The sequence below is a fragment of the Numida meleagris genome, chromosome 10, assembly GCF_002078875.1.
Source record: "Numida meleagris isolate 19003 breed g44 Domestic line chromosome 10, NumMel1.0, whole genome shotgun sequence".
In the NCBI taxonomy this organism is placed as follows: domain Eukaryota; kingdom Metazoa; phylum Chordata; class Aves; order Galliformes; family Numididae; genus Numida; species Numida meleagris.
Genome location: NC_034418.1, coordinates 2,603,583 through 2,673,831, shown reverse-complemented (window position 1 = coordinate 2,673,831; position 70,249 = coordinate 2,603,583). Strand labels below are relative to the sequence as shown.

At 42.6% G+C, this 70,249-nt stretch overlaps 3 protein-coding genes across 5 annotated transcripts in view; 1 reads left to right on the top strand and 2 right to left on the bottom strand.

Annotated features, from left to right (window-relative positions):
* Positions 7–6,024, bottom strand: LOC110404559 (coiled-coil domain-containing protein 81-like). 2 transcript variants are annotated; one of them, XM_021408948.1, is made up of 8 exons: positions 3,118–6,024; positions 2,702–2,763; positions 2,137–2,284; positions 1,747–2,003; positions 1,292–1,377; positions 813–886; positions 600–717; positions 7–415 (listed from the first exon to the last, which is right to left on the bottom strand). In XM_021408948.1, the coding sequence occupies exons 1-8, from the start codon at positions 3,170–3,172 to the stop codon at positions 118–120; spliced, it is 1,098 nt and encodes a 365-aa protein (XP_021264623.1). In that variant the 5' UTR covers positions 3,173–6,024; the 3' UTR covers positions 7–117. The 2 variants fall into 2 exon arrangements, with proteins under 2 accessions (XP_021264623.1, XP_021264622.1); XM_021408947.1 differs by having other exon boundaries at positions 2,702–6,024.
* On the bottom strand, positions 10,889–41,392 carry LOC110404370 (receptor-interacting serine/threonine-protein kinase 2-like). The gene is given in 15 exon segments (XM_021408567.1): positions 10,889–13,717; positions 15,041–15,187; positions 15,690–15,855; positions 16,640–16,708; positions 17,982–18,028; positions 18,031–18,063; positions 18,833–18,985; positions 21,493–21,541; position 23,567; positions 23,847–23,992; positions 24,134–24,289; positions 24,493–24,646; positions 26,632–26,766; positions 28,941–29,172; positions 41,125–41,392. Coding segments are annotated over 13 exon segments (1,509 nt in total). The 5' UTR covers positions 26,700–26,766; positions 28,941–29,172; positions 41,125–41,392; the 3' UTR covers positions 10,889–13,397.
* Positions 69,339–70,249, top strand: part of OSGIN1 (oxidative stress induced growth inhibitor 1) — a 10,069-nt gene continuing 9,158 nt past the window's right edge. Inside the window, exons 1-2 of one of the 2 annotated variants that reach the window (XM_021408718.1) lie at positions 69,375–69,493; positions 70,148–70,249. The exon at positions 70,148–70,249 is cut by the window's right edge and continues 145 nt beyond it. The gene's annotated coding sequence lies outside the window, so the exon portion shown is untranslated. Of the gene's footprint in view, positions 69,494–70,147 lie in introns of both variants that reach the window. The other variant, XM_021408717.1, reaches the window with a different exon arrangement.

Here is a 70,249-nt window from a genome sequence, read left to right as displayed (position 1 = left end):
GCAAAGGGCTCTGAGCTTCCAACCGCAGCCGTGCCTCAGGCAGCTCGGGCTGGGAGCACTGTGTGCTGTCGGGGTGCTCTCTGCAGCGGCAATCCTGAAAGACTTGCAATCCTGTTCCTAGGAGGCCTTCGGTCCTGTGGCAGTGCTCAAAGGAAGGAGCACTCGGCAAGGGATGCTTGGGGGTGGGGTGGAGGGGGGAAGCGTCCTCCAAGCTGCTGCTGGGAGCCGCACGTGTTCCTTGGGCAGCCTTGGCCTCCGTCCTCTGGTAGCATGGAAACCTGCTGGCCTGTGTGGGGATTCATCCATTGCTTTACCTTCTTTCTCCCGCTCCTTAGCCACGTCTTCTCCCAAGGCTCCCCCGTCTAAAGCCTCAAACCCCGCCTTCAGGCCTGCTAACAGCTGCCTAAAGATATCGCTGGACAGAAGGTGAAAAGAAAGGAGGCTGATGCCAGTGTCTCACCCAGACACGTGCAGTCTGGCTGGGTAACACTAGCTGATGGCCCTTTGGAGCTCGTGCAGACAGCGCGTCCAGCACAGATTCTAACTGCCACGAGGACAAGGTCACCCCCTGCCCGCATCCACCCGCCCACAAGCCTCACGTGTCCATAGGGGTCCTTCTGTGCTTTTGATCCCCTTTTTCATCCCTGTCCCCTTTCTGGTGGCGCGGTGGACATCTCTTTTGCTGGCGCAGGTGCTTATCCTGGTATCTCCTTGCACCTGCGGAAGAAGACACATAGAGCATCTCTGTGTGCATACAGACGTGGGAGGTGCAGCCTTGCCGAGCCCCAGCTTAGGACTTGGGCAGCTTTTACCTTCCTTCCCACCGGCTTCCTTGTGAGGGGAAAGCTCTCTGGCTTTTTTTCCAGGGGGTGGCTTAATTTTAAACCTGGAAGAAGGAAGACGACGCATGCTGGAAAAAAGGGTTCCGCTTCCCTTTGCATCCAGAGACAGAGAGCTCCACAGGGCCCTAACACAGTGGGTACTTGGGAAGCTGCCTTTTGAAATGCTATTTGCTGTCCCTCAGCCAAGAAAGGGAACGAGGAGGTGAAGCTCTATAGGCCAGGGTGCCAGAATTCCTCTCCAGGTCCAAGCCCTGGTGGCAACAGAGCGCGGCCCCTCCTGCACATGGCTCCAAGTGAGGACGGCCGAAGTGCAGGAGAAGAGAGCTCTCACGGAGGTGACAGGGAGCCCTTCCTCTATGGAACCTGACCTCGGGAGCAGGCAGCCTGCCAGCATGGCCCTGCCGAACAGCAGCTGAGAAGCCAAGGACTACACAAGCCCATGTACTCACACTGGAAGCACACGGATGCCCCCGGGACACACGTGGAAAGCAGCCGGTTCTTTGCCTGACAGCACACAAATCCTTGTCTGCGGGTTCTGCAAAGAGGACAGAGACGTTTCCCAGAGACGGCTGGGAAAGGATTCCCTGCCTCACAAGGTGGCAAGCTTGCCCAGTGCACGGCATGGCTGTCCCAAGGAAATGCTCCCCACACATCTCCTTCACCTGCCCTAGAGCCTTGCACTCTTTCCCCAGTCTGCTGGGAACCGCATCCCAGGCAGGAGAGGTACTGGGCTTGAGGCAGGACGGCTTTTTGCCAGGGCTCGTACGGAACCAAGAGCACGGGATGCCACAAGGAGCTGCACAGAAAGCTGTGCTGTGGAAGGTGACAGCTCTGCAGGCACCAGGCTGAGCACAGCAGCCCAGGAGAGGACCTTGGAAAGAGGCCTGCAAAACGTTGAACTCACAGCGAGCAGGCACTTCAACACAGTTCCTGTCTGATCGATGGCAAGGAGAAACTCCTCATGGTATCTCATTGTGAGGATGCGATTCCGGCTCATAAGAAGCCCGATGCCCTTGAAAATAAGGTCGTAGTCCTCTCCCAGCCCTGCGCCCCAGCTGAAGAGGACCGCGATGTCATTCACACACTCCTTCACCAGCTTCTCTGGCAAGGATGTTTTCAGGGACAGCTGAGAATAGTCCAGGGGGACGACTTCGAGATCATCTAGGAAAGAGGAGCAGAGTCAGGCAGGCAGCAACTCGGCAAGCTGAAACAGACCGTGAGGTCGCTCCCGCACAGCAAATTCACAGCCTGGCGCCGCTACAAGGGCCAGCAAAGGCCTGTGCCCTTGCCTTACCAGGAATGTCGCTGTTGGTGTAGATGAGCCCCTGGGCCTGTGCCACTCGTGGCGACAGGTGGAACCTGGGGACAATCATGGGCCTGGTGGCCTCGCAGATGCGCTTTCTCAGGATGTAAAAAATGCCAAGGACGTCTATGGCCACACCCTGGAACCGGCAGAGAGCAGAGGAACACAGCTGTAGTTTTGGATGGACAAATGTGCTCCGTCTGCTCTGGAGGAGCAGAGGAGAGGGAGGGGGCTCTTCTGAAAGCTATGGGTCAGGGCCACCGACGAGAAGGCCGTGATTCTTTCTCCTCTTTCCCTCATAACACAGAAGGAAAGAAGGAGGCCCTTCTGGCCTCTGCCTCCCAGCAGGGAGGGCTGGAAGTGGCCAGGAAGGCCTGAGGCCTCTTAGAGACCAATTCCCCATTGGCACCAGCTGCCGCAGAAGCAGCTCTGCCACTCCTCAGTGCCCCTCTGGGGCTTTCGCAGAAGGGAATGGATGGTGGCACTTGATGGCAGCAGGGCTGCGGAGACTGCTGACAGCTTGCGGGTACCAGGAGGAAGAGGAGGGACAACCCACCTTATTGAGCGCAAACTGCTGCAGCATGTACTCAGATGTGCTGTCCCAAATGCTCATGACCTCTGAAAAGCAATGGAGAGATGCGTCAGACCCTGAGCCTGCCAGCTGGCCTCCATGAGCCCCACCCTGGGTCAGCATAGCTTGTGGAAAGGGAAGGCCTAGGTCTCCAATACAGGGCACTTCAGGTCTCTGGAGGCACAGGGGAGGTACCAGTGCCTCCGCTTTCCTCCAGCAGGACTCCTTCCCGTTCTTGTCCTTCTGCTCCCTTCCCCTTCGGGTCTCCAGGGCTCACCCTTTCCCTGGGAATTCCTCCCGCTGCCACCCCTCAGACACTTGGGGCCCCCATGATTTTTCCCCAGACCATAACTCAGAGATCTGGTGTCCTGCACTGGCAGAAGGACTCCCAAAGGCCATACCATCCAGGCTGAGCACCCGCAGCGCTGGCAGCTTGACAAAAGGAAACTGCATCATTACACAAAGGCTTCCCCTTTGGAAACTCCTTCTCCGCACTCTTCAGCCTCTTCCTCCTCCTCTACACTACTGTGCAGCACGGAGGGGACCAGGGCCGTGTGCCCGTGTCAGGTGTCCCACTATGACATCAGCAACACAAAGGTGTTGGCGTTCAAGTGGAATCCGAATCCAAGCAGCCTCCCCCAGTCACCCACCGTTGTAGAGAAGAAATCCTTTTCCGTGCCACTTTTCTTGAAGAGAAGTCTCCAGTTAACCCAGACCCTTCACCTTTATTTAGTGGCACTGGTTGAGACTCGGGCTCTCAGCTTCTTAACGTGATTGCCCCTTTCTGGTTCTGAACCACTCTCCATACTGCCTTCTCCTTCCGTCCCCAGAGCTTTGTAACTATTTGTTAGGGGGCCTTTGGGGGCACAGGGAAGGCATCTCTGTCTTCCCCAAGGAGACACGAGGACCCAGTCTCCCTCATTCTGCACGAGTTTGCCCTCCGTCAGGTTGGAAACCTGCTTATATCTTCTTTGGCTTGCTGGGACCTAAGACAAGGGCTGTGGGTCTGCCCATGTGTCACGGTATTATCTAAGGGTCTGCGTCTGTGACAAGGGGGACAGGCCCGAAAGGAAAAAAAACGAGAAAAGAGGAAGAAAAAAAAATTGCCGGCGGGTAGGGACTGGCCCCGGGCGGTCTGGCAGCTAAAGTGGCTTTTCTTTAAACTGCAGGAGGACCACGTGCTTGCTCTGCCGGGCAGGAAGGAACACACCCCGCGCCTCCCAGGCGGCTTCCCCACCCCCTCCAACACAAAGACCCCTGGGGAGTGCAGCTCCTCCCCTCCCCCTCGGAGAGCCACACCAAAAAAGGCAGTTTGCAGTAACCAGGGAATTAACTCTTTAACTGCCCGTACCTTACATGATGTAATGATGTGGAATACCGACAACAAAAATCACAAAACCATAACACCACGCCACTGCACCATACTAGGCATCGATCTGTCTGTCCAGCTGCTGGGTATCTCTCAGCCGGGCGACTCCTTCTCACAGCCTGGTCAGTTGCTCAAAAAGGTCATCAAGCTGGGTTCACCTGCACCCACAACACGCCCCACCTTCCTCAGTCCCTTGGGTGACTTCCAGGTTCTGGAGCTCCCCACAGCCAAATGCCTGGGCAGTTCTTTTGCTCCTTGGGAGGGCCATCTGGGTGCACACACATCAGTCCCCGAAAGGTTGTGGGCCCTCCAGCTGGGTTTCTGCTTCAGCCTGTCTGTTGCAGCAAGCAGAGACCATGTTAGTTTTAACAGAGTACTGCCCCCGATAGGAAGAGCAGTCTGCCCTCCCTGAACAGGAGCGGGAAGACGAGGGGTGGTGAGGAAAAAGAATAGGTGAGAGCAAAAGAGGGGAGAGTAGAAGACCGGAGGAAGGAAGTGGAGGAAAGAGCAGATGGGGGAACAGCAGAGGAGGTAGAACAGAAGAGCGAAAGAAGGAAGAGCACAAGTGCAGAAAAGGGAAAAGGAGAAGAGGGAATAGCAGAGGAGGGAAGAGTAGAAGAGGCAAAAAGACAAAGAAGCATAGCAAATAGTAGAAGAGGTTAGCTCAGAAGAGGGAAGAGCTGAAGATGAAAAGCAAGAGCAAAGAGCAGAAGAGGGCAGCAAACAAGGGAAAACAGAGGTAGGACGGGAAGAGGTAAGAGAACAAGGGAGGGAAGGAGAGGGCTGGTGAGAAGAGTTAAGGGGGGAGATCGGAACAAGAAGGGAAGAAGCAGAGCAGCAGGGGGAAGAGCAGAAGAAGGAAGGGTATAAAAGCAGGGGAGAGAAGAGGAGGGAACAGCAGAGGAAGGAAGGGTGGAAGAGCAAAAGGGAGAAGAGCAGAAAAGGAAAGAACAGTAAAGGGCAGAGAAGAATAATGAATAACAGAAGAGGGATGATGTGAAGAGGGAAGTGCAGAGGATGGAAGAGTACAGGAGGGAAGAGCAGAAGAGCAGGAGAAAGAGGGAAGAGCAGGAGAGGGAAGAACTGGGGAGGGAAGATGTCTCGCTCCAGTTATCACGAATCATGTTGCCTCTGATACACGTATACTCAACGTGAGATTAAGACTCAAGAACGGAGTCAAATATTTGCCCAGCTAGTTTATTGTAAAAGTCTTTGTTAGCTAGGCTTGGGGATGGGAGAGGGGATGAAGAAAGCGATATTAAAAAGTTAGAAAATAAAAGCAAGGGTTTGTTGTAGGGATGCAGAGATAGCTGCCACTGCAGCGTCACGATGTTCCATGAGTCCAGTTGGCAGCGGGGGTAGGTGGTGCAGATTCTCTCTCTTGGTGGATCGCAGGCAAAAGAAACACACAACAACAACAAAAATGCGCACCTTTGTTTTTGCGGAGTCCTTATGTATATCGTCCGGTTCTTCTTGGGTTGCCCACAGTGATGGCACATCCAGCACGGGTGCAACGGTCTGCTGCAGAGTTATCAGCATCAGAGAAGCCAGGGCTCCCGCACAAGGCTAGCTGCCCCATTTCAGGAGTAGCCTGGAATGTGACAGACGTCAAGACATTGCCCTTATCTTCCTTGTTCCTGGCACCCCTGTGTGGGCAGCATGTTTCCAGTTGTCCTTGCATTCCACGGCAATCCTTGAGACAAAAGAAGTTTTTGGATGGCATCTCACAGAAGACAGGAAGAGCAGAGGAGGGAAGAAAAGAAATATGATCACAGAAATCATAGAATGGCTTGAGTTGGAAGGGGCCCCAGGGAGCATCAAGTTCCAACGCCCCTGCCACAGGCAGGGCCACCAACCTCCAGATCTGGCACTAGACCAGGTTGCCCAGGGCTCCATCCAATGTGGTCTTGAACACCTCCAGGGATGGGGCATCCACGGCCTCTCTGGGCAGCCTGCTCCAGCACCTCACCACTCTCTCTGAGAAGAACTTCCTTCCCTCCTTGAGCTTAAAACCATTCCCCTTGTCCTATCGCTGTCTACCCTTGTAAAAAGTTCATTCCCCTCCTGCTTATAATCCCCTTTTAAATACCCGAAGGCTGCAACGAGGTCTCCTTGCAGCCTTCTCTTCTCCTGGCTGAACACGCCCATCTCCCTCAGCTTGTCTTCGTAGGGGAGGTGCTCCAGACCCGTGATCATCTTCATGGCCCTCCTCTGGATCCTCTCCAACAGCTCCATATCTTTCCTGTATTGGGGGCCCCAGACCTGGGCACAGTACTCCAGGTGGGGCCTCACGAGGGCAGAGTACAGAGAGTCAGTCATCTCCCTGTCCCTGCTGGCCACCCCTCTTCTGATGGAGCACAGGATACCATTGGCCTTCCGAGCTGCAAGAGCACACTGCTGGCTCATGTTCAGTTTTTCATCCACCAGGACCCCCAGGTCCTTCTCCTCAGGGCTACTCTCAAGGAGTTCTTCTCCCAGTCTGTATACATATCTGGGGTTACTCCAGCCCACGTGCAAAACCTTGCACTTTGCTATGCTGAACCTCATTAGGTTCACACGGGCCCACCTTTCGAGTTTGTTGAGGTCCCTCTGGATGGCATCCCTTCCTTCTAACGTGTCAACCGCACCACTCAGCTTGGTGTCATCGGCAACCTTGCTGAGGGTGCGCTCGAGCCCATCGCCGATGTCACTGATGAAGATGCTGAAGAGCACCGCTCCCGAGACAGACCCCTGGGGGGCACCGCTCATCACTGGCCTCCACCTGGACATTGTGCCATTCAATACAACCCTCTGCCGACGGCCTTCCAACCAATTCCTTATCCACCGAACAGTCCACCCCTCAAATCCTTATCTCTCCAATTTAGAGATGAGGATGTGGTGGGGGGCCACGTCAAAGGCCTTGCACAAGTCCAGGTAGATGACATCGGTCGCCTTCCCTTTGTCCACCAGTGTCGTCACTCCATCACAGAGGGCCTCCAGATTGGTCAGGCACGACCTTCCCTTGGTAAAGCTATGCTGGCTGTCTCGGATCACCTGCTCATCCCTCATGTGCCTGAACATGTCTTCTAGGAGGATCTGTTTCACCATCTTCCCAGGCACAGAGGTGAGGCTCACCGGCCTGCAGTTCCCCGGGTCCTCCTTCCTCCCTTTCTTGTAAATGGGAGTGATGTTTCCTTTTTTCCAGTCCCCGGGGACTTTGCCCGACAGCCACAACTTTTCAAATGTGATGGAGTGCAGCTCAGCAACCATATCAGCCAGCTCCCTTAGGACCCTGGGATGCGTGTCATCCGGTCCCACTGACTTGTACACATTCAGTCTCATGAGGCGGTCTCGGACTTGCTCTGCCCTTACAGTAGAGGCGGGGGTGAGGGGGATTTACTCCCCAGTTCCCGCCCAGGGATGCAAGCTTCAGGGACATGAGAAATACAAGAATCCTGGCTGCCAGTGAAGACCGAGGCGAAAAAGCCATTTAGTACCTGAGCCTTCTTCGTATCTGTCATAGCCAGTTCTCCTTTCTCATTTACCAGAGGTACACTCTCTTTGGCCTGCCTCTTCTGGCCAGTGTACCTATAGAATTCCTTCTTGTTGTTTTTAACATCCCTCGCCAAGTTCAGTTCCATCTGCGCCTTGGCTTTCCCAGTCTCCTCTCTGCAAGTCCAGACAGCAGCCCTGTCTTCTCCCCAGGTGACACGTCCTTGTTTCCACAGCTGGTACCACCCCTTCTTTTCTCTCAGTCTGACCAGCAGGTCCTTGCCGAGCCATGCAGGTTTCCTGCCTCCCCTGCCCACTTTCTTCTTCTGAGGGACAGAGAGCTCTTGTGCTCCCAGAAAGGCGTCCCTGAAGAGCAGCCAGCTTTCTACCACTCCTTTGTCTCTAAGGACAGCTTCCCAGGAGATCTTATCCAACAATTCCTTAAACAGCTCTAAGTTTGCTCTCCCAAAGTTCAGGGTCCTGACCCCACTCTTTGCCAGGCCCACGTTCCTCGAGATCACAAACTCAACTCTCTTCCCCCATTCGGATCTAGTATAAAGCTCCGGACTACTTGCTCTACCCTAGTGAGCCTCGTTGCATCCCCTTCCCCCTTCCTACCTAGTTTAAAGCCCTCTCAGTGAGCCCCGCTAGCTCTTGGGCTAGGATCCGTTTCCCTCTAAGAGACAGGTGACACCTGTCTGCAGCCATTAGACCAGGTGCCAAGTCAATCGCCCCGTGGTCGAAAAACCCAAAGTTCCTGTGGCGGCACCAGCCTCTCAGCCCTGTAGACCTGAAGTCTTTTTTGATAGTTTGCAGGCTTCTCTGAGCAGCTTCATCGCTGCCTGTCTGAACTGTCAGAAACGGGTAGTAATCGGAGGGGTGGACCAGATCTGGGAGTTTTCTAGTTATGTCCTTGACCCGGGCCTCAGGGAAGCACCACACCTCCCTACGAGTCGGGCCCAGTCTGCATATGGGGGCCCTCTGTTCCCATGAGGAGGGAATCACCTACAGCTGTAACCCTTCTGTCTTTCCTGGCAGAGGCAGTCTGGAGATGCAGAGTCGACCGCCTCACCCTTGGCAATGTCTTAGGCAAACCTTCCCGTGCCTCCTCACTCACCTGCCCTTCAATTCCCAGTGCCTCAAACCTACTACTTAGGGGCACCTGAGGAAGTGAGGTTGGTAGGGAAGGGGTTCACCCCCGATGCCGAGCTGGGACTGTCTTCCAACTCTCCCCGTCTCTCAGGTCCATCACTTTCTGGGGGGCCTTTCTCTCTGGCGTGCCAGGGAGGTACTCCGCCAGTCAATCTCCTGCTCACGCTCCCCGATGGTCCTTAACCTCTCCACCTCCTCCCTGAGCTCTGCCACCATGCTGAGCAGATCTCCCACCTGCTCACAACTTAAAAAATCCAGCTTTTTCTTCCTAACATTGAGAAGTTTACCCTCATGAAGGAGTAGAGAGGTTTTCCACACATGGTCAGGAATTCTCTTCTAATATCCAGTATATCTATTTCAGAGGGCTTTCCCTCCGCAATACCCTGGGGATCCTCAGTCTCGAGTAGCTCCCTGTCACATCCTGTGTAACAACAGGGTATCAGTGCACAGGGTGAACTTCCCCACAGGCCTGGTAGCATTCACACGCTGCCATGAGAGGCAGGCTGTATGGTTACCAACAGCCGTAGAGAACACAAGGGGAAGCCTAATATCCCCGCTACCAACAGAAGGGAAAAAGCGAGAGAGACTTACAGGTTTCGTTTCCCCAGGCAGTTTCCTTCTGGTAGAGTGCAATCACGCACTTCATTCCTGGGGAATCCCTACTCCAACCCAATGGAAAGGGAACCACCTGGGCAGTTGGTCGCCCCCAGGCACAAGTGTAACAGTTGCTATGATTGAGACTCCATACGGTATATCTTATCCATTGTGGATAAAGAGTCCCCTATCTACGAAATTCTGGGGAAAGATAAAACGACCGGAAGATGTGGACATTTGGCACGGGCCCTCTAGCAGTGGTTGTACTAGCTGGGGGTTTCAAGCCTTCTGTCCACCTGGAACTATTGCTTTCTGAGAGTAGGATATTATTCTGCAACCTTACACGGCCGGTGGAAAGCCTTGCAAGTGCCACAAGACAAGGTCTTTTAGTAGTTTATAAGCAACTGCAGGCCAGTAGTGAGGCACTCTTAGAGGCAAGGTTAGCCCTAGACCTTTTATTAGTCAAAGAAAGGGGATGCTGTGGATATCTTACATTAGATAAGGAACATTGTGTACATATTCCCAGTGTAACACAGGATCTCAAGAAACACGCTGATTGTATGGCTGATATAGCCCACAGAGGTAGGGAGCTGAGAGAATCAGCAGAAAACAGGTGGATAAATAACATTTTGCAAGAAATTGGAGGATGGTTTCTGACAGGGTGGTTAGCTAGCCTTTTAGAGTGTGATTATTATTCTGATAGTGCTAGCGGTTATGGTTACGATATTGGGCTATATAAAAAAAGGCATGGATGGGGATACTCTTTGTTGGTGGCTGTAGTCTCTGCTTGATGCAGCTCTCAGCTTTCGTTCAGTAGCGTTTATTCCTCATGTCCATAGGTGTCCTGCCATGGGAACGCAGGGCAGCAACTGGTGTTTGCTTCCTGCCAGGTGAATAGCATGTGAGGTGAACCAAGAATATGACAAAAAAAGGTCAAAAAACCATTTGATTTTGGAAAGGAAAACCGCTGGCACACGACAGGCTCAGGAAACAAGACTGTTTATCCATTCCGATAGTATCAAGTCCCCATCCCTGCAGGATGATCAAGGAATTTGGCCACGAGACTCCACCCTGCTCCACACCCCGTGTTTTCTTAGAGTCAGCATACCAGCCTCCCCTGGTGTTTGCTGACAGCTAAGGTCACAGGTCACGTTGCTTAGGGAACTGTCACGGAACAGATTACCCGGCACTATTCCCTCTGGAGACTTCACCTTCTCTCAGGAGGGGGACATTTCAACAAGCCACCTCCAGTAATATGCCACGTGTCCCTGGACTGTAGGCATTTCTGTGAGGTGCATCAGATGGGAGAGCTGACGGAATTTAGGTGACGTTTCCATCCCATCACGGCCTGGATTTCTGTGCTGGGTGACCCCATTTTCCAGGACAGTCCTTGGTGTTGGGGTGCAGTCGACCCTGGAGAACAATGGCCTTTAAGCAACGTGAAAATCTGCCTGTGCGCAGGCAATGACAGTGAGCAGAAAGCGCTGCTGGAGCCCCGGGGCCAGGGAGGGAGCGGAGTGGCCCTCTCCAGTGGCTTGCAAAACAGAATTTTTTCTTTGAGTAAATGCAAGTCAGAGTTTCAGTAATCATGTTTTGTGAACACTCCTATGTTCACCTCCAAAGTGCCTTTTATTTTTTTAAATCCCTTTGCTCTTTTCCAGTTACCTATGTTACATATTTCCATTCTAGAACTCTAAATACTCTTGTTTCTTCCCACAGTTATTAAGAAACAGTTTGATACTGCTATCTTCACTCTTGCTCAGTGCCATTTAGTCCATATTTTGTGATATGAAGTAAACTATGGAAAAGTCGGGCAGGAACAATTAAAATCTTTTATAATTAACATGGTCGGGATACAAGCATAAAAAAATACCATGAGTTTTAAGAAGCTTGATATTTCACATCAGTAATTAATGTATATACACTGATGTCTTTAGTATCTTGCCAACTTATTACAGGCCTTGTAAGAGTATGTATTTTTTGTGAGAAAAAATGAAAGGATGCATACTTCAGGACACTGTATCCCAGTTCTCTAACAAAACTTATTACATCAACAGCAGTTTTATTTCAGTGAGTTAAAAGCATCCCTCCAAAATACTATACTTATAAAAAAAACAATTCCCAACAGCTGTAAATGTCAAACCTACCCAAAGAAGCGGTTATATTGCACAAGAGATGTGTGAGGAAGTCTATGCATTTGCTTACATTAAGGCATAAGTCTGCATTAGCTTAAGTATTTGGGCAGTGGCATAGTTGGCCTATGACTGTGCTTTCAGCCAAGGTACCCATGCAAAATCTCAAACTCATGCAGTGATTTCAGTTGAGTACAGGACAAAAAATCAACATACTTAAAGAATTCCATTTGGGCTCATTTGAACATGAAATAATAGATTTTCCTTTGTTTTGTAATTGGTTACAAACTATTTTCTGGGATTATCTTGACAAAAGTCTTGGTAAACACAGTGGTAATGGAATTGGAAAGCCAAATATGAGAATAAAATCTGTTCAAAAACAGGTAACTTCTGCTCCCACACATTTCATGACACTTCTTTAATTATCAGTTAAAACTGGGATTGTCTGGCTTCAAACGAAATTCTCAAATAGGAAGTTGTGTCAAGAAAAGTGAGATCCAAAACTGTTCCTACGTTAAAAAAAAAAAAGGCACAAATTCACATAGCCCACCAGCTGGCACATCTGTCAGAATGATAAAAATGTCTTGCGGAAGAACTGAATGGAATAATTACTGGAAGTTGATAATTAAATTTCAATAATATTGCTAGCTTCCTTCTTAAAAGTGTATAAATAATTCCTACAAATGACTGACTTTCTGCTTTACTCTGATTACCTTATACCTTCTAATCAAGCAAAACACCGTGACAGTAGTTCTTTTCCCTGTGAGCAAGACATCCTTTCTTAGTAAAGGCTAATCCAGTCTTTGGAAAAAACACTCAGCAGTGAAGTCAGCATTAGTTCCCTTGACAGGCAAAACCATTTTCAGCACATTCTTACAGACGCTGATTTTAATTCTATTGATATATAATTTCAAGGCAATCTTAAAGCTTAATGAATGTATATAAAAATAATTTCTAGCTAAGGTTTATGGTACCAGCAATGCTGTAGTACATTAAATAAATCTCTTTTCTCAACTGTGCCTATAAAACACATTATTATTTAATTTAATTTTACAGCCTGTCAAACTACTGAATTAGACAGGCAGTTTCAAACTGCAGAGAACAGATGCAATGCAGGGAAATGGAATGGCATAGTTTTGTACCTGACATATAACAAGTTTTCTCATGTTAATCTAGTGCCTCGCAGCCTGAAGGAATCCCACTCTGCCTTCAAAAACCAGTACTTTTATAACCTCATTTTTGTTATAGTCTTGGTATGCTTTCCTTTACAGTTCTGCAGAACCACCATTTCAAAAATGATCAGCTTGGCACCTCCTCTTCCTGGTTTAATTTTACATTTGAACTGCAGACACACTCAGAGAACAACATGAATGTAAGGTATCGGTGCTTTTCTATTTACCAGTACTTTAAGCCCACCTCTCCAAAATGCTATTATCAGCACCATGTTTTCATAACATATGACCATGTGCAAATAAAAATAAAATAATTCATATGTATAATGTAAAATTTTCAAGACTTATATTAAGAATTAAGAAATACTTCTTAATTCTCTGAAGTCTTTCACAGTGACAGGTGACTCAGTGCTGAGTTCAGTGAAAGGCAATATCTTTTTTTCTCCTCGTACAGTACCATGTTCTTCACTGTCCTTAGTTGCAAGGATTTAGTAACTGTTGTTCTTCCTTTGTGTGATCTACAAAATCTCATAATCCATTTTTCTGACTTCCAAAATCAATGAAATAAGGTATCATTTGACTTAATCAGAATTTGTTATACCAGTCTTGGTAATTTCTGCAGGCAGTGGATTGACGTGATCTTTTCATCCAGGTAGTTTTTTTTCCATGAGAAGACTACAGTTATGGGCTGGAGGAAGAACTGATTTCAATGGTTTATGAGGAATTAATGTGAATCACTGCCACTCCAAATTACCAGTACTCTGATCCATGTAGCAAACCTCAAAATTATGTCACAGCAGCAACCTGTTTGTCTCAGGACAGCCTGTCTGACAGCTGACTCGTGCCACAGGACTGCATTTGTTCACTGTCAGAACAGCCACTACTACCTGTGCTGCCCTCTCTCCAAGGCAGAGGCAAATATCTAGTAGTGCCCGAGCACGGCTGGTCACTGTGGGGTAAGAAATGATTGTTTCATAATCTGTTCGGGACAGCATCTGCTGTGAGCGAAGGACATCAAGGATGTGGTTGAGGCGTCCTTCTGACATGCAGCTCAGAATGGTTCCTCTCTGGCTGGCCAGTATTTGACTGCAATCTCCTTTGCAGCAAGGACCTCGGGTGAAGAAGAAACAAAACAAGATACACTAAGTGCTCTTTTCTTCCAGAGGTTGTTAGCAAGTGATAACATCAATGCTGACACATGTAGCTTCCAGAAATTTAATCTCATTTGAGAAAGAAGGAAGGGTTAGTGTTCTTTGTTCATAAGTAGTACGATGTATTTCCATCTTTTGTTTGAAAATCATGAGGATTCTATTTCAGAAAATCAGTCGGGATTGTGTATGGGGAGATTTTCAGGTCTGGCACTATTCATCCTAGCACGAACAAACCTTGTACAAAGCAGTTTGGCTCTACATAAATGAGAAAATGCCGCCCTGTAGAACATGAAAGAACAGCTAACAGGTACTGCAGGATAGTAGGTCTGTTTGAATTGTGTTATGAAATCAGGAACATGAATATATGTCAAAGCCAAACTAACAGCAAAACTAATACTTTTGGCAAAAATGGTCAAGAGCACTGGGTTGTACCTCTTCACTAACTGATGAGGCTTGTGCCTGTCAGAATATTTAGTGCTGACATTAGGGTTTTTAGTGTACAGTAAGTACTGTAAAGCAAGAGAAAACTAATAACCAAAGACCATCATTACTCTGGAGAATGTGCCTCTCTCATTCTGATTTCAGAGTGTTGACAGTAGAGTTCTGAGATGAATTTTTCCTGCATATACTAGTCTACTGCTTTATTCTGAAATTATGCCATCACTCAGTAGTAAATGGAAATAAATGACCAACCAGATGCAGGGATTGGCCAATTTGAAACAATTAATCAAACAAAGCAAGAAATTGAGCTTTTCACCTGCAGGTAGAGGCAGGCTTCACAAGTCAGAAGCTTTCCTACTGATCAGTTTCCAGCTCAATACGAAAATCTGAGATCACAGAAGGAAGGAAATGAATGGTTCTCTCCTTCTCCTAGTCACCCTTTTCTACAGTCAGTTGCACTTTTGTAGCTGTATGAAATACTCAGCTTAAAACTTCAAAAGAAAAAAATGCCCATACTTTAATAAACAATTAACGATGTGATACAATTTCTGTACTTTTATTATGGCCTTTTCAGGCTCATTCTCAACCTGAATATGATCCAGGGAAAGAACAAGCCAGTGTTCTCAATGGCCAGTGCCCAGACCTCTGAAAACATAAGAGCCATGCACCAATAGACCATAGCAACGTAGTATTTTTTGAAGTTATTGCACTAAACAACCGAAACTGTGCCAGAGAATTCAGAAAAAGATTATCAATTTCTATACATCTCTAAACAATGTAATCACTGAATAAGATCTGGTCCAGGAGAATATTGTCCTCTCAAACTGGAAGTGGAGTCTTACCTGTCACCGGTTGTTCAGGGTGCATAGTTTGTGGACTGTGCTTAAGTGTTGGTGGTGGTTCCTTACGCTGACAGTTTTCTCCACCTGCAGTTGGACCAGGTAAGGGAAGAGTACGAAAAGGTCTTCTTCTGTCAGAGTGTGGGTAATCTAAAAAAAAAGTTTAAAATGAACAAGATGAGACCCTTAAATTGAACAGCAACAGAACATAACGTGTATCATCCGACCAATTAGAGAGCACCTCTTTATTACTAGTTGTTCTTTGGGCACTTGATAATAGGTCACTATTCCTGAGAAGATTTTGGCATATACTACAACATGCTTTTGTGTTTTTCAGGAATTCTATAGGAATTTGTTTCTTAAGTTATAGAAAATTCTATTCTAAGTCCAACAGCTATTGATCAGAAATAAAATGCTTGGAAATGCAGATATTAGTATAAGTGAATTGATTTCCTGTGGCTCAACTTCTGCTTCCAAAGGTATGAGGAATATAGAAAAAGCACTTCTGCAGTGAACTCATGCTTTGAATGATACCAGTAGAGAGCAAAGCTCTAAAAATGGACAACTGTACTTGAAAAATACGTGTAGATGAAACAAATAGTAATAATTTTCCTTGGAATAGTTGGAGCTGAATATGTTTCAAGGTAGAGACCTTTCTTTGTTGAGTCCTCTAGGATAGGATTTGCCAGATAAGCCTCAAGAATATTTTCTCTTCCTGCAATATTTGTACTGCTACCAAGTAGAACAGGTGACAAACTTGGTACTACAGGAGGGATTTTCTTGCTCATTACTTGGCTGAGTTTTTGTTGACAGATGACCTGAAAAAGAATAAAATGGAGAATTATCTTGGAAACTTTCAAAACCTTTTGCAAGCAGTTTTTTCTTGGAATTTAAGGCTGTATCACAGTTCTGAGAAGGGGGAGTATGCAGTTGTTCATCCTGTAGACATACTAATGAAAATTCAGCTAGTTGCCTAGGTTGCTGTGGCAGCACAGACCTGTAGGCTACCTACCTAGTTACAGCTGTCCTAAATTGCTTCTGCAGCCTGTGCAGCCAGCAGTCATGAAAATTCACAGAAAATGAATTGTCTAGCTAAAGTTCACTCTTATCCAGGTACACGAGCTTTGGTTCTTTTGGTACTGGCAGGCCTGCAACAAGTGCCAATATCACTTTGAAAATAGGTGTTAGTGGTATGCTGCAGAGTGATCACAAAGCAGTTGTCCTTACTCTTTAAGAAAATAAGTTGCAGATGCTAGAATTTAAGCTTTTTTCAGGCATTGTTCCCAGCTGGCATTTTGAAAACACCACAAGGAAGGCTAGGTTTTTGCCATTTCACTGGGACCTCCTCAAGAAGGAGAGGTTCAAAGTGACTTTTAAGTGGAGAGTCTTTATGCAAAAGCAACACAGTCTGCTGCTTGTAGGAGGGTAAAACAGGGTTTTGTTGCTTAACCAGTTGTAGTTGTCCTTGTCAGGGACGAAAAAAAAGGCTTAGGGACATTTTGTCCTACAGCGTTTTTATTATGCAGTGTCAGCACTGGCAGGAGAAGCTAGAAGCTCATAAAGAACTCTTGTAAGGCTCTCAAATGAATGCCATATACTCACCTCTGAGTTCTGTATGCCTGTCTGCAATGTGTATACTTCTGAACCTTTGCATGCATTAATTGCTGTCTCCTGGAAAAAAATAGCACAGGAACACTAGTAAGAATGCAGTATGTTTGCTCAATTCACCGTTTTAAGGAGCAAGAATTTACACTTACACTGACAGTCTACAAGGACAATGTATGCTATACTGTTGGGCATGCTGATGCATAGTAATAGTGAACTGCATAGAGCACCTCGGCAGCAACTTTGCATTTTAGTACGTAAGTGGGTGTAGGATCTCACTTTACTCAGTTACTCCTTCTCTCTCATTTCTAATTTTAAATCCAGGGTTTATTTTTATTTTTGGGTTATGCACTAGAAGGTGAGAATAGCCCTATAGTGAGATACGTATATTGGGCTAGCTATAACATGTATAACATGTCCTTCAAGTATCCATATAGCAGGAGCGTCCTGTGTTTAGTATACCAAATGATGTCTCCAATAAGGATATGTTGATGCTTAAAACTTTTTTCCATTTTGTACATTTGCAGCATTTGTTCAACTCTTTAACCTTCAGCACTTGAGGATTAATCCATTTTCAAAAATCTCTGGTTGCTTTTTCATTCATTTTGGACATATGATCTATCCAGTTATTTAAACAGTAATAATGATTGTTGTTGATTTAACAAATAGAAAAATAAAATCTTACTCAAAGGGGACTGAAATGTTAAATTAGTTAGGGAGGCATTGCCAAATATTCTATCAGCTTCAGTAGTAATAAAATGACTTGGACCATAACTATGCCAACTATTAAAGTGTTGATCAAATCTATTTTATAGTTGCAGAATATGATTGCAACTTATAAAAACAATCTGGTTTGCCTTAACTTAGATAGCTCACATAAGCACAACAACAAAACCTACCACACAGAATGGGTTTTATAAGTTCAAATGGAGCCGGAATATTTGTTCAAGGGCTGAAACATGCCATTGTAGTTTCCTCACTATGTCTATCCAAGTTTAATAGATATAGCTGCATTTGTGGCAGTCAGATTTATGCCAGCTTTCCCACGGCAATGTAGACATGTATTGAGATAGAGAGATAGCCAGCTATATCTGATTACAGCTGGTGACTGGAAAGACACTATTGCTTTTTGACGCCAGGTAGCAATTGATGACGTTTCTAGAGAAGACCAGCCAGAATAGCTCACAGTATCTATTTTCTACAATTCCTGAATGAACTTGAGGTGCCAAAGGGTACTCTCCAGCATGTCCAGTAAAGCAATAAATTTAAAAGCTCTTCTGTTTTGGACCGCAAAGACTGTAATCAGAAAAGCAAGTAACAAAACTTAATTTTGACAAACCTTTGCATGCATCAGATTGTACATTGCAGTGGAAATTTCCTTCTTATACTAGTCAAAATCCCATTTAGAAGGTCTACACTTTCTGTTGGAGGAATAAAGCATTTTAAATACACCATGTTGCATACCAAATTGTGTATATATTTAGGCATCGATATATTGCAACAAACTTCACTAATTATGCTATTGAATATTAACTTTACTATTATGTTGAGCAGCTGGATGAACTAGGTTAAATCAGTTAAATACAGCTTCTACCTCATACATCCTTTGGTCTTCTTTAAGAATGCACTGTAAAGAACATTCACTCAAAATCAATTTTTCTTACAGATGTTCATAAAAATGTGCACTTGCAGAAGGATTACATATGACTTTTTGAGGAAGCAATTTGTATATTAGTCCTCAAATACCATGATTTTTTGGCTGGTTTTTGTTTGGTTTATTAGTTGGTTTTGTATGTTTTTTTAGGATAACCATACCGTTGATGTTAGTGGAACTGCTAACACACCTCAAAGGGAACTGCTTATGCAATGGAAATAAATGCTTAAGACAGGTCATTATATTAAGACAGGACAGTATATTTGTTTAAATAATACATGAGCTAACAATATTCCCTCCTTTAGCTGGCTATTTTTATGTTTTTATTTTCTACATTATACTAAACACAATCTCAGTTTCCTACTTTTGTAGGAAACTTCAGTTTTAAAAAAACCTACAGTACTCTGACAATAATCTAAAGGCTGTTTGCCTTCCACGTGAGCTGGCATACCATTGATTTAGAGTGCCAGAGCAATCTTCCCAGCAAGACCATCTCTATTACAAACCCTGCATAGAAAGCAAATCCCGAATGCTACCTGCAGCACATGGTCTGTAATCTGGTTCCTGATGACAGCATACAGTGACAAAGTGCAACAGTCTGTTCCTCTTGGGCAAATTGCTTGGTATACACTTCTCTGAATTGCCAGGCTGCAAACTGTTAGAGATCCCTGTCAGTAGGGTTGTTTGACCTGCAATGTATAGGAAAATGTCACTGCAATAAATACCAAAGATCCTGGAACTCTTAAAACAATATTTAGTGTAAGTTATTTCACAGGTGTTAAAACAAAGACTGTTTTTAAAGACAAAAGTAAAAATATATGTACATTCATTAGTAGATGTGCTAGCATTCCTAGTGAAGCTGTGCAGGGAGAAAATTAGAAAAGCCAAAGCCCAGCTAGAACTGAACTTGGCCACTAAAGTGAACAATAAATGTTTCTATAAATACATCAACAGTAAAAGGAGGGCTAGGGAGAATCTCCACCCCCTGCTGGATGCTGAAGGTAACACAGTGACCAAGGATCAGGATAAGGCTGATGTACTTAATGCCTTCTTCGCCTCAGTCTTTAATAGTAAGACTGGTTGTGCCCTGGGCACACAGCCCCTTGAGCTGGCAGATGGGGATGGGGAACAGAATAGGCCATGCACAATCCACGATGAGATGGTTTGGGACCTGCTCCGCAAGCTGGGCACTCACAAGTCCATGGGGCCAGACGAATTGCACCCTAGAGTGCTGAGGGAGTTGGCGGATGTGGTTGCCAGGCCTCTCTCCATCATCTTTCGACAGTCCTGGCTAACACGGAATGTCCCGGTTGACTGGAGACTAGGAAATATGACTCCCATCTTCAAGAAGGGCCAGAAAGATGATCCTGGTGGCTATGGACCTATCAGTCTTACCTCAGTGCCAGGGAAGGTTATGGAACAGATAATCTGAGAATACATTGTGGATCAGTTAAAGGTCAACCAGGGGATCAGGCCCAGTCAGCATGGGTTTATGAATGGTAGATCCTGTTTGACAAATGTGATTTCATTCTATGACAAGGTGACCCGCTTAGTGGATGAAGGCAAGGCTGTCAATGTGGTCTACCTGGACTTCAGTAAGGCCTTTGACACTGTCCCCCACAGCATCCTTGTGGAGAAGCTGGCTGCCCATGGTTTGGATGGGCATATGCTCTGCTGGGTGAAACACTGGCTGGATGGCCAGGCCCAGAGAGTTGTGATCAATGGAGTTAAATCCAGTTGGCAGCCAGTCACAAGCGGTGTCCCCCAGCACCCTCAGTAAGTTTGCAGACGACACAAAGTTGGGAGGGAGTGTTGATCTGCCAGAAGGACTACAGAGGGACCTGGATAGACTACATCGATGGGCCAAGGTAAATCATATGAGTTTCAACAGGGCCAAGTGTTGGGTCCTAAACTTTGGTCACAACAACCCCAGGCAACCCTACAGGCTTGGGGAGGAGTGGCTGGAAAGCTGCCTGACGGAAACAGACCTTGGTGTGCTGATGGACATGGGCTGAACATGAGTCAGCAGTGTGCCCAGGTGGCCAAGAAGGCCAATGGCATCCTGGCTGGGATCAGGAATAGTGTGGTGAGCAGGACTAGGGAAGTGATCCTGCCCCTGTACTCGGCATTGGTGAGGCCCCACCTCGAGTACTGTGCTCAGTTTTGGGCGCCTCAGTACAGAAAGGACATGGAGGTGCTGGAGCAGGTCCAAAGAAGGGCAACAAGGCTGGTGAAGGGTTTGGAGAATATGCCCTACGAGAAGTGACTAAAGGAACTGGGGCTGTTTAGTCTGGGGAAGAGGAGGCTGAGGGGAGACCTCATTGCTCTCTTCAAACACCTGAAAGGTGATTGCAGTGAGAGTGGAGCTGGTCTGTTCTCAGTGGTGACAGGTGACAGGACAAGGGGAAATGGTCTCAAGTTGTGCCAGGGGATGTTTAGGTTGGATATCAGGAAAAACTTCTTTACAGAAAGGGTTGTTAAGCACTGGAACAGGCTCTCCAGGGAGGTGGTTGAGTCACCATCCCTGAATGTGTTTAAAAACGTTTGGATGCGGTGCTCAGGGACATGATTTAGCAGTGGGTTGTTAGAGCAGTATGGTTAGGTTGTGGTTGGACTTGATGATCTTGAAGGTCCTTTACAACCTGAGCAATTCTATGATTCTATGATTCTAATGACCATAGCCACCTATTGCAACAGGCCACTTCAGGATAAAGAGCTCTGTCCAAACAATAAATCAAATGAATACCTCAGATATACATGTATTTATTATATCGTAAGCACACAGTTTTATATAAAGCCTTACAATGTGTATCAGTCCTAAAATGAAGTTACCATATGCAGCCACGAGATGGCAGTGGTATGTGAAAGCTGTGTGAACAGCACCATATTGTTCTACGCAGTGTTTTTAAAACTTCTCAGCCTGCAAAATACAGGAGTCCTTCAATCAACTTTGCCATACAGAACTGAACCTATAGCAAAGAAATCTTTCTTTGATGCCCACCACTATAAATTGAGGATCATTCTTAGACTGTGGCAATTATTACATCATGCTTTATACAAACTGCGTTCTAACTGTAACAGAAGGCAGAGGGATGTTTGAACAGACAATGCTGTTTGTGTCATCATTTCTCTACAGTAAAGGAATTTGAAGAAAATACTGGTGCAACAAAATCAGACGTGAGCAATAGAGAAATACCTTCAAAGGGTTACTGTCTGCCTAGGCTCTCCCAGCACAGTATACAAAACTGGGGAAAAAAAATCATATTCCTTAGTTTGGAATCAATACTTATGTTCCCATCATTTCACAGAGCACATTTACTGATTTAAGAAAGGAGTTTTCCTAAACCTATCCAAATCATTCTTAATCTGAAGAGCTCCTTTCTCCTGCATTATTATGCTTCAGTTTTCAACCGAACAGCTCTTATAATACAATAAATCAAGTTAATGTTATTTAAATAGGATTCAGGAGGATTACATTTTTCAAGTTGTTTGTTAACTACAATTGCTTTTGTGAACTTCAAAACATTCTGTTCTCCTCTCTCCATCATTTTTGTTTTGTTTTCGAGTAATCTAAATAGCAACTGAGAAAGCTGGATATTACATTACGTACTCACAGCATATCAGTCAGTTAACCTATCAAAAACTTGCTTCTGACCCACTGTGTTTGTTTTCTTGCAGCAAATTTTGCTGGAGTTCCAAGTATTTTTTTTTCTTTTCTAATGTCCTAAGAAGTATTCCAGTGATACCATAATCTATGTGTATAATCTACAACTCAGATGGTCCAAAACACATTTATTTGATTAAAAACCTCTCAGTCTGAAGATCAGAGGCAGAAGCAAGGAATCTGCTAGGAGGGAGAAAGCAGACTACAGATGAGTTGGAAGCAAAGCAACCTGTAGGGGAAGAAGCAGTTCTAGGATAAACTTAACTACATACTCATATCTTGCTGTAGTGCTGAACCACACGGTGTAAACTCCCTCCTCTGCCAGATTTCCACATAAAATCTGGAGTGCTTTTACTTAAATGCTATCTAGGAAAATATTAATGTAACAGTGTGGGTGTACATGTAGTTTACATGCAGCTAAGCATTATTTCACATATGATCCTTCATTTTCTTTACTGCTCTGCTGTCTAGACATGCACCTATCTCATGCACTGAGTTATATCTGGGCATCTTAAATTAAATAAGATTTACAAGTTGGAAATGAATGAAAATAAACCTCCACTCTTGCTGTGCAAAAATCTAGTGTTTATGAAAAATGATAGACGAGCCTCACTGTTTACAGTCCTCAAGCGTGTGCATTGCTTGACTCAGTGCATGACCCTGTGGCAGTGAAGAAGTTTAATTTGTTACTTCCATAAAAACTGTGAGAGAAGAGTGTCCTACTTAAAAGTTACCTATAACGTTAGAGCATGGGTTCTTTATAAGTTGATTATAAAGATACATGTCCATACAGACAGAAGTTGCAATCTGAGGTTGTCTCATTACTGAGGCAGCTAAAAATATATTACAGTTCCAAAACAGACATGTGACAGTAGATAATCTTCCTCCTTTGTATAAATCCCTTAAGCTAGAGGAATGATTAATTGAGTGGCTCAGTAGATTATTTCAGCAGATTCCACAGAACCTCCTCAGTGGGACACCACTGAGATAAAAGCTTCATTTTTATCTGAGCATGAACAGTTCTTCCTGAAATTAATTCCAGTAACAGCAGAGGCCAACCCCCACCTCACCACAACCTCTTGCTAGGGGTTGTAGAGAGCAATGAGATCTCTTTTTCTCCAGATTGAACAATCCCAGCTCCCTCAGCCACTCCTCATGAGGCTTGTGCTCCAGATCCTTCAGAGCTTTGTTGCCCTTCTCTGGACATGATACAGAGCATAATGACTTTCTTGTAGTGAGGAGCCCAAAACTAAACACAGCACTTGAGGGGCAGCCTCACCAGTGCAGCACAGAGGGACAATCACTTTCCTGCTCCTGCTGGCTGCACTATTTCTTATACAAACAAGGATGCTGCTGGCCTTCCTGGCCACCCAGGCACACTGCTGTCTCACGTTCAGCCAAACAACAACCAACACCCCCTGATCCTTTTCCTCCACACAACTTTCTAGCCACTCTGCCTCAAGCCTGAAGTGCTGCATGGGTTGTTGTGATGAAAACGCAGGGCTCAGCACTTGGTCTTGTTGAAGCTCATACAATTGGCCTCAGCGCACTGATCCAGCCTGTCCAGATCTCTCTGAAGGGCCCTCCTACCCTCAGGCAGATCAACACTTCCCCCCAACTTGGTGTCATCGACAGACTTAGTGAGATTGCACTCAATTCTCTCATCCAGATCATCAATAAAGATATTAAACCTTGCCAGCCCAAATAGTGACCCCTGGGGAACACCATTCATGACCTGTTGCCAGCTGGATTTGATTCCATTCACCAACAATTCTCCAGGACCAGCTATCCAGCCAGCTTTTTACCCAGTAAATAGTACACCTAAGTCATGTGCTTCTGCAGGAGAGAAGGTCAAGGTATTAATTCCTCTCAGAAATCTGTCTCACCTGTAAATATCACCTTCATGTGAAGGAGAACCTCCTTCAAGTATTTCAGGGGGGACGTACACTAAACCCTGGCATTTTCTCTGACAGTTCTGCAGGTCTGACCTCTGTTTCTGATGCCTCCAGTTGGTTAGACCATAAACTGTTATCTACAGAGATGGGTGAAAACATAAGTTTTAGTAACAGTGCCTCAGTTTCAGAACTAAATGTTGGTTGTTAGAGTAAACACATGCAGCACCAGGACAATCACTGAATTTTATGTTAGCAAGGTGTAGGCTAAGAATTCCCACCTTGGCTCTGTACTGTGCATCCAAAAGGACACTGGAAGGTTTCAGGCTGCAGTGGCAGACAGCAGGCTGGAGGCTGTGAAGGTAATGCAGCCCTTCAGCCACATATGACAGGATCCTTATGAGTAAGGGAAATGGAAGATCTGGGTACAGTTGATGCTAAAGAACACAAAGTACGGGTTTGTGTAGGGTGAAACCATTACTATTCACATTTTCATTTGACAGTAAACAAAAATACAACACTGAATCAAATAGCAGACTGACTCTGATTGTGATTACTGTCCGTAACTTACATGCTGTTTGTTCTCTTTTGGCTTAGCTCATAGTTAGTTTTATCACAAAAGATAACCTCTCTTACATACCTCGTGGATGAGTGAGTGGAGGGATCCATTGATCATCCACTCAGTCACTATCCCCACAAGTCTCTGGTAGCAGTAAATCCCAAGAGAAGGCAGGAGATGTTCCGACTTACAGCATCTGATATTTGCTATATCCTGAAGCAGCAATGTCCATTCCCTGTAACAAATAGCAAAGGCAAGTGGCAGAGAACCATGTGGTTGAACACAGGCTAATATAATTCTACCACTAAAATCAGTACTGTATCATCTTCCAAACAACTACAAGAAAATTAAGCAATACCTTGTGTAGTGTGTTTTTTAACATAATGTGAAAGAACTCTGGATGCATTAATACAAACTGCATCCTGGTCTGCATCAAAAGAGGGATGGCAGCAGGGAGAGAGAGGGGACTGTGTCCCTCTCCTCTGCCCTTGTATGGCTCCATCTGGAGTACTGTGTCCAGGCCTAGGGCCCCCAGTACAAGAAGGATGTGGAGCTGTTGGAGCAGGTCCAGAGGAGGGCCATGAAGATGATCAAAGGGTTGGAGCACCTCTCCTATGAAGAAACATTGAAGGTTTATTTAGCTTGGGGAAGAGAAGGCTCCAGGAAGACCTCACAGTGGCCTTCCAGTACCTGAAGGTAGATTATAAGCAGGAGGGAGACTGACTTTTTACATGGTCTGGCAGTGACTGGACAAGGGGGAATGGCTTTAAACAGAGGGGAGATTTAGGTTTGATGTTAGAAGGAAATTCTTTACTCAGAGGGCAGCGAGGCCCTGGCACTGCTGCCCAGGGAACTGTGGGTGCCCCCATCCCTGGAGGTGATCAGGGTCAGGCTAGGGGGTTGGAACTAGGTGGGCTTTAATATCCTTCCAACCTAAACATTCTGTGATTCTGTAATTCTATGATTTTATGAACATAAGAACACAGTTTGAAACCGGATTTGGAATTCAAAGGGAGGAGAAAGACACAAAATGCTGCGTTTTAAAAAATCAAGTTTTTCCCCATACTGTCCTCGGCAACTGTTTTTTTGCTTTTAGTGAGACCTGCATAAACAAGGAAATTAAGACATTCCTTGCATCTTTGATGGGACCATGTCAAAACATGACATAAATCAATCAAGCTGAATTCAGACTTGATATAAGCAGCAAATCTAGAACTCATTCTCATTATTCTAAGTCAGCAGACTTCAGTTTCTTATATTTGCTGATTCATATCACTGAAAACCAGTCACTGGAAATAAGTTACAGCCCCACCTGAAATAACACTGCTTCCACAAATCTAAGCATTTATCAGCAGCGCATGGATGAAAGTTTTACACGTGGGGCAGAATCCAGCTTAGTCTCCCTGTTTTCCTGTACTCTGTGTAATGCAAACAAGATATCTGAACAATAGGAGGGATAAAAGCAGATAACAGGCTTTAGTCTTAGGAAGCAAGTTTAAGGGAAATGATTCTAAATCACCATAGCATGTTAAATTCCAAAATAAAGTAAAATGCTGACTATTGTGACTTCATGGAATTATTATTTATTTGTTTCTTTTAAAGAAAATGTGGATAGGAGATGGAAAGAACTTCTTTTTTTTCTTAAACCAGGATACTAAACAAATAACACTGGATCAGATTATAGCATTTCTGGATTTCAATTGCCTAAAAAGAAGTGACATTGCTCAAACATTACAGATTAAGTATTTTTCAGTTGACCATTTAAGTTGACAGTGATACTTCAAAGAGCAAATGCTGTCAGAATTCAAATATATTTTACTGTTGTTAATCTGAAATTTTTTTCCCTCCCGTCTTCATAATGAATGAAATTGAACACTATGTATTCCAGAAGGCCATTTGAATTTTACTTCTAACGAAAGCCACCTGAATTGCAAAATTCTCAGCTAACTAGTTTTAACTAGTTCATTGTTGCACATCACTATTTCAAGACAGTGCATTCCCTAAAATACCTTCATCTCGCTTCATCAACAGTCTTGGGGTATTCTTGGAAACTTTCTGTACCTCTGTCACCACACTGGAATTTTGCAGCAGCTAGGTGGAGCTCAGCAGCTACTGTGGTTTGGTTTTGTAACTTGTACACGTACACGTATCTCCCTGCCCTGTAACCCTGACATGTATCCCTCCCTCTTCCTACCACACTGCTCCTTCACGTGTACTTGCCGGTTTAAACAAACTTCAAGTGAAATCTCTTCAAGGTCCTCCAGAAAATGTAACACCATGCATGGCATGCCAAGTAGCACTGCTCAGGGTCTGCAGACATCATTATAGTAGACATAATGACTTCAGGAATAAGCTCTGCTTTTATAAATTTGGAAAAGAAAAAAAAAAGAAAATATGTATAGCTTGTTTCTCAGTATAACTGCCTCCAAGCTGCCTCTTGATGAGTGGGGATTTCTAGGAATGGAGAGATGTTCAGGGACTGGATGAACCTAGGCATGCCATGACTGGTTCTGGTAAGATAGGCAGCAGGCCAAACGAGATAAGTACCTCTCCATAGTGTTCTGGCTGGTCAGCAGCTTCACAGAGATGTGAGTGTTCCACGAAATATGAAAGGCTTTCAGTGCAAAGCCTGAGCCTGTCCTGGCCAAGGTAAAGCTAACCAAATCCTCCTGGGCTACTATAGGCAATGGTTTGGCCATATCCTGATGGCTGGATTGGGGAAAAGAATCACAGAAAAAAGTTCTTAGGCCTGCTTGTTGTCACTGCTGCCAAAGCACATTGACACTGTGCCACCTCTTACTTACTGAATAACCCTATCCCAATCCTAAAGCCTTCCCTTTACCACTTGGTGTCAGATCTTCCTTACAAATATAGGGAAGTTACACTAACTGCAGAAGAGTGCTCAGGACATAACTTGCCATCCAGGGCTGCGAGGTGCTAAATAATTGCTTTTTTATTTCTATCTGATCATTTTGAAATATATTGCTATTATTAATAATATGTTTTAAAATGATACTGAATTATGTGGACAACAAATTAGAATCTAACAATTAAACGCCAGAAAGAAAGAGTTTCACTGTTTTTCATGAAAAAAAAAAGGGCAATTGTTCAATATCTCATCTAACTACAATCAAAATGTAAATAAAAGTACAACAGCTGATTGGCCACCTCAGCTTAAACAGTATTTGATTTTAATATGACAGCACAGTTGAACTATTTACTTCTTTAAATTATTGTCATTTGAAATCAATCACTACCTTAGATATTTGACTTAGATATGACACTGAAAGACAAGTTAGTCATCTCATAAACTTAGAAAAGGTTTCTCTGAATTAATATAAATTTCCAGATAAGCCACTTTTCTCATAAATTGCAGAGATAAACCATGCAAATCTACAAAACCTAAGTAAAAATGAGGCAATCAGAAGGCTGGCAGGAAAAAAAATATGTCTCATATTGCTGCACAATAAAACAAACTTCTAAATAATCAAAATAATTTACTCAGAACTCCAAACATAGTACAAAGACGCGCCTATAATGAATATGGGACATAAACAATTCCTGAATGTTTCTCTTTCTACTTAAAATGGAATCAAGTAAAGCTGTAACAGTTTTTAAGCTACTGCTAATTCACTATTTAGATAAAAAGAAAAGCTATCAGCAGCTCCTGTTCTTGATTTGCAAAACCTAATTTAGCTAGTGATTTGTAAAAAAAAAAATGAAAACCAATTCAATCTTTGTTACAAACCACATCACATTGAGAAATATTGTTCCTCTATCTGGGTTTGTACATCTGCTTCCACACTTGAACTCAGACTGACTTGATTTTAGCACCAAAATGGAGGATCTATTATTTATCCAGGACTCTAATAAGGCTGCTACAATAGTTGGAGGGACTAATAATGGAATATGGTACTGTTAAATGAAGTTACAGACAATAAAGCCTCACTCTAACTCCCAGGTGCTAAGTTTGGTATTTTTTCCAATAGTTCTGCTCTTCTGAATGTTTTTCCTTTTGGACCCAATTCAAATCTTATTATCAAATCACAAAATGTTTTGGGTTTTTTTGTAATTTTTTCAAAGTTTTTTGCATTATTTAAAAACTTTGTCATCATCCCCTAGTTCGAGTGGCAAGGGGCAGGAGGGAGATTACTATAAAACCATTTCATAGAGTTACAGAATCAATAAGGTTGGAGAAGACCTTTCAGATCCCCAAGACCAACCCCAGCCCGCTTCCACCATGCCCACTGACCACGTCCTCCAGTGCCACATCCCCATGGCTCTTGGACATCTCCAGGGACGGTGACTCCTCCAACCCCCTGGGCAGCCTCTGACAGCGCCATGCAGCAGAGGAGTTTTTCCTAATATTTTCCTATTTCCTATATTTATTTTAAGTTTCTAACTTTAAAGGTAACTCTAACAAGTAATTTGTAGTGAAGATGTTTTTCTTAGCATGTGAGAAACTCTTCTAAGTTAAGCTAATATTCAAATGCCCAAGTAGAAGAAATTGGAAGTAAATAGCAACTTACCTTCAGAAATACGAGCATAAAAACTACCAGTGTTGTAGTGATACTGCTGCAGATACCCAGTGCGAGTCTGCTTTGAATGCAGTCAGAGCTTTCCTGCTCATGAGTCAGCAGCATTGTTTATCTCTCCTTTCATTGGCTGCCAGCAAACATCTAAAATTTCCTGGCAGGATATACGCACTGTAACTCCTTTCTGACTACAGCTCTTGTAACTCCTGGCTGATTTGTTAGCTGCCTGTAATAAATGAGACAGAAAAAGATGTCAAATTATTGCTTTTTTTTTCCCCCACAATGAGGAACATCAAGGGGACAAGAAAGACTATATAACACTGAAAAATACTACATTGTATCAGGTCCAATCATAGATGTGTTTGGAGCTGTACACAGATTTTGCAGCCAGTGCTCATCTCTGCAGTCGATTCACCCAATATCCCAGCTATAAAATCCCCTTAAACATTGTAAGTCACCTTGATCTTAAAACAGGATGAAAATTGCCATTGTTTTGTTAGGGGATAAGTAAGCGTAGGGGTAACATTCATTTGCAAAGGAATAAAGATGAACTGGCTGACAAATAGCCCTGCTGAAGGGGATATGGGGGTTACAGTGGAAGCTAAGCTGATGATGAACGAACAGCATGCTCTCATCACAAATGGAGCAAATTGCATACAGGACTATTATTAGAAGTACAGTCATAGTGAGAGAATTCATTATGCTTCAGTACTCAAAAATGGTTCTAAGAAATATGCTGAGAAATAGGAGAGGATGCAGTAGACAGTACCTAGATTGTCTGGGGCCCTAGATCATGCAGCACAGAGAGCAGGTTGAGGGAACGAACTAGTCTTAGGCAAAGAAGGAGGTTAAAGGGGTGGTATACTGCAAGTCTACAACTAGTGGAAGATCAGCTTTGAAGAGTCAAATTCTTCTCCATAGGGGCAGATTACCATCAGTGGCAGAGGAAGGTGTTTCTACCTCTGAGGTTCAAACCAGAACAAGCTTTTCTACCAGGTGGGTAATGCAGCACTAGAATGGACCACTCAAGCCTACTGCCTCTATCCTGTAAGATTTTCAGGATTCATCTGGGCAAAGCAGCTGCTGATCTGACTGAGCACTGTCAGTACTCCTGCTTTGAGCAGGAGGCTAGGCTAGAAAATGCCAAATGTCCAGAATAGCTGTAGTTCAGTGACAACTTTGTAAGGCCTAATTGTGCTCCTGCTAGGCTTTGGGCTTATACTTAGATACTGAAAGCTGGGATTGCTAGGTGAAGGGAGGAAACTTTAGAAGAAAGCAGTCATTTTGGTTGACCACGTCTATTCAAACTTCCCACTCCTCGCAGAGTGCCTTTATGTACAGCTCACCTTTAAAAACAGCTTCAGCCAATGACAACCTGTGGGTTTGGACCAAACTTTCACCCCCAAGCAGAGAGGGGAAAATTCGTCAGACAATTACCTAATCCTCCTATGATGCTGGGAAAGTCCCTTTTATCTAAAAATCATGTGGCTAGGGCTCAGGAGCTTGAGAGGAAGCACACTGCAAGTGGGAAGTGTGAGCGTACTTTCATGCACAATGTGTTATTTCCTGAAAGCTGAAGCTATCCAAACAGCAGCAACTTTCTCTGTTCAGCACACCCTTCTGAAAGTCGAATTAGTACAAGCGAAATGAGACAAAGGTGAACAAGGGGGCAAAAAAAGGTCCTATAGAAGGCAGGAAATGCAGCAAGTTGCTTTAGACACTGGATACACTTTCCCCTTGACTTCAATATATCAACAATACCTCCATTGTTGTCTATAGTCTACACTTCTATCAAACACTCATTAATAATGTTTTCCCTTATTTAGGATATTAGCCTGTCAGACTCAGACTCTACTACAGCAGAATGACTGCTGGTAAAAATCCCTACAGTTAATTAAAGAAACTTCTTAGGGAAAGCTTTGTAGAAAATTCAAAGGACTTAATTTAAAACAAGACTGCAAGAAAGACATTGCAAGAAAGACATTGCAAGAAAGACATTGAGACCCTGGAGCGTGTTCAGAGGAGGGCAACGAAGCTGGTGAGGGGTCTGGAGCACAGGCCTGATGAGGAGCAGCTGAGGGAGCTGGGATTGTTCATTCTGGAGAAGAGGAGGCTCAGGGGAGACCTTGTCGCTCTCTATAACTACCTGAAGGGAGGTTGTAGTGAGCTGGGGGTCAGCCTCTTCTCTCTTGTAACTAGTGACAGGACAAGGGGGAGTGGCCTCAAGTTGCACCAGGGGAGATTCAGGCTGGATGTTAGGAAGTACTACTTTTCTGAAAGAGTGGTCAGGCGCTGGAATGGGCTGCCCAGGGAGGTGGTTGAGTCACCGTCCCTGGAGGTGTTCAAGAAACATTTAGATATAGCGTTGAGAGACATGGTTTAGTGGGGTTATTGGTGGTAGGTGGATGGTTGGACTGGATGATCTTGTAGGTCTTTTCCAACCTAGCTAATTCTATGATTCTATGATTCAAAATTCTTCGACAGAAATAGTCAGTTACTTCTGTATTTTTAGAGTGTCACGTGCTGGGGAAGTAAAGTGCTGGAACAATTCCACATCTGATTACTGCTCTCCAGTATTGCTTTCAGCTTAAAAAAATCAATACCAATTCTAAAGTGTCATTTTTATCCATATTTGGAGAAAACAGAAACAGGACATTTTCTAGTGCAGATGTGAATTAATTAAACATTTCTCGCTACTGAACATGTTAATTGCTAAGGAAGTTTACTAGCATTTTATCTATACTTAATTTACCCAGGGAAATTTAAAGCCTCTCACATTATCCTGGAAATTTATAAATACTGGGCAAGGAGCACATCTCTGTAGGATCAAACAAGGACCATCTTATGCAGTATTTAGACAAAATTTTTGAAAAAATTAAGATTAATTTGACTCTGAGAAGTAGGTTGTTTTGTTGTTGTTGTTTCTTACTTTGTTTTGTTTTGAACTGGGGAAAATACTCAAAATAAAGCCTTCGAGCAAGGATTAATTGGTATGATAGACCTACTAAACCTTTGTAATCTGTGCACAGATTTCACCCATTGCCATATAGATACTTGAATGAATGGATACTGGAGAAGTATGACAAGGGTGACTGTGCACTGCTGTCAAGGACAGGGAATGACAGTGAGATCCTGAACCATGTGCAAGAGGGAACAAGAATGAACAAGGAGGTAATCTGAAGAGCACGTACGATGATCAGTATGTCAGTGTTTGCAGGATTCCATATTCACTGAGTGAATGCAACCATTACAGCATGATTGGAAATGCACACAGAAGACAGTATCTAACTGCAAGAAAAATTAAGAGACGGCTTATTATTTCACATATACATATTTGTTCAGTTTGTTCACGTCGAAAGACAGAAACAAAAGTTTTATCCTTTGATATTTCAAGGAACAAACGGTGGAAAAAACTTCTAAGCTATTTAAAGTGCCCAAAGAATATCTTTTAAAACTTACCCATAGCAATGCACAAAGAACCAGAGCACCTGCTTTTTCACTTGCTTTTGTGGCTCACTTGCAAGCTAAGACAATATAAAGGAAATGCAAACACGTGTTTGGTCTTAACATCCTGAAAGTAGGAATAATGATGATGTCAACAGAACATCGTGGTTTAGGACAGGAGTGATTTACAGGCCTCCACCCCCATAATAATCAGAATGAATCTAGTTGCATTTAAATGTAAAATAAAATGGGAACTTTAATAGTAGCAGCATTGAAGGAAAGCCGCAACATAAGACAAGGTATTAATAGAGCAAGGATGCACAACAGAAGAATGACACAGTATTAGGAGACTGAAGCATTCAGATGACCCAAATACCAAGGCCTCTGACGCATATTCAGTGAACAATGCACTTTGATATTGGATGGGAGAGCTCCCATCATCATTTCTCAATCTGGTTATACCAGTTCTGTGTAGAATAACTTTTGGAAACGTAGGTTCTGAGGTGCCAATTCTTTTGCTCCTTGTATCTTCAAGATCTCTTGTGAGATGTGAATTTTTAAATGTTTGTTATGCTTCAAGTTTGTGGGATTCAAGTGTTCATTATTTCACCTTCACAAAACTTATGCTGGAGTGCCCATGTGTAGCCAATGATATAATTGTACTGCTTCAGAAAAAAGGACTCCAAACTGGCACAAATCTTGCCCATTCTAAGGTGATATGTCAAGATACAATATCATGCTATCCACTCCATGAATTTGCAGATAAACTAGAGCTTCCCATTTCTTTTATTCTTTTATTTATTTTAAAGACAGTTAGTTCTTCAAACACTCATGCCATGCTATTTTGGAAAATAATCATGAGTTCAACCTGTCATTAAGGAAATGACTAAACAAAAGTATCACAACTACTGGCTGAAGGTAGGTTCTATGAAATTAACAGTGCCTAGCACCTCTGCTAATTAAGGGCACCACATAAATTTATTAATGCTTTTTAACACTTTTTTTTTTTAATAGTGGAATCTTAAACAAGTATCATACAATTTATAATTCCTGTAATTGTGAACAATAAGACAGTGTTTTCCTAGACTGTTAAGCGCTTTGTGAAAAGGCACACTAGTCCACATCCCAACAGTTTATGATTGGTCATAACATCATGACATACTACTCAGTATTAAGACAGGGTGGAGAAACGCTGAACCTCCAGATCAACTACATACATGCAGATAAAGAGTTCCAGGAAGGCTCATGGTGAAATGACAGAATCCTGGATGGCGGATCTTCCTGTCAAGGTGTAGCATAGGGACACAGGAGAACATGAGCAGACTTTCAAAGCCTTCGCGAATACTAAGCAAAATGCAAGCTCTTCAATTTGCTTGATCCTACCTGCTGTCTTAGAATAAATACTGCTCTAGATGCCATTTACCTTTAGTAATGGTGGGGGGGTTGGTATCCAAGTAAGGATTTTCAGTCAGCAGCCCTAAACAAATGGGTACAGCCCACAAATTATTCCTACAGAAACTTACAGCATATGAGGGACGAGGCAACAGGATGAGGCCTCTGCATTTTTACTGACTGCTGTGTTGTCTCAGTCATTTCGTGATCTTCTTTCCTAATTTATTCTCCCCAGTTCTTGTATGGAGATTAGCATATAATCTTTGGGTCTCATGGCAATACTTGAATCTAGCTGGAAAATCATACTTTATCCTTGTCCTTTCACCTTTTTCTTTCCCACTCATTCTTCACTTTCTCCTTTTCATTCCCCCATTTTAGTCATAATCCTTCCACCACCTGTCATAATCCCACCTACCACCAATCTCCTTCCACCCATTTCTTTTTATATCAGCCTGTCTGCAAATTAATTTACCCCACCAACTCCTGATCCCATTCTTCAGGCATTAGATGGGTCTCTGTGTGAAGTTCAACAGTAACAAATATTTGTCAGTAGGTCAGGCTTTTCTTTCCTAGATCTTTTTACATTCTCCTTTGCCCAGTGAATGCATTATGACTATGGTACTTTTTCTGGCTTTCGTTTACACTTTTCCATTGTGAAGCTTTATCTTTTCCCCTTCAAATCTTCAACAACAGATGTGTTAAAAGCATCTGAAAGATGCAAATTGCTATTGATTTCCTTTTAAATGTTTATATAATCAAGTCTATCTGTAGTCCTCTCGCATTTAGTGATATGAAAAAAGAACTGTGAATTGCTCCAGTAAACGTCAATGGACTTTCAGTTGTCTCTGCTTATGGTGAAACTGCTCTGTTGAAACCAACCTTATTGAGCTCACATTCTTTGAATTTGGTCATTAGCACACTAAACTAGAATCAACTCCAGCACCCCAGGAGATGAGTACTTCCTTTTCCTTAGTGGAAATCAGCCAACTAACACAAAGTTTGTAAAAAAAAAGAGTTTACCTTTATTTCCCAACAGTCTTGAACTGCAAGTGTGCAGTTCAAAGAAGCCTTTGTCAACATATGACATTTTTAATTGCGCTAGAATCCATAAATCACATAAGCAGTGGAATGTGAGAGCACCTAAAGAAAAACAGCTGTTTTTATGAGTGAAGGTCTACTTATGGAACCTTGATGCTTTCAAAGTTATTAATGAAAACATCAGCCCTGGCAGTTTTAACAGGTCTTGCAGTAATCAGGAGGTGAAGTATGAGATTCAGCATTCATTTCATTGCTGCAAAATCAAAACCTTTTGAAAATGTGTTCATTAAAGACCCAGGAGTTTGTAAGAAAACCAAGCATTATCTGTAGGACGCTCTCAACAAAAATATCTAGTCATCCAGGTGGAAGTGACCTCTGCAAATGAATGATTAAAATACACATTTAAAAACATTTCCCTTAAACTGGTCTCCTGAATAATTGCTTGACTGGAAAAGCTGGTAGCACTAGGTAGCACTATTCTCTGATGCAGAGAATAAAACTGCAGATCGTGTAAGCACAGCTCTTTGGTGTTTGGAAAGCACTTTCTGCAAAATAACTGAAACGTAGTTCTAAGAACAAAAGTGACATACTAAAGAGTTTCAACCACATTATAAGCACTGAACTGTTGAAAAAAAAAAGAGAAATCTTCACTAAAAAGAATGAACTGCGGGATCTTGTTGGTGGGTTCTTTTGTTTGGTTTTGTTTGCTTGCTTTTTCCTCTCACTTTTATGCTGGGGCTGCCATTGTTAAGCTGCTGTATATGTTAAGTGTTTAGCATTTGCTACAATCTGGTGGATTTTATTATATAAATGAGGGACTCAGGGTGAGTCTGGTTAGCTACCTACACATTCAGGTAAGAAAGTCATTGGAGATGAAATCTGAAGGAGAGCCTCTTTGTGATTATTTTCTCTATGAAAGTTTATCATACATATAATATTCAAATAAAATACTGAGCAAAATATTATTGCCTGAATTGTTTGCTTTTTTGCTGAGGCTGCTTGTTTCCAGAGATTTGTCTGTTGTTACCTCCAGATTAAGAAGTGATACACACAAACAACAATATAATAAAAATGATGAAAAAAATAAATACGGGTGTATTCATGGTTGAGCAACCAAGTTCTTGCATAAGAAAATCTCTGCATTCTAATCATGATTCTAAAGACTATTATCACTATCTAAAATGGGGATTTCCACAGTTCGCTCAGGTCTGCACATGCCCTTGCATCACTAGCAGCTGGCTTTCTTCATACCAAAAAGACCACGCTCAAATATCATCATATAATGAATCCTGTACGTTGTCATGAACATATATATTTATTTTACTAGCATCTTCAAGTCTGCCTAGTCTTGTGCTCATGACTTTGTAAGGATATGAGGTTGTCTAGAACAGAGATACATATCTTTGAGTGCCTGTTCTCTCCAGGCTCCAGAGCAAGATGCAGAGAACCAGCAAGGAAATTTTCAGCTAAACTTTAACTTTGTCAGATTTAAAATGTTTAAGTTTTAAATTACATATAACAGCTGTTGTCACAAAACTATATCAAAGAGGTAAAATGGGCCTGTCAGCCTGTTGTCTCTAATGTTAATGCTCAGTTTCTTCTCCTTCTTTTTGGTGATCTCCCAAAAAAGCAAATTATGACACACTGGTGGAAAAGTTTTTTATTTTTTTTTTCTTCTCCTACCACAGGGACTGTTTCACAGACACTGCAAGTTTCATGTCTGTGATGTCCTTCTACAGGAAACAGTCTTAATTTATTTAGAGGAACTTTTTCAGCAAGTGAAAACCCATGAGGGAAGAATCTGAAGAAAATAGGCTTCTCTAAATGGTTTCTAATAGGCTTCATATGATTTATCTTCTTCCTAAACTAGGAGTTAATGCACTGCAATCTGCTAAGACTCACAGAGATACAGGCTTTGTTCTTGTGCAACAGTAGCTCTGGTCATTATGTAAAATCACAGCAGGGATAAGAAGAATCAGATTTGACATGAGCATGGTGCTCAGACAACACTGTGGGTGACTTCTTATGACAGCTGTCCTCTGGGCTCTGTGCTGCTTGGAAGATGGAGGAGGATCCAGGAAGCTCCCTTTGCAGCTTCTGTGAATGAAAAGCTTGGCTTATCTTTAAATAAACTAAATTCATAGTGCTATATACACAAGAATCGTGGAGTCATTGAATCATTAAGTTTGGAAAGTCCACTAAGATCATTGAGTCCAACCATCAACCCACGCCTGTGACCACTCTAGACCATGTCCCTCAGTATGACATCTACTCTTTTTTTTAAAACCTCCAGGGATGGAGGTTTTATTTTGCTTTCTTGCACCCCAGCGTAATTTCATTTTGTCCAGCACACCACATTACCACTGCTTCTTTCTCTAACCCTTTCAATGTTGTGAAAAATGTGGTTAAATCTTTTTCCTGTTGTTTCATCAGTGGGATTTTCTGGTAAATTGTTGTAGCCAGGCTTGCAAAATATCCACTTCCATTTTGAGAACCTGGAACCTATTTTCAGATTCAACTAAAAGCAAAAACTGTCCTTTTCAGCATTAATTAACAACACGTATACTGTAGCATAATCATTTTTCTTTTTTATAGGTTCTCTTTACAAGATTAAACTCAAGAGGCTTGCCAGTATTGCATACATACAGCAGAAAATAAGGAATTGTCACGGTATTATCTAAGGGTATGCGTCCGTGACAAGGGGGACAGGCCCGAAAGAAAAAAAAATGAGCAAAGAGGAAGAAAAAAAAAAATTGTTGGCGGGTAGGGGCCGGCCCCGGGCGGTCCGGCGGCTAAAGCGGCAGAGAAGCCACGGAGCCGCAACCTGGGAAAACAAAGGGAAGAGGGGAAAAGCAGGGGACTTGTAGACGGATCTAACACAAAAACAGCGGCACCAATCTGAGGAGGAACAACTAATTTTACTAAATATATCAAAATGAGGCTAGTAGAATTGTACCAGAGAGTTTACAAACTGAAAATCTTACACAGTAAACTGCAGAAGGACCACGTGCTTGCTCCGCCGGGCAGGAAGGAACAGACCCCGCGTCTCCCAGGCGGCTTCACACACCCCCTCCCCTCCAACGCAAAGACCCCTGGGGAGTGCAGCTCCTCCCCTCCCCCTCCGAGAGCCACACCAAAAAAGGCAGTTTGCAGAAACCAGGGAATTAACTCTTTAACTGCCCGTACCTTACATGATGTAATGATGTGGAATACCGACAACAAAAATCACAAAACCATAACAGGAATATCACAGATTAAAGAAATAGAGCAGAGGGCTGACAGTTTGTTTCTGGCCCTAACAGGCAGTTCATGTGTTGAGAACATCATCTCCTTTGCTGAGCTATGCTGTGTGGTTGTTATTTTTATCTTGCTGCCTTTTCTGCAAGTTTGGTCCCTCTTCCATTGTGTTACCTCGTTTCTTGGAAGAGTTATAAACTCCCACCTGGAGTACTGCGTCCGGGTCTGGGGCCCCCAGTACAGGAAAGATGTGGAGCTTTTGGAACAGGTCCAGAGGAAACCTTTTAGATGATCAGAGGGCTGAAGCACCGCTCCTATGAAGAAGGGTTGAAGGAGTTGGATTTGTTTAGCCTGGGGAGAGAAGGCTCCAGGAAGATCTCACAGTGGTGTTCCAGTATTTGAGGGGAGCTTATAAGCAGGAAGGGAATTGACTTCTTAGCTGGTCTGATAGTGATAGGACAAGGGCTGTAAACTAAAGGAGAGGAAACTGACATTTGATGTTAGGAAGAAATTATTTACTCAGATGGTGATGAGGTCCTGGCACATCTGCCCAGAGAGCTGTGGGTGCCCCATCCCTGGAGGTGCTCAAGGCCAGGCTGGATGGGGCGCTGGGTAGCCTGAGCTAGGGGGGACACCCAGCCCATGGCAGGGGTTAGAACTAGATGATCTTTAAGATCCCTTCCAACCTAATCCTTTCTATGATTCTAAGAGTAAAATGTCACCAAAAATTTCTAATGAGCACCTTGAGAACTCACTAAGAACTGCAAACAATTCTATCTAACCAGACACTGATGCATTAGTTTCACAGAAAAAAAAATAAAAGGTCAAATATTCCATTACTTTGGTGTTTTGCTCCTTTTTTTTTAAGTAAAAAACAAATAGAAAAAAAATGCTGTTATGCATATACATTAACTATATTATATACTTTATATGCGGCCCAAGACAATTCCTCTTCACTCAGTGCAGCCCAGGCAAGCCAGAAGGTTAGATGCCCATGGATTAGGGAGTTTCTGTAGCAGTGCTGAACAAACTGGTATAAAGTGAAATGATACAAAGAAATACAAGAGTTTGAGGTAAAAAGTGCTAGCAAAACCAGTGGTAAAAACAGTGAGATTTGCAGAACAGGAGCAGGAGGTACACGGCAAATAATATAATTTATATAATCTATGGAGCCTTTTAAACAGAGAAGCACACTTTAACTGGGTTTTGAGTTTACAGCAGCACTGGCAGCTGAAGAAGGGAGCAGAAACTCTTAAATATTTTCCATTTGACTGAATAATTTGCAACCAGAAGTTCTCAAAAAGCAGCTGAAGAGATCTCTTGTCTCCAGATACTTGGGTCTTGCCAGGCCTCACAGAACTGCTGTTATCTGTTCTTTCTCCAGAAAGATTTAGTATATCTTTTTGTTTCAAAAGGTCAGCTGGACAAAACTTACTGAGTTCACTGATGAAAGATAAAATAAGCTGAAAACCTACTAATGTACCCTTCCTGGAGGAGGGATGATATCACAGTTGGTGCTATGATCACCACACTGACACTACATGACTATTCCATGGATCTAGCAAGCTTCATAGGCACATCTGAAACTAATTTAGAAGAAAACTTTCATGAATGCTCAGTGAATATATGTACTTATGGTACAGAGTACATGTTTGCTTGATATTGGTAAGATAATCTATTTATCCCACATTCTGAGGTATTTTTACACTTAGCTTTGAAGAGTATTACAAACATAGTGCTAAAGTAGCAGAAGTACAAAGCATTCTAAAAGGATTTGGATTATATTACTTGGCTCAAACATGAAATATTTTGCAGGCATTAGATGTTTTGTAAAACTTTTCAGAATTCTGTGAAACCAGAATGGCCTTGCTATTTGTGCCAGGATATAAAGAACAAATGAGGATGTAGCTGCAAATGAATTTGACATAAGCTTTGAGTGAAGCCATAGGAAGGTATGGAAAAGATTCAGCTGAGAAAGAATCAGAATATATTGTCAGTGAACATTTTGATGGGAAATATTTACTTGTGAGAAAAATAACTTAATTCTTTTGAGACTGCAAGTTAGGGGACAGCTGCACAGATGTAACAGTTTTGCGAAGATTTTTAGTCAGCCATGACATTTCAAATAAAAATTTTTTACAAAAGTAAACACATTTTACTAACATTAAGCAGAGATGAAGTTGATGAGCCATTTTATGGGAAAATAAAATTAAAAAAAAAAAGAAAAATATAGTTGGAGTTTGTCACATTCTTCTCAAGAGAGCTTCATTTTACATTCTTTAAAAAAAAAATCTTTCCAGAATTTCCTGATCTACACGTATATATGGGGATCACAGCAACAGTCACATTTTACAGGTCTGAGCCCTCCAGATCTATAAATCCTACTCTGCAATACTTATGTGAGGAGACCCATATGTGCAGTGTTAATCCACAGCAGGCTTCAACATTCCACTAACACTACCAGCCAACCAGTGTGCCACATTGGCTTGCTGTCCCTGCACAGTTGAGACTGAAATTCAACTTCAGAGCACTTTTTAAAATTACCTACTTTATTTATTAAGAAATCTTTTTACTCCTGCTATTATCAGCTGAATTGAAGTCACTGGCAGTGGTAGATGAGTAATAACTTAAAATCATGGATGTGTTCAGTTGGCTGCCAATTGACACACCAGATCCTTTTCCTCTGCACAGCCCTCCAGCCACTCTGCTCCAACACTGTACTGATGTTTCGGATTTTTGTGACTGAAATACAGGACTCAGCACTTGATCTTGTCGAAGCTCATACAACTGGCCTCAGCCCGGTGATGCAGCCTGTCCAGATCTCTCTGTGTGGCCCTCCTACCCCCAGGCAGATCCACACTTCCTCCCAACTTGGTGTCATCAGCAAACTTACTAAGAGTGTGCTCAATTTCCTCATTCAAATCATCAGTAAAGATATTAAACAGTAGCAGATCCAATAGTGACTCCTGAGGAGCACCAGTGACTGGGTCCCACCCGGATGTAACTCCATTCACCACCACCCTCTGGACCCAGCCCTACAGCCAGTTTTCTACCCAGCAAAGCGTACCTGTCCAAGCCATGGGCTGCAGCTTCTGCAAGGAGAACGCTGTAGGAGGCAATCCAAGGCTTTACTAAAGTCCAGGTAGACTACATCCACAACCTGTACTGTGACCTGCTCATTGAAGGAGATGAAGTTGCTCAGGCAGGACCTGCCTTTCACGAATCCATGCTGGCTAGGCCTGATCCCCTGGCTGCCCGGCACGCGCTGTGTGATCGCAGTCAAGACGATTTGCTCCGTGCTCTTCCCGACACTGCCCTCGTGGCGGAGGGCCTGCAGGTTTGCTGCTGCGGCGGCCTTGTTTCACCACGCGGCGGCAGTGTGGGATCGCGGGGCTCCGCTCCTCCACAGAGCGGTAGTGCCGGGCCGCTGCCACAGCCTGAGCCGAGTTCCCCCGGTGTGCGGCTCCGGACCCCACGGAGGGAGAAGAGTCAGAGGTGGGAAGAAGGGGGAAGGACAGAAGTTTTTACATGTTGCTGCTGTTGGTGCAGTAGAACGAGTGGCTGCTTAGTGCTGCAGTAAGATGAACGCAGGAAGCGTGTTTCTGTTTCACAGACTGTGTGCTCGCAGATGATCAGGTAGATTCAAGAGCCGAAAACAAGCATCCTGTCTTTTTTCCAGTTTATGTTGCTTTTCCTTGTCACGTGGATGGCGTGGAGGAAGGCATACAGGCATGACATGTGCCACTTAGTGCTGGTTGGTGTTCTGCTCCTGCTGCACCAGACAGGGACGATGGCCTTGTGGTTACAGAGTAGGGCATGCAATCAGCGAGTTCCTCTAGCCTTGGTTCCTCTGCCATTGCTCTTGGATGTGACTGCAGATATACCACACAGTGGCATGGGCTACAGGTTCCTAAACAGCCAAACTGCAATATTTTTATGAGGGTGGTTCGAGTTGTGAGATATTCACGCCTGTAACATGGAAAACCCTCTTCTGTGGTTTGAAGCCTCTCCATTAGTATAAGGAGGAATGCTCTCACCTTGAAGCAACTGTACTTACTTCTGAAAGATTTGTTGTTTTTATCTGTAAGAATATTAAGAGCAAGTTTAATTTAGCAGAATACAAAACACCATCAGCTGTACAGCAGAGTTCACTGGCATTATTTGGATAAATGTTGCCCAGTGCTTGGTAGGCTTCAACAAAACACTTTCTCATTCACAAGAAATATTGGGATTTCGAGCAATTAAACATTTTTCTGGTCTTTTTTTGTTTCTTGGAAATGGGGGAAAGCACTAGATGAGCTATATATATACACACAGTTTGTACTCCAAACAGCTGCAGAATCCTGGGAAAAATTAATCTTGACAATTTCATTGAAACTCACAGAGATACAATACATGGAGTTTTTTCACATTGTGTCTTTCACTCTTAACACCAACAGAGCTGACCAGAACTGATTTTAGAGAAGTCAGCCCAGGTTTGCGTGTCTCATTGGAAACAGGGCACTCAAAGGCTCAGGCCCCCAGTTCCATGCTGGAGATCCTCAAACCTGCAAACAAAGATGCTGTAAATTTGCCATTCAGTTACTCCCTACACATTACACCACTTGATGGTGCTTACCCATTCCACAGCATTGATTACCTTATAGATCCCTACAGCATTTCAGACAGTTCTGAAGTGACACAGGACAAGTTCAAGATGTGGGGTCAGATGTGGTGATATGGACTCAATAGCATGAGGCATTTGAAAGTTTTCCAGGATGTTTGTCAAGATGAGAACTAATTTCACCCACTGCAGACTAGTGAACAATGAAGAAATGTGGCATTCTGTCTGGTCTTCTTTTTTTTCTTATTTAAATAGATTTATTAGTAACTTTAAATTCAAGTTTGTAAATCAGTATTTTTATTCCACCCTTAAAAAAAAAGAGTGACTCCTTTGTGCTTTGGTAATTTTTGAGTATTTTCTGTGTTATTAATCAGTTTAGTACTGGTTTTAGAAGGTGTTTGGAAATGTGGTGATCTTCCTCTATAGAAAAGTGCAATGAATGACCTTTATCCATTAAAAGGAACAATAACAAGAGCACAGAACCAGATCTCTCTGTTCCCAGGCATAATCCTGTAAGAACAATGATCAAGGGGTAAGCAGTGAAAAAGAACAGGGTGATTATGATTTTGCATTGTGGTCAGTCAAGATGCATAGACCTAGGAGAGAGAGCAGGGTGGGGAGCAGTGCAAGACTTCAGCAACCTGAAAAAAAGCAAAAGCAGAACACAGGTGCAAACAGAAGCGGTTTGTTGCCCTCTTTTGTTCTTAGAAAACAATGTCAAAAGGATTTAAAACCAGTTCTGAAATGGATACTGAGGGTAAATCTCCTGCCATTCCAGATCCTGCTGAACTCAGTGCCAGCTGAACATTTTTAAACAGGACTGAAGATTGATTCCATCAATCAGAACTTTATCAGTGAAGCTTGTACAGCTCTTTCCTGGAAAGATTTTAGCTTTTAGATTTTTTGCATATTATCACACATCAGTGTTGGCTCGAGGAAAAATATCCTACAGTTAATAAATAAAACCAAACTGTCCCACAAAATCTTAACACAAGCACTTCTTATATCCTAGAGGGGTTTTGGCACTTGTCCCTGGCATTAAAAGTCCTTTACATTGTTCCATTGTTTATTCTGTTCCAAATTATTTAAGAAACTAAGCACCTTAGATAAACTCCCACCTGATGCTATCAGAAAAGAGTTGTGGGATCCTCTATATAACTGTCTCTCAGTTACAAAGCAAACCTTTAACAGCACAGGCTGGAGAGCAGCGCTAATGGAGTGAGATTTAGTCAAGAATGGAAAAAAGTGCAAAAACCTGCCAGTGTTCTCAAGTGAGTTACACCAGATATGTGCTGCAGCCGTGGTTTCTGTCGGTCAGGAGAGTCTGGAGCAGATTAAGCGTTCAGCTGTCTGCTGTTCTGACAATGCGGAGCTATGGAGAGATGAGCTTTTGGGAAGCATCCAAGTGGCTAATGTGCTTTCAGATACTTTACACAAAAACTTGCACGTAGGAATAATTTGAGCTGTAAAAGAAGATTAGTGCTTTTTTTTCTTTTTTTTTTTAATAAAGCGTTGTTTTAATATTTTAGTTACTGCTTAATTAAGGCAAAAAATGTGAACTATTTCCTCAGTCAGTAGTTGTCCTTGCCAAAGTCTGCAATGAACAGGTTTTGAAACCTTCTGCTCCTAGTTGTCCATCTTCCTTCTGATCATTCCCTTTGGTGCATCTTCAGAAGCTCTTCCAAATCCTCTCTCTGTATTTCTGTATGTGGGAGGCCCAAATGTCTCTATTTTCTGCCACATTTTTTTTGCTTTGATTCGTATACAGAATTATCCACCGTCGTTTGCTGAGGAATAACAAGTCTCTGTTTTTACTTTGATCTTCTATCCAGATGACAGCCAGACTAAAACTTACTTGTGGATAACTTAGTATTGTGTTCAATTGTGTTCAGTTGAGTGACTGAGCAGAATAGTTGAGGTCTAAGGGACTACACTACTGATGCCAATGTCACCAATGTAAAGGACAATACCTCAACTGCAAGTCTGAGAAATTCCGAGAAGCAAGTTTGCTTTTAGAAGTAGCAATATAATCAAAGCAGAATCAGTAGAACATATCTGTTCCTCATTATTTGATCTTGGCACCACATGTTCCTCCCCGTCCCCTGAAGTAGGTTTTAGAGCAACAATCTGAAAGTAGATCCATCCACATGATCCAAGACACATCAGTAGATACAGACAGACAGTAGATACAGGAAAACTGATCAGTAAATCTGAGTGTTTCTGAGCACAACCTGTTTTCAGAAATCCCATGACAGGGACTCCAAAGCCTCCTAAGGCAATCTGTTCCAGGCCATCTATTACATGGGTTGACTCTGCTAAAATTTTCCCAAGTGCCCTCCTTAGAGCTTTGTGATAGAGTTACGCCTTCCTTTCTGAAATGAACAATCTTAATTCTTTCAATCTTCGTGTGGATCACAGAGTTCAGTTTTTCTTCTTTTCCATGGACTGCACTGTTTTCTGTATATTGATTGCCTAGGAACAGTATGTGGGCTGGTTCTTGGAATTGGGAGTGAATCACTGTTTGATTGCTCTTCTGGTTTCTGGGTAGATTTTGGACAGGATCTGAAGGCAACTTACAGAAACCATATGAAATTATGGTACAGAGGTCTTGGAGTGAAGCTGGATATGTCATGGTATTATTTTTCAATATGCAGTAATTATCCTGTGACTATGCAACTCGGTGATGTTATTTAGCTCAGAATTGACTGCAGAATTGACCTTTTTATTCCTGTTGGGTATTTGTGGTGCTTTGCTTTGGAAACAGCATATACTCAAGTCTTCTTGGTATCCTGTGCATATCATATCAGGTGGGAAAAGTCTGCACTGGCATTGAGGTGTATTTAACATGCTAAATTTGTGCCCTGAGCTAGAACTAGCAGTAGAATCAGAGGGAATGGCCTCAAGTTGTGTCAGGGTTCAGGTTGGATATTGGGAACAATTTCTTTTCCAGAAGGGTGGTTAGGCACTGGAATGGGCTGCCCAGGGCAGTGGTGGAGTCACTGTCCCTGGATGTGTTAAAGAAACATTTAGATGTTGTAATGAGGGACATGGTTTAGTCAGGAAACAATGATGGTAGGTGGGCGGCTGGACTGGAAGTCTTTTCCAACCTTGGTGATTCTATGATTCTAGGAGAAATAGTAAGAAACTGCATCTATGGGCAGCCTTGTTTAAGCTACTTTGGACAGTGTTTTTTTTTAGTTCACCTCTTGTCTGCAAGATTATACATACCTCAAATATAAACCAGAAGGATTTATGTTTTTTATAATCACAAGTTATGAGTCCATGGCATCTGTGTTTCTGGACCAAATAGCAGGATGTTAGAATTGTTTGGAATTACAGGACAATATCTCTTTATATCCTGGCTTGCAGGAAGCAATGAATTCTGGTGATAAAGCTGAAGTGGTGGAAGTTGAGTTTTGGGAATGCTTAAAGGGGTGGCAGTTACAGAACAATACATATAGTGAAAGATTGCATTTTTCACTTTTGTAAGTGACATTTTATACATACATATGGAACTAACAGTCTGTGTCCTGAGCTATTACAGATAAGAATGTTCAGTGATGCTAGGCAGGGGGGAGGGGGAACACACTACAATTTACATTGTGCATTAGTGGAAAAGGACCTAGAAACTCCATTCTAGTGTTCAGATTCAGCATATTTATTATCCAACTGCTTCCTCTCGTAATTCACCAGCAGGTAAGTCCCTTGGATATCTAGAAATGTGATGACACAGAGCAGAGCCCACTGAAGGACACCAGTTCTGAGTTCAGCTCCACCAACAAGCAAATTGGTGATGCCAGGAAGGTTCTTCCTGCTCTCACTGCTTGAGTTTCCTAGAAGGATTAGTGGTTACTTTTCATCAGCTCCCTTTTCTTTAGGAGACTTTTGTTATTTTCCAGCTCAGCCCCTACAGACCAGCTTGTGCGGCTTATAATTTACTTACCAAGCTTGCTGTCATGGAGAAACAGGAGTGGGATGCTGTGCAAAGGTCGATGAGAAGGCAGCAGCAGTGTCCTCATCAGCAAAGGCTGTAGTCCTGCAGTAGCTGAACAAGAGGAGCAGTGCAGCTATAGTGATCATCACCCAAGTCCCAAGCAATCAACCATAGAATCATTAAGGTTGGAAAAAACCTCTCAGATCCCCAGAACTCCAACCCCAGCCCACCCTTGCCATGCCCTCTGCCCATGTCCCTCAGTGCCACATCCGCACGGCTCTGGAACACCTCCAGGGATGGTGACTCCCCCACCTCCCTGGGCAGCTGTGCCAGTGGCTCACTGCTCTTTCAGGGAAGAAATTGTTCCTGATATCCAACCTGACCCTCTCCTGGAGAAACTTGAGGCCATCACTTCTCGTCTCATCACTGTTACCTGGGAGCAGAGGCTGACACTCTCACCACAACCTCCTTTCAGGGGTTGCAGAGAGCCATGAGGTCTCCCCTAGCTCCTCTTTTCCAGACTGACCCATCCCATCTGAGGGAATCCTCAGCCGCTCTTCAGGGCTGAGTAGGGCTGAGACCAGAACAGGACCAGTTAGGCACAGTTCAGACAAAGTCCAAGTCTTGGAGCTTAAATGCAGTCCCTGGGCCAGGAGGATGGTGATGTGGGGTGGAGGGTACAGAAGAAGTTGATGGAGGGCAATTAGGGCCCACTGGTGTTCTCAGAGTCTGACACATTCCAGAAATTAGAAAAAACTTGCACAAATGAGATTTTGCTTTTGTAAATGGGAGTCAGATGTTTAGGAAAGTGAGGGACTAGAAGAATGTAAGTCATGACAGGGCTGTTAGTCATTGCTGAGAGAATAGAAGCAGATCTGGACCAGGATTCCAGAAAAAAAATTGTACAAAGGGGATTTGTTATTCAGACTGTTCCAAGGATGTGTAGGTTTGGAATGACTTGGAACAAGAAAACTATGGGGTTTTTTTCCTTCCTCCCACACCCTTGCCTCCAGATATCTAGAGAAAGATAGAGGAGAAAGATAGAGGAGCCAATCTGAGCAGAGACAGGAATTTCAGTTGAAGTTATTTAAATGTTTGCATGCTGTGGGAAAACAGCTTTTTCACCAAATGGATTCAATGTTTCCAAATATCTTTGCATGATCACTAAAGAAACTATCTCATTTAGAATGAATTGAAAAATTCTTCTGTATCAAAAATCCATGATTTCGCCAATCGCTGGCAGATACAAACACATCTCATATATATTGTGCTCAAGTCAGTAGACTAGAAGGTTAAGAAGATGGCTACTGATTTTCCCCAGAACAAAAGGCAGAGGTCATTTTAAAGCTGCCCTTTGAAGAAAAATCACTTAAGCTCATTGGAACCCGGAACAGGCACAGCCATTCTCAGGCTGGCTTGTTTTCCATTTCTATTAAAACATGTGTCTGGCAGCAGTACTGTCATATGAATCGTGGCTGAAAAATCCAATGGGAGTAAGTTATCTGTTGAAGCCCTTCCAGCCTGTAACACTGGCACTGAGATGTAAATGATCATAGAGTCATTTGAGTTTGAGGGACACTTGAAGGCCATCTGCTCCCACAGAGCCCACAGCTCCATCAGTGCTCACATCCCCATCCAGCCTGACCTCGGGTGTCTGCAGGGACGAGGCACCACCACCTCTCTGGGCAGCCTGTGCCACTGCCTCACCGCTCTTGTTGTAAAAATATCCAATCTAAATCTTCCATTTTATTTTGAAACAATTTCACCTTGTCCTGCCACAGCACACCCTGATAAAGGGTCTGTCCTTTTCTTTCTTACAGCCCCTTGTGATATGGAAAGGCCAATCCCTTGCCTCCCAGAGCCTTCTCTTTTCCAGCTGCACAGCCCCAGCTGTCAGCCTGTCCCCGCAGGTGTTCCATCCCTTGGGTCATTTTTGTGGCCCTCTACTGGATGCACTCCAACAAATCCACATCTCTACTGAGGACTCCACATCGGGACACAGTGCTCCAGGTGAGGTCTCACCAGCGCAGAGTGAAACATCTTTTTTCTCTCTAATGAGATAAAGTGAATATATCAATCTTGATTAATGAATATTTTCTATCTCCTGAAAAATACAAATTAATATAGTCTTTGGGCTCTCTGGGAATGTGGACTTTCTTATGGTCTTCCATTTCCTTTTCAGAGGTAGGCAGATCTCCTAAGGATGTTCTAGTGGAGTTGGAGGAGTGTTCACCTTGAGAATACATTGCACAGCTGAGAGCAGAGAACTACGAAGCTGTGTTACACTATGTGTCTCTGCCAATAGTCGAAGTTATCACTTTGAGACAGATGTACAGATTATTTAAAGGTTCAGAAGAGCAAAAGACAGTTTAATTCAACAGAAAAGCCGCAGAGGGAACAGACATTAATTAGGGACATTTTGAAATGCTTGGGTCTCCGTGTCAATGTCTGTAAGAAAACTTTACTCTGAGACTCCAAGTTCTGCAAGCTGCTGCTCACAGTTTGCTTCCAATGGCACCTAGCTAGCATCAACCTGAACATCACTACTGCTACCACTGCTAATTTTAATTCCCTGTGTATTGTCGCTGGAAGAAGAGGGATTATTGGAGGTGCCAGCGTGATAATGGAGCTGGAGGAATTCATGGTGACAGAAAGGGTGCAAAAGGTCAGCCAAAGGGATAGGGAGCAGCTCACTGTCACATGAGGATTGAGGCATTTTCTCTCTCTTTAGAATTATAGAGATGTGTGTGTTTGGTAGTCTTGTCATGTGCTCTCTGGAACTGCTTTGCCTGGAGAACACACCAATGAGATACTCATGGGGACCTTATTTTATGTGTTTTATTACAGGAAGCTACATGACTAAATTCAGGCTCCTCTTGCTCAGAGATAAAATGCTCTGCAATAAGAGGCTAGTATTCCACTTTCCTGTTAGGAGTGTGATGTGGTGAAGTAGCGAATGCTAACCTGTTTAAAACAAATGTAAGCAAGGAGGCATTCAAGACCAGTGGACATGTGGCACTGAGGGATGTGGTCAGTGGGCATGATGGGGGTGGGCTGGGGTTGGATGTGGGGATCCTAGTTGTTTTTCCAACCTTAATGATTCTATTCCATGCAAACAAAAACTGGCTCTAAGTGATGTGAGATGAACATGGGATAAACTGATCTTTGTGCTTACTGTCGTAGTCAAAATTCTACATGAGATTCAGAGCTGTTTTGGAGGCAGTTCCATCTGGTTTGGCTGAACATAATGCTAAAAATCAGAAGTTGTTGCTGAAGTCTGCTTTATTCCCTATTGAAGTAATCCCTTTAATAACTCCTGCTATTCTTCCATTTCTTTCATTTTCTCCTTTTAGCCTCATTTAGTATACAGAGTTATGAGACATACTATTGAACTGACTGCTGATTTCACTGGCTCTTCAATAATGGCCAGAGAGCCTAAGTTAGATGTTAGTCATTTCATGTGCATATATGTATGTACACATGTAACAGCGAACAGCAGTGCTTATAAGCAATTCAGATTAATAACCACAGAGATGAAAGTTGCTTATTTATCTACAGAGGAAGCGGCAAGAGGAGCAAAGTTAGCCTCATTTTCCTGAATACGTTTACTACTGATGTGGAAAAATGAGTTTCAGCATTAGTGTAGTCTTACTGACATGATGTAGTTCTTTGTTTCCCTAACTTGATGGGGATAATTTTTGCAACCTGAGGGCAGGCTCTAATGGCCTGCACAGCCTCACGTGGACCCTCTATCCAACACACTGCTGCCTTTGGGCTGAGGAGTTCATTTAATCCCAGTGCTGGAGCTCTGCTCCCCAAAAGAGCTGTGAGCAATGCTGATTTGTGTGCCAGGTGTTGGGTCGTGCTGCCCATCATGGCCTTGCTGCTGTGGGCCTGTTTAGTAGTGCCTGGTCTGTACCTGGCCTTGGTTATTCCCACTGGCTCTTATCTGTAGGTTGAATTCCTGGCCATGGACCTGTCATGTTACCAGCTCTCAGCTGTCCTTCCTGCCCTGCCCTGTTCCATCACTTGGTGCCTATAGAACGGGTCTAGTCACAGGAGTTTTCAGACCAATATTCAAGGTCATTATATCTACAAGGCTATTGAGGTTCATGAACTACCTTCATCTTTCACCATTCTTAATCAGCTTGGAAGTGATAAAACATTAATCATGAGATAAAAAGCAATGTAAGAACCTAGTTCATGCTATGATGACTCAATACAAACACTGGAGCCAAAAGGCAAAGCAAATTGCAGGCAAGGAAAATTGGCTTGGGGAAGATGTCTGTTTTTCTGGCATTTAAAACTGTTTTTTCTTCATCAAAAGGGTTTTGATCCTAATTCTTATTGATTGTCGCCACAGTATGTTGATGCAACTGAGGGCAGAGAGTGGCTAGAATGAGCAATGAGTTGTAGGAAAAGGAACAGAACAACTGAGCTGTTAATGCTGCTTATGGTTTGCGTTATCTGGTCACTGTGTGAGAGCCCTTTCCTCAATTACATCATGGCTTTGTGGGTTAAACAGTGGAAAGCAGTGTATGCTAATGGGCTTTGTGTTGAGGTTTTAAGGTTGTTCAAAGTCTAAACCTGTGTGATGAGATATAATTTGCTGAACAAGCATGAAATTTATGTTCCCTTTCATGACACTTTTTTCACTTTAAATGCAATGCTGACTCAATTTTTTAAATATAAGCATTAATCAAAACAAATTATTTGGATATTTCTTGAATTTGTTTTTGCTATACTTCTGCTGAGTGTTCCTCTTTGCATATTTGCTTCGGCTCCCTGGCTGATAGTGGGTATCTTGCATACATAATCCTTTTCTGTGGAGCTGCCAAATTGGGAACTCACAAGAGCTGAAGTCAAGCTTTAGGAAACAGTATTTGTGTAACATAATAGTCAGTTACACTAAATACTGTGCAAATACATAGGTACGTAATGTCAGCAAGGGCATAATCTCTGAAATTAGAGCTCTGCGATCAAGTCACCTGGTTGGGTCTTTGTTCTTATGCTTTTACAAGTGTTGGAAATATCCAAATAATTGATCAGGACGGTATCTCTGATAAAAGCAGATTTAATTTGCAATTGCAATGGTGGGCATCCTGCAAGCAGGAGCGCCTGCAGAAAGCAGTGTTCCATCTTTTATGCCCTATTACCCGACGCTTATCTTTTCCTCCCCTGGTTCCTCATTGGCTGAGTACTCCAGGTTCACAATCTTCCCGACGCTCCACTAAACATACAGATACTGGCTGAACATAAATTGTTGCTAGCTAAGCATGTATATTGCTAATTAATTAACTTCTAACACTTGCTTACTCAGCACTCGGTCATTATTTCTGGACACCTGCTCATCCTTGGATAGAGATAAGTGTGGAAGGAGGATAGAGGGGGGGCATCATGATGCTGCCTGTTGTATCCCAGCCTACTCACAGAGTGAGGCAGTTTGGCCTTGTGTGGAGGCCTTGGCTTCTCTGGCATTTGACAAGTCTGCTTTTCTTTTGCTGAGGGTTTCTTATCCAAACAGAACAGCCTTACAACCTGCTTTCTAGTCCATAATACTATTCCCATACTATTCACAACTATTACAGTTTTACAAGTGAGAATTAATCACAAAATTCAACAACTGTATTTCTAAAATATGTTACTGAAATATATGGTATTTCTACTTTTTCAAATTGGCTGTTTCTAAGGGCAAGTTACAAAATATGTTGTGCTCTGCTTCTTTAGATCAATTCCCCTTTTTCGATATCTAATGCAGAAACAACATTCAATTCCTACACAAGGCAAAGTATTTCTAGCAGTTGAGAAGTGAAAGATAGAGCTAATCCTGAAGTGCTATAATGTAAAGCGTGCACTGATCTTTTTAATATATTGCCATAGGATCAATAGTAAACTAATCAGTTATCTTTGGAATAACTTGTAGTTTATATATCTGGAAATCAGAACAGTATGCCTTATCATTATGCATAAACAGTGCTGATATCAGCTAAATGGACAGTTTTTAGATTGGAACCGGAATGTTATGAGGTTTCTGTAAGCTCTGTCTTGTAGTAGGGAAAAGTAAATGAGGTAAGTAAAATGGAAAAATACTTTTTTTTTCTGGAACATTCTTATCTTCTTTGCAATGTGTAGCTTTTAATTGTGAGTTCCTGAGACAGGTGTAGTTAGGGGTTTTCCCCTTGTCTTAAAGCACGTCTTAATATATGTGTGAAAATCTAAGCTCAGATGGTGTTCCTGTTACACAATGCATGCTGGCATTTGTTAGTTATGCCCTCTACTTTCTGCAGGAACTGCTGCAGCCAATGTTGGCTGTGCCACCAAGAGTTTGTTGGGGTTCTATTCTGTTTTGTTGCCTCCCAAAAGAAAGTACTTAACCTCACAATATGGATATGCTCTTTAAATATGGGAAGAAGCATGTGCATTTCAGGATCTCAGAGGAGAACTGATCTACAAAGTATCTAAATGAAAACTTCTGACCCAAATGCCAATGGAGTACATCATAATGACATATGTTTGGATACTGTAAAAAATAAAATAAAAACTTGGTATAAGTCTACACTGGAAAAAGAGCAACTTGGAATTTCATTAGGCAGATTTTATCGTAGCTCTTATTGGCCTATGATATGTGGTCTGGAGTTGACTGTATAATGTCTTGTAGTTAGAGAGCCAAAACCTGAACTGTTACTCTCTTGTGAATGTGATGATGGCAGGAGTGTTGGAAGAGGGTTTATTCCATCATTGTTACTTACAGCTATATTATTTCAGAAGCAAAGTCTATTTAGTACCTTGCATCTGGAAATTACGTGTATAGAGACACCTCTGTATGAACTTGTTGTTCAGCTGCTGCTGTTGCTCAGTAGCTGACCTTCCTCAAGATGGCACTTCAGCATCCTGATGCAGTCTGCTCTGCACTAATGCCCAGGAAAGCACACTACATCGCACATAACATTCTGCGTGTGATGTTTTTTTTTCAGTGTCTTCAGACTGGAAACAGAACAGAGCCCTACATCTCCATGAACAGACCCTCTGAGGGCAGTCACATTGTATAATCTCAGTCAGACAGTCCTTCTTCACCTTAATGCTTGTTCAGCTGTTTTCCTTGGACATCTTCATCTAAATTTGGCGGGTCAGTCCTGCTGTGAAGCTTTAGGAGTTATGGCTGTGGGCCACTTGATACAGATGTGTGGCCAGAAGTTTTCTGAGTGTGTCAGCTGGAGTTCAACAAGAACTATGCTTGGTTTAGAGATGACCATGAAATGCCCGCAGAAAGACTAGGTGGTATTTTTATACACAGTAATAAACTTACTGATTCAATACAAATGTAACTATATATAACTTTAAAGGCCATCAGGAAATCATGGAAATGTAATACTGGAATATGTTCTATTTATTCTGATGTTAATATAACAAGTGCTGGGATTTTTGTATTACTCATCCAGAATCATGAGAAGTATACTTAAGTATTTGGAAAAGAAAACCTCTAATTATGTGATGAAAAGTCAGATGTTAATCATTACAGGTCTTTAGGAATGATTTGTTTGGCCTGTTTGCATTAGCTTTTGAAGCTATAAAAGGGATTGCAGTCTGAGTCTTCTCAACACTGTACAAACATGCTTTGAAAAATATTCCATGCCCATGCAATGTGACTACAATCAGAGGAGAAGTTCAGAGAGCTCAAGTGACTGATCAAAAGTTGCTGAAGTCTGGAGATAACCCAAATATCCGAGCTGCTTTTTGTCTGTCAGGTCATGCCGCTGTTAACAAAGGGAGCTTGGTTTCAGATAGCTGTGTTTTCCTGTTTTTCTACTGTATCTTTCCCACTTTCAACAGAAAGATTGGGAAATGAGATTTTTTTCCTAGAATGATTGTGTTAAGATGCAACACTTCTAAATCTTTCTGCCCATTGCTTTTAAAATCAAATTCTATGTTTAAGTTAACATTTCTAATATCTAGGCATGGCTGAGAAGTGCTCTGAGAGGCACAGTCTGACTGAATCAAAGCTCTGTCTGCTACTACAAGGTAACTGTGGTATTGTCACTGTTTGCCAAACACGGTGCTTTTGGGACTGTTGGACAGTGAATAGAGAACATCCAGGGAGCTATAAAGAAGGTATGCAACTGAGTTCATCCATGACAAGAGTGAAAGCTTTTTTTTATCCTTTGTGGAACTTATTGTTTGCTATTGAACTTGCTGTGAGCCTGTGGGTGCTATTGTCTGAGTTCTGTACTTCTTGCAGCTGAGCTTCATATGAGAGTCATCTTGAGCAAGTTTTGAAAAGTGAATTGTCTGAAATAGCTGGTTGTCACTTACCCATGACAATGAGACTTCCATCTGCACACTCCCTGTTTGATCACTGTGTGTGAGATGCAATTAAAATCTGGCTTATAATAGGAAAAGGATTTTTCAGACACTGCTTGGTGTTTTGAGGTCTAATAAAACACTCTAAATAGCGCAGTTAGAATAAGGGTAAAGGCAAATGAACTTGGTGGTGGACTATTAAGATGAGTCAGGGAGGAGGAAGTGAGACAAGCGACATGGCCTTGTCACTGTGGGTAAGAGCAGCATGCTGGCTTTGTCAGCACAAATGAGAGTGATCTAAAGCCCCAGAGGTGAAAGGTTAACATGGACTTATCAGTTTCCTGGCACTTCAGGAGTTGCCTGGCCTACAAGTATCAATGAGAAAGGCAGCTGCCATGAATACAACTACAGGCAGGTTATGGTTTCTAGAATCTGTTTTCAATTATTAACTCAGTGTTTTGTGTGAATGTTTAATACTTGCAAATTAATTGCCTCTCATAGGATTGCGTAATTACTGTCTGAGTAGTTACGTATCTCCTTTCAGTTCTCTGAATAAATGCCTTTGGTGTAGAGACTGGCCCAGAAACAAACATATCCCAAGGAAATGGAGCAAGATGCGCAGCCCTCAGAGCTATAGGCTATACTTCTTTTCTTAGATGTCAGTGTTAATTGTGTTTTATCTACAGACATGAATTGGAGGACAAGATTCTGGGTTTTCCCAAGTTAGAAGTAGGATGGAAGGAGATTGAGCCAGCTCAGAGCTCTAGAAAACATTTACATGCTCACTTGTAATTTAGTATTAATTGTATTTTTCCATACTTACAGCAAATGTATTCTAGGAAAATACGAAGGCCTACTAGAAAGCGAGCAATCTGATCCTAGTTTGATTGACCTCCTCCTTGCCAGGTTTCTTCCAAAGCCCTTCAGATTATTTTCTTGGTGTTTTTTCCTATATTACAAGCATCAAAATAAAATAATTATATTCCAAATGCCCTTGAAATTAATTGGGATGCTTACCTTTGCTTCATTAGGCCTTTCTATTTAATGCAACATAGTTTGGTCCAGAACTCCCTTAAAAACAAAACAGAAGATGTTCTAGAAGTAAGTTTTCAGGAATGCTGGCAGGCACCTTCTCCCACCAACAACCTCATTCTTCTTGGTGTTTCAGATGAGGAGATTGAGCTGGGTAATTAACATGTATGATCTGTATTTACAAGCTGAAAAACTGTTTGGTTTATTCCCTGAAGACTGCCTTGCTCAACACTAGGTGGAGTAAAACGAAGAGGAAAACCATCCTAGTTTTCATGAAAAATGTACTTGTGAAGGCAAGGGATTAACTGGCTATGGTTGTGTGCAATCCTGGCAGCTATCTTTTGGTATCATGGCTGCAAAACTTCCTTCTATCCCTCACTGATACTCAGCTGCTCAGCCAGAAAGAACTCCCTCCTTCTTGATACCTAATAGGAGCCTTTGTTAAAATGAAACTCATAAACCTGAATTTCAGGCTTGTTTTAACATGTTAGTCTTTGTGTGGGCTTTGAGCCTCTTTCAAAACAACTTTTTTGTGGCGTTTAAATAAACAAAGCTGCTAGGTTTTGTTTTTAAGTCAGATGGATGAGGGAAATCTGCTGATTTCCCAAGAGGTAACTTTATCAAATGCAATATGCTGTGATTTATATTCCCAGTCTTTTAAAGAGGTTCTGCAGGGAGCAATGCCTAGCAGGCTAGGATGTGTGGCATGACACCTCCCACCGCCAGCTGAAGCTGGTTGCAGCTGAAGCCAGCAAGTTTTCTCCAAAGAGCTGCTGCATCTGATCAGCAGGAGTTGGTTTTACCTCCCTTAAGGCTCTTTTTCTGCTTCTGCCAGCAGTAGCCAGTGAACCTGTCTCCCTGTGCTAGGCACGTTCTCACAATGCAGAACACTTCGTTGCAAGCTGCTTGGAATATCTTCTCTGCTCCACTGAATATACCAATTCTATTCCCAAAGTATGTTATTGGGCAGCTGACTTCCAAAGACTTTGGCAGAATCTTTAAAGGATAGGAGTCAATATGAAGCAGAAGAGATTTGGCATGGAGTTCTACCAGATTCAGTTGTTCTATTTCCCAACAGAGTCACAGATGTAAGCTCTTTCCTTTGTGGCATGCTGCTTTTGATGGAGTCACACCTACACAAAGGGCACAAAGCCTGCTTTTTCAAATTTTAGAAATGTATCTTGCTTCTTCACTAAAGAAATAAAGAACAGTAAAAAATCATTTGGTAAGTCTGAGTAGGGACTTCCGTAGTGGAAAAAATCCCTAGCACAGTTGCAATGTATAGGTCGTCTGAAATATATAGCAAGAATTGGATAGTAAAGTCACCACCCACTTCCCAGAAAATTCAGTTAATTATTATTTCTAGATGATTAGGAAGAGTGGGAGAGAGTGGATAGATGTTTAACAGGATGACCTACTAAAGTTCATAGAAGTCATTTCTTGGTACAGGGTAAAGATAAGATCAGAACCAGTGGGACAAACATGCCTCTGGAATAGATGCACCATGGAAATAGTTTTAACACTAAGTTCAACCAACTTGCTCCAATAGACTGCTCAATTTAGTTATCCACATGTATGCTAGGAAATGAATACTCACACATTGAAGAAATATGCAAATTTTCTGTAGAAACTGCTGGAGAGAATCGCATTCATCTGACACTCAGTCAAACCTACGTGACACCCAAGTGACAGACTCCAGCATTCGGCCTGAAGTGTGAAGTTTTCATTCAGCAATGAACTTGAGGACATGCTTAATACCAAGCATTGTAGCAAAACCTCAGCAGAAGTACTTGATCACATGCTTACCCTCAGACATGGGTTCTTTTGTAATCACACGTATACCTGAATTCAAATTAAAATCCTTAAAACAGAAAAAGAAAGAAATTCAGGGTAACCTTTCAAGACTGACAGTGGAAGTTCTTGTTACTTTGTAAAGCCACTCTGAAGTGCAATTTTTTACTTTCTGAAATAGCTGTAGTTGATATTTGCAGGTATTGCTGAATTGAACAGTTAAATATAAAGTGTCAGGTGTGCTCGTGCAGTAGTGGTAGTGGTTTTGCTAAATTATATACAAAAATGAAAATTCCTTTTAGAAAAAAAGCATGTTTCTTTGCTTGATTTTTAATTGTAAGCTGGGCAACAAAAAATCTAGGAATTAAGGCTTGTGTTATAGCTTTCCATACCAAAGACATCAAACACAAACAAGTTGACAAGTGCCACGTGGCTCATTTTGTTGCAGAGAGATTTATATATGTGTGTTTTCTGATTTTTTTCCATGGTCGCAAGCAGAAAAGCTTTTGATGTAGCTCAGTGGGCTTTATAGGGGTGAGAAAAAGGTAGGGAAAGACTGTAGGGAAGAAGAACGCAGATATAATGTAGACCACAAGGGAAGGTAGGCTAAGAGAAAACAGCTGGAGAGTGAAGTACTACCACAGTGACTTAGTTGGCATTGTTAGCCTGAAATGGAGAAGTAAAACTCAAAAGAAAGATTATCAGGAAGGGCTGCTTTCCTAGGAAGCCTGCATGCAAAGTGTTTTTAATATTGCAGTGTTGCAGCAGACACATTTAACATTTGGTTCTCCCAGGCTCAACATCCTTGGCTGGGTTTACCAGTTGTAATAATGGTGGGGAGTACTTTGGAGGTCATGTGTGTTACCTTGGTGCTGCTTAAAATCCACTGTGTCTTTTCCAGATCATCTCAGGGTTCAGTCCGTTCACTGGCTGTGTATGTACTCCATTTCTTTCAAATATGCATAAATAGCAGCCACTCCTGATGCAAACCCAGGAGTGACCTTGCATAAGCTCTTCTTGTATATACTTTTTTCCAGGTGAGAGAATAAGAGCAGATGGAGATCAGACCAGGGTATGGAGTGCAATATGAGCTCTCTGTGCTTCTCTGCTGTGTTTACTGAAGGTCATCTCCCACCTGATGTACAAGGTGAGAACATGTTTCCTCCCACACATTAGCCCTTCAATTTTATTGAGGTGTCTTTGTGAACAAGAAGTATTCAGAAAATCTCCAAGGCTTTCCACTCAGCTTTTTTATCAGGCACATGAGTGACTGCATTGGTCTGAAAAACAAACTGCACAATGCTTCTACAACATTGTATAAGTTCACACTTTTGCCCAATTCCTATGTGTTGTCTCAGACCATGGCACAAGTCCAGATGAGGAAGCTCAGTCAGAGCTAGCTTGAACTTGAATCTGAGGTCATCAGAGATAGTCCTGTGAAAGCATCAGCTCAGTGTTTGCTAGCAGCAAAGAAAATCCAGTGCTAGGAAGGGATGGGGGCCAAACCAGAAGGCTGCTGCATAACCCTATGGCTCATGTGTGCATACAGTACTCTTATGTTGCACTCTTTCTCTCATGTCAGGATGTGAGAAAAGAGAGAGGTCTAGAGAAGACAAACCAGGTTGGTAGAAGGTATGGAACAGTTTAGGTCTTGGGGATAAGTCAGAAAACTGAGTGGAATATAAAAGAAATTTATAGAGATGATTGGTGTACAGAGGATTGGTGTTCAGTTTTATACGCTCCCTTCCAATACAAAGACTACAGGCCACGTGAAATTACCAGAATCCAAATGAAAATAACCTGAAGGAAGGAGCTGGCAAGTGAGCAAACCTCATCAGGTTTCAGCCAGTTGGCCCAGCTGCAAATAGTTGGAGGCAAGGGAAGATACAAGGCACGCATCACATGCTAGTCCTGTTCAGTGACTGCCAGCTAATGCCCAGTGCTGAGGATGGGATGCCAAGCTGATTGGACCTTCCAGTCAGTCTGGCCTGCCCTATTTGTGCCCCACAGGCAGTGAGCTCTAGGTACCTGGTGACAACTCATATGCATTCAGCCACAGCTAACTAAGATGGCAGAGACAGGGACATAAGCTCCTTTGTCAATATCTGGAGTACAGTAACCAGGCCTGGGATCCCCAGCCGAAGAAAGATGTGGAGGTTTTGGAACAAATCCAAAGGAGGGTCACGAAGGTGCTCAAAAGGCTGGAGCACCTCTGCTATGAAGACAGGCTGAAGTAGATGGGCTTGTTCAGCCTGGAGAAGAGAAGGATCGGGGAAGACTTCATTGCGGACTTCCAGTACTTGAAGGGAGCTTATAAACAGGAAGGGGAGCAATTTTTTGTATGTTCTGAGTGATAAACAAGGGGAAATGGCTTTAAACTAAATGAGGGGAAAAAATTCTTTACTCAGAGGGTAGTAAGGTGCTGGCACAGGCTACCTGGAGAGGTTGTGGAGGCCCCATCCCTGGAGGTGCCCAAGGCCAGGCTGGATGAGGCCCTGGGCAGCCTGAGCTGGTGGAGGGCAACCAGCCCATGGCAGGGAGTTGGAGCTCGATGATCTGTAAGGTCCCTTCCAACCTAAGCATTCTATGATTCCATGAACATATCTATTACAGCTCCTGATGGCTCCTCAATGATGTTTGTTAAACAAAAAACAGAGATTTGTAAAAGTAATAGAAGATGATGCAATTGCCATCAGCAACTCACGTATGAGAAATACCACTCCATTGTATATCAAGAAAACTTATGCATAGAAGCTTTAAAAATGGATAATGTTTTGAAAATCTTCATCAAAGCTGTGAATTTCATGAAGTCCAAGGGATCGAATCATAGCCAATTCTAGGAGTTCCTTAAAAGTATGGATGCTAATTAGGGAGATATCATTTACTTTTCTGAAGTAAGGTGGCCAATGTCAGAGTAAAATGCTAAAAATATTTTATGATTTGCAAAATGAAAAAAGATATGGATGGAATCAAAAGGAAGAATTTGAAGATGAAAGATGGCTGAGCGATTTAGCATCTTTGGTGGATTTGACTGCTCATTTAAATGAGTTAAACAGGCATCTTCAATGTGAAAATCAGTTCGTCTGTGATATGTGTCAAACCATAACCATGCTTGAAATGAATCTTAAATTTTGGGAAGCTCAAGTTACGGCAAATAATTTTACGCATTTTGATACATTGGCCAAATATAGTCCTGTGAAAAATGAAAAACATACAGCCATGCTTTCAATTTTGATAAAGGAATTTGAGAGTAGGTTTCAAAATTTCAAAAAACATCTTTTTTTTTGTATATTTGCACCTCCATTTTCAGTCAGTATAAATACATTACCTGCAAATTTTCAAATGGAATGTATAGAGTTACAATCAGATATTCAACTCAAAAAAAAAAAGTGATCATGTCTACTAGACTTCCATAAGATCTATCTTACCAGAGAGAAATATGCCTCGCTTCACAATCCCGCCTTATTCATACCATCGCTTTTTGGCAGTGTGTACATTTGAGAACAACTGTTTTCAAGGATGAAGCACAGGAAGAGAAAAATTGGATGAATAATGAGCACCTTGAGAACTCACCAAGAATTGCAACCACTTCCATCAAACCAGACTGATGCATTAGTTTAACAAAAACAAGTTCAAATATCCCATTAGTTTTGTGTTTATGTTGCCCTCTTTTTTTATGTTTTAATTTCAAGAGAAAAAAAAAAGTGTTGTTACTCATTTGCATTAATTTTATTATATATTTTATGTGCAGCTGAAGACAATTCCTCTTCACTCAGTCTGGCCTTGACAATCCAAAGGTTGGATACCCGTGCAGACATCAAGCTCTTTGGTAGAGGTTTTACTCAACGATTCAAATTTAGCATTTTCAATCCATATAAGTATTGACTTCTGAGAATCAGAACTACATCCTCCTTCTCATGCCTGAGATTTCTCTGTAGACAAGTAGAAAATTTGGGGCATGCTGCAGCCAGTCTGACATTGCCAAAACCACAAGTGAATCATAAATAAGGTATTTCTGTCTGATCATTATTGGTAAGGGTGTAGGACTAATCTGGAGTCTCTTGTCACTAATCTAGAAATAACTGTTTATAAAGGCAAGACCACAAAAAGCAGACCAAGAGCAAAAAATTGCATGTGAAGCAGGAACAGTAAATTTTAATGAAATAGCTTTGGAGGAAGAGCAAGGAGAACACCTTTATTGACATTCCTAAGAAAACGACTTGAATGAGATTTTCAGGGGATCATGGTTCTTATTCTGCTAGATGCTGAATACATATGTAGATAATTCTCGCCACAGTAGCACTGCATTATTGCTTTTCATTGACCTGTGCTCAGTTTTGAGCTTTGCTGGGTGTGAAAATGAACAACTAATAGTTAAATGTGGAATTGCACAGACCACCAGGCATTTCTAACACAAATGCATCAGGGATTCATTACTGAACAGCTTTATTCTTGGGCAGTAATCCTGCCTTTTTCCTGGAAATTCACTGTGCCAATTCAGAGTTCATAGAGAATATTTCACATTCAAAGTGACTCCAGAATACAAGCAGGTACTGCAAAACAGCACATGCTATCTTACAGCAGAGGGCAGCTCCTTTCATGTTCCAGCCTCCTTAAACTAGTTTAGGGACAGAGCTGACAGTTACAGATGGGAAGCCTTGACCTATGAAATATTTTTGTTGCACTTTAATGCATTACTGTTATACTGTGACTAAGTTGTAAGATTCTCTCTGGAAAATATACTAGTTTGCCCAGTTTTATGCAGAGCAGTTCCAATGAACTTTAACTTTCACTCCTAGCAGTGAACACTGCAGCAAGAAGTGCTCTTGTGAGAGGCAAATTGGGCTCTAAGAAACTTAATTTGGAAGAATTACTTCAGCTGATCTTTCAGTTTGCCTTTGAGCCCTGTTTAAAGGAAGGGAGTTGCTGCTAAAATCTCTTAGAATTTCCTACAGACTTTTAAAAAGTTACAGGGTAAATAAAATGCTGCAATCAGGTACATCAAAATTAGTGAACTGGATTTGACCAGCATCCACCTCTCACAGCCAGTATCAGCTGTTCCAAGGATGATGAACATCAGCCCTGCAGCTAAGCAGTAGTGGGGTAATTATCAGGGTCCTTTGCTAATTCCCCATGGACAAAACTGGTGTGTTCTGCTGCAGAAATGCTTGTTTTTCTTTGAGGAGGTCTATGATGTTGGCTGTTTCAGCTCTGGATACCCTTAACTAGGTGTATTTCTAAGCCTTCCAGTAAAGCTACTAAATTCTTTACCTTGATGAAGTAATTCTTGATCTTGATAAAGTCATGTAAAGTACTTTTTAAGGCCCGGCTAAAGAACTACAGAACAGCATAAGGTGTGGCCAGGAAGCAAACCCAAGAATCTCTGAAGGTTTTCTTATTTATGAATGTCCGTGTAACAGAGCTAAACAAGCTCCTTGTACTACTTACTCATTTTCCAGTTTAGAATTGCCCATTTGTGTTTGATATTCATTGTTTTTGCCTTGAGAGAAAACGTACAGAAAAGATGTCCAGTGCTCACAGGCTCTTATTTCAAGGGTTCTTTGTTAGTTTTTCTTGTTAGGAAAGCAGGAACGTTACCTTCTGTGGGATATTTTGTACTTTGGGGCGTATGCTTCCCAGGCTGCTCAGTCTGGCACATCATAATGTAATGCAGCAGCAATTACACTCCACTATTTGTTGCCAAGAGCCAGTACAGATAGACAGTACATTGCTGAACACTGACTAGAGCACAGCAGAAATTAAAGGCTGTCTTCAGCCCATCCTCTTACCCAGCACTCTTGTAAATGTTTATGACTATACTGACATTAAGATAAGAGGAAATTTTCCTACCAGCTTCATTTGCAGTTTAATCTTTGACCAGGTCATAGCTGCTGTTTGTTTGGAGTGAAAGTGCATGTTTACCTTTTCCCTGAACCTCATCATCAGAAGTCTGAGTGCAGTGCATGTGAGCTGAGCTTTCCCCTGCTTGTTGTACTGAGGATTCTGTACCCCAGGATTCTGGAGAGGCCTGGTCCCAACAAGCACACATGGCCACATCCTTAAGACTGTGCCTCTTTGCATCCTACATTTTTTGAAAGGAAGCCTATGTGTTAAGAAGTGCAATGCGTACTAGATTTGGCAGTTGTCACCACACACTGTGATTTGGGGAGAGGACAATGATCCTGACCTCTCTTTAAAGCTTGGCTAGGGGAAATGCATGAGGAGCTACCCAGCATAATGGTTCTCTACATGGACTCTTTGTATTTCTGTGAACTATCCACTGCTATTTCACAGTGCAGTGGGCTATTTTGTATGGGCTAGGAACATCATTTTCAAGGAGTTTGTATAGTGTAGCTAGATCTCTGCTAACATTCTCTATTATTGCTTCCTTTGTTAGCTTGGGTAGAGAAGGTGTCCCACTGAGTTGCTCTTAGTGAGCATTAGATTGCCCAAACAAGGTTTGATTGCAGAGTTGCTGAAGGTACTGCTGTGTGAATGCAGACAGTGAAGCTCCATAGACCTTCCGGGTGGTATGGTTGATTCTCACTTCCCCAAGTTTATTTCTTCACAGATGTTTTCAAGAGGCATTGACAGAAGTGGCAGATGCCTCTGGACAGTGAAGACTGACTTGCCCTCATGGTTTGAGGAAGACCACCCTCTGAGAACAGATGGGGAGAAAATGACTTCAAGCTGAGGGCAGGGAAAAAGAAAACATAAAAATATTTATTTTTAGAATAGTTCCAGCAAAATACAAGGTTTTGCTCTTTAGTTTCCTTAAACAATTTTCAAGGACACTAGACAGAACCATTTCAATCATTTATCTGACTGGGAGGTCAATGTCCTTTTGAATATCAGGTGAATGGGGTGAACCTTTACTTCACTCCTCTTGGACTCAGCTGCCTAAATACTGCAAAAAAAGCATGTACACAAGACAGATACGGCCTTGACATGGGCACAGGAAAGAAGCACACAAGCTCTGGGTCAAATTTTTCTTTAGAGAGAGCCATGTGAATGCACAAACACATGTAGGAAGTCATGAGCAGAACTGGGTCTCCCCTTGCAAAGTTGCCTAAGCTGCTGTTTTTTTGCCAATCCCAGCAATTCTCTGGCTTCCCCATGGCTTCCTTACCCAAGTCATCCAGCAAAACAGTGCACTTCAGAGATCCAGCTATTGACAGAGGTGGTGTGGCCACAGCCTGCCCTTCTGTCCTGGAGATTGCTAGGACATCTTCAGAGAACACCCTGCTGGATTTTCTTTTTTTAACTTGCAAAATGAGGTCCAGATTGTGTTGTTGGTGTGAAATGTGGGTTTTGTTTGCTGAACCTTAAAAAAAGCAGGTCAAATATTTGAGTATCAATGTCAAACCATTTATTATCAATAAATATGTAGGTTTTAGCTTTGGCAAGTAAGTTAACAGAGTTTTGTAGGTGGAAACTTTCCTGAGTAAAAAGGTGGAGATCATTTTGGCAGCAGGAGTTAAGCTAGACTGCAGATGCTGCCTGGAGATCATAGAGAACTGAAATACTTGGTCAAATGTGTTAATATTCCCGCAAGACTTTGCCTCATCTGCAGTGGAGAGGCTGGTGGGAAGTACTGAAGCACCAGGAAAGTTCCCCTAAATAGAAGACATGCAGAATGTAATGTTTTTTTACTGTAATTGAAATAAATACTAAAGCATCAAAGCACTGTTGTGACCCATAGGATCACACTGGGAGTATTCCTGTGATTATTGAAAACCAGCAGAACATGAAGTTCTAATGCGTGAAACAATGCAGTGTGCTGTGATAATCTGGCACCTTACGTCTGGCCAGAGGGGAGGGTGGTGCGAGAGGTTCTGAGACACGTGTCCTGCCACCAGCTGTCAGGATCAGAAGGACAAGCAACACATTCTGACACTGGGGAAACATTGTTCCCTCTGCTCCCCCAAAGCAGAGGGCAGCAGAAACAGGGCTATCTGACAGGTTTCACCTGTAAGGTATGGGTGGGTATGGCTTCTTGGTGACATGAGATGTTAAGTCACTTGATAACAAGGAAATCCTTTGCAACAGGCGCAAAAAGAACAGTATTACAGGTCTGGTCATGCTTTTTGGCATATTCTTCAGATTTTACCTTAGTAAAAGGTGATACTGACTCCTTTAACTCCTGGGAACTGTATTATGGCTGCCCAAAAGGAAAACAAACAGACCCTGGCAACAAATGCACCCAGGATTGGCAGTAGTGTGAACTGTAGGGTATGACTTGAAGGTGAAGTGAGCAGCTCCCAGTGAAGGCTGTCCCTTTTCGCAGCCCCAAACCTTCTCGGGCCGAGACTGATGCGTGATGCAGTGTGTTCTGAATTCCCCTCTGCACACGTTGAAAGGAAATGAAAGCTTGACTCACTACTGTTGCAGTATGTGGAATACTTGTTGATGTGGAAGCTAGTGTAGCTCTCTACCTCTGTGTTTCTGCCTGTGCAAATGAACGTAGTATTGATTCTTTATGTTATCTGAAGGCAGTTTGTAATGTTATGGGTCCTCATTTCCAAAAAACAACCCTCTTTTTAGAAGCTTCTCACAAACTGTAACATAAACACTATATTGCTTTGGCCAGATCATTTCACGTTTTAATCTGGATTAGTATGTTTTCTGGATTGTTTGTTAGAAGCTACACATTACTATGTTATTTTTGGAAGAGGGAGAACGAGAAGCCCTTACAAAATTAGTTTTTAGCTTCTATTTGCCAGGTAAATCTACTTGTCCCACATGGCACGAAGATGCAGACTCCTCAGCACTGAGCTGAGCGTAGTGCCATACACCTCAGTGCAGACCTACAGACTGGTGGCTTGGAAGGGCTTTTTTCCTGGCAAAATGTGAAGCCCTCTAAAGAACTTTAACTCTGTGCATCGTGCATTTGTCAGTTTGTACAAAGAAGGGAGCTGGTACTACTTGTTGAACGCATGCTTATAGACAGCTGTGAACGGAGATAATGCAAAGTCATGCTGGGGACTTACTTCCTGGGCATTTATTAATCTGAATGATACTGCTTACAACAAGTAAGAAAGAAAATATAACACACCTTTGTAGATCAAAGACTGGCTGCCAGGGGAAGTGCAGATTATGCAGGCTGGTTTTGGAAAGACATCCTAGCCTTACTAGCAGATGTAATGTTAAAGAGATTGTGGTTTTCCTAAACCTAGTGGGAAACGGAGAGAGGATCTCATCTTGTACGCAGAGGTCAATTTTTTTTTCTGCAAATGTGCACGTATAAGTATTCCTGATTTTACTGCTTACAAAGCCTGCCAAACCATTGAATCTATGCTGTGTGCAAGTACTGACTAGAACACATTTGTTCTGAAATTTTTGACATGCAATACTGCAATATATTGAAGATATCTTTTGAAAATACTAATAACAAGACAGTTGTAAGTCACCTATCCTAACAAATGCCTTCATTTCTCTGGCAATTTAATTTGTCTTGACTGATACTGATCACATTTCTTACCAGCCAATAAATGTATACCTGGGTTATGCATATAAAAGTCTTTGCTCATGTAAAAAAAAATAGCAGTATGAGTTACTTAATAGTACTATGAAAATGCTACCTTGGACAAAGGCCCAGACAACTTGAAAGAGACCTTACAGAAAAAGAAACAAACAAAATCCCCTCAGTTCAACATACATATTTGTGGAGTTGGATTTTGAGAGGAGCCAGTGTTTGTTAAATTTATACGGAGCAATGGGTTTGTATTTGTTAAAAATGTGATTCTGGTATAATTAAATTATTATAAATTAATTAAATATTACATGGCATTGTACTTTGATGTGGGTGTTAAGAGTGTAGAATTTGCTCAAGAGTTGTTTTCATCTTTTATATTACATTGTTGAAAGAAAAATTTCTTAGAAGTAAGGTGTTGAATTCAAATGATTACATCAAAAATAAAAATTCAGATTAGGGATTTCTGCATAGAAGAGATCATAGTACAAGAAGTGAGAATAGGAGATACTCTTCTGTTGAATAAACTCTCATATATGTATCAGAAATAGTGTTGCCAGTAGGAGTAGGGAAGTCATTGTCCCTCTGTACTCAGCCCTGGTGAGGCCCCACCTCGAGTACTGTGTCCAGTTTTGGGCCCCTCACTGCAAGAAAGACATTGAGGCCCTGGAGCGTGTTCAGAGGAGGGCGACGAAGCTGGTGAGGGGTCTGGAGCACAGGGCTTATGAGGAGCGGCTGAGGGAGCTGGGATTGTTCATTCTGGAGAAGAGGAGGCTCAGGGGAGACCTTATCGCTCTCTCTAACTCCCTGAAGGGAGGTTGTGGTGAGCTGGGGGTCAGCCTCTTCTCCCTTGTAACTAGTGACAGGACGAGGGGGAGTGGCCTCAAGTTGCACCAGGGGAGATTCAGGCTGGATGTTAGGAAGTACTACTTTTCTGAAAGAGTGGTCAGGCGCTGGAATGGGCTGCCCAGGGAGGTGGTTGAGTCACCGTCCCTGGAGGTGTTCAAGAAACATTTAGATATAGCGTTGAGAGACATGGTTTAGTGGGGTTATTGGTGGTAGGTGGATGGTTGGACTGGATGATCTTGAAGGTCTTTTCCAACCTAGCTAATTCTATGATTCTATGATTCTATATGTCTGTATGTGATTAGTACCAAGCTCAATATATGCTGAATGCAGATTGAATTTTGAATTCTGCAAAGTGATACAGTCTCAATACTGTGTAGAGCTAAGCAGTGACTCCTAATTTTAAGAGCCACTGGTGAGTAGGGGCCCTGTCAGCAGCTGTCTTTCTTCCTCATGTGGAATTCAGAACCAAAAAAACAAAAAGACCAACAGCCCTGTGGGAAACTGATCATTGGCAGCATGTGGTATCTGGTTCTCCAGAGATGCTGATGAAGATAGCTTGGTTGCATACAGGATACTTCCACCAAAAGCCTCACAGGGAGGATGGCTGCTACTTAGGAACTGTCTGATAGAGGAAGTGTATTATAACATTAAAGACTAGAGAAAAATGGGGAAAGTAGAAGAAATTGAGCAAGGCATTTTAATACTGTGTGATTTAATCCTCTTGAACTTGATTCATGTGACTTGATATTGTAGTGCTGGTGGCTCTGGGTGACTTCACACTTCCCATACATAGCAAGATCCTGTCTGAGAGTGCACTCAGCAGTTCTCATACAAGTTGTCTCCATGTGTATGAACTGCTTTATAATGGAAGGTGAAACTGAAACCACAAATACTGCCCAAAGCAGGAAGAAAGACATCAAAAGTTCCCTTTCCATTTGTGGCCAAAAAGATCACCAGTTCTAAAGCAAGCATACAGTGGTATCCTGTCATTCTAATTCTCACTGTTAGCCTTTTTTTTTTCTCTTTTTAATACTGAGGAAAAATCTAGTTCTGCCACAAGAAACATTACATTCATTGTATGAAATGTCAGGTTTTAATTTGCCGTGAGGGTTAAAAATGGGCAGATTTCCTCAAGGCAGGACTTCTGCCATGCATAGCTCCTATAAACCTGCTATTGCTGAAGTCATAGTCAGCTGAACATCACTAAAGAAAGGAAAGTTACTCAGAATCACTCATTCACAAGCTGGGAAGCGCAATATTCCTGCTGACTCATGCTTATAAGTATTTTCCTTGCTCCACCTCCATTCATTGCAGCTCCACCTCTCATTTAGTGCTGGTAGCCTACTATATTTAAACGGCTGTCTTAGAGTAGAGGCAGTATTAAGGCTTGTACTGTGGTTGGTTTTCTAGCTCTACAGGCATTTCTATCTTGTGTCTCTCCAGACCTGCAGGTAAAGGTAAGAAGGCTGTAAGTGCTGTGCCTGTTACACTGCTTTCTGACTGTCACAGGAGTGTTTCTAGAAAGACATTCTATTTTTGTTTGCTATGAAGTTGATTCTTTCCAAGGGCTTCCGTTATGTTTGTGAGGTAACTGGCCTTCTGTACAAGAGTGAGTGAGCAAGTGGGGGAGGGAACTCCTAGAAGTTGTGGGAAAGTGTAAAACTTAAAAGTTACCAGGAAAGCACAGAATGCAAAAAGTACTGGGATTTCTGTTTCTTAAAAGCACTAAACAACTTAAACAGCTGCTGATGAAATGGATACTGATGAAGAAATCAAGCTGAAGGAAACTGTTGTATTTCTGTGATAGCATTGTTTCAACCTGAGTGTCACAGCAGCACTTCTAGTTTCTTCCATTATTTATATACTGACTGCATAGTTTTTTATAAACTTTCCCTGTGTGCTGTACAGGTCATGCTTCGTGGTCCTTACTTGAGCAGAAGTCCCACTGATGCTATAAGAAGGACTGCTTTCAACTGACTGATTTAACTTGACCTTTTACTTCTGCTAAAGAGGATTTAGTTCCGTTGCCTTTGCTTTTTCTTTTGATCACTTAAAATCTGATTCAGTTGTGCAGCCTGGAGTTACCAGGGCTTACACTCTGTGAGTTCCAGTCCCTGTAGGCTCAAGTCTGTGTCAGGAAGGCATGCAGAGTTTGGTCCAGGATGAGTTGGATGCTTTCCTAAGTCAGAGCAGTTACGTAACATCACACCAAC

Coding starts and splice junctions, on each gene's coding strand:
- LOC110404559 (XM_021408947.1), bottom strand. CDS start 2,839: ATGCTGACCCAGGGTGGGGCTCATGGAGGCCAGCTGGCAGGCTCAGGG. Junction 718..812: donor GGAAGCCGGTGGGAAGGAAG/GTAAAAGCTGCC, acceptor CTTCTTCCGCAG/GTGCAAGGAGATACCAGGAT. Junction 416..599: donor AGAAGGACCCCTATGGACAC/GTGAGGCTTGTG, acceptor CCTTCTGTCCAG/CGATATCTTTAGGCAGCTGT.